The 71,895-nt window shown below is 46.0% G+C and overlaps 2 protein-coding genes across 3 annotated transcripts in view; one reads left to right on the forward strand and one right to left on the reverse strand.

Moving 5' to 3' along the window:
- Nucleotides 1-4,411, forward strand: part of KCNK15 (potassium two pore domain channel subfamily K member 15) — a 7,936-nt gene extending 3,525 nt beyond the window's left edge. Inside the window, exons 2-3 of one of the 2 annotated variants that reach the window (XM_085079494.1) lie at nucleotides 153-865; nucleotides 4,193-4,411. In XM_085079494.1, coding sequence (XP_084935620.1) covers nucleotides 153-865; nucleotides 4,193-4,228 — 749 coding nt within the window. In that variant the 3' untranslated portion in view covers nucleotides 4,229-4,411. Of the gene's footprint in view, nucleotides 1-152; nucleotides 1,233-4,192 lie in introns of those variants that run through there. The other variant, XM_085079493.1, reaches the window with a different exon arrangement.
- A 4,204-nt stretch (nucleotides 4,412-8,615) lies between these two features.
- RIMS4 (regulating synaptic membrane exocytosis 4) lies at nucleotides 8,616-59,196 on the reverse strand. The gene is made up of 6 exons (XM_085079495.1): nucleotides 58,867-59,196; nucleotides 27,968-28,109; nucleotides 15,119-15,231; nucleotides 14,380-14,481; nucleotides 13,988-14,127; nucleotides 8,616-12,076 (listed from the first exon to the last, which is right to left on the reverse strand). The coding sequence occupies exons 1-6, from the start codon at nucleotides 58,961-58,963 to the stop codon at nucleotides 11,858-11,860; spliced, it is 813 nt and encodes a 270-aa protein (XP_084935621.1). The 5' UTR covers nucleotides 58,964-59,196; the 3' UTR covers nucleotides 8,616-11,857.
- Between the last annotated feature and the right edge of the window lie 12,699 nt (nucleotides 59,197-71,895).

The raw sequence follows: 71,895 nt of genomic DNA on the forward strand, positions 1-71,895 counted from the left end.
CCCATGGCCCCATTAGCATTGTCTGCACATCTGAGTCATTTTCCATCCTTCCCTCCATTTTTCTACTTATTCCTCTTGGTCACAGGGCAGCCTTGCTGGAAACCCTGCTGAGGGCTTGACGCTGCTTTTCCTCTTTCCTGTGTCCTTCACAGGTTATGGGCATGCTGCTCCAGGCACAGATGCTGGCAAAGTCTTCTGCATGTTCTATGCCATCCTGGGCATCCCCCTGACGCTGGTCATGTTCCAGAGCCTGGGGGAGCGCATGAACACCGTGGTGCGGCTCCTGCTCAAGAAGATCAAGAAGTGTCTGGGCATGAGGACAACCCATGTCTCCATGGAGAACATGGTCCTAGTGGGCTTTCTGTCCTGCATGGGCACCCTGTGCATCGGCGCCGCAGCCTTCTCTTATTTCGAGGGCTGGACTTTCTTTCATGCCTATTACTACTGCTTCATAACCTTGACCACTATTGGCTTTGGAGACTTTGTGGCTCTGCAGAAGAATGAGGCTTTGCAGAAGAAGCCCCCATACGTGGCTTTCAGCTTCATGTACATCCTGGTGGGCCTGACGGTCATCGGCGCCTTCCTCAACCTGGTGGTGCTGCGGTTCCTGACGATGAACTCGGAGGACGAGCGGCGGGACGCCGAAGAGCGAGCCTCGCTGAGGAGAGCCCGCAACAACATCCACCTCAAGCCAAAAGAGGACAGCCGGAGCAGCAATGCCATTTTTCTCCCTGTGGAGGACAGGACGAGCCAGATGAACCTGATCCCGCTGGTCCAGGAGGACGCAGAGAGGCAGCGGCGCCAGTCGGCCGCCTCGGCGGCTGAGGTGCCATCCTTCTGCACGTGCCTGTGCTACAGACCCCGGGTGTGCGGCAGCCCGGCGCCCTCCCACCCCGAGACCCTGAGCTGCCACACCAACCCTGTGTATTACAACTCCATTTCCTACAAAATCGACGAGGTGTCCCTGAGCACGCGGGGTCAGACCGGCTCTTCCCCGGGGAGCACTTTGTCTTCCAACAGCCCTCGCTGCCGGCAGCACCCCCGGCTGCGGAGGAAATCCATCTAGGAGCGCGTGCCGAGCTGTACTCAGCGCTCGAGTCTTACTACGATGATAAATTAAGAACAGAGATGTCAGGTTCTTCTTACTCATTTCTTCTGTTTTTCTCCCTCCCCCCAGCAGGAGCCTCTAAATCCTGTTGGGAAATAATTACTCCTTTTTTGCAGGCACTGAATGATATTGTTAGTTTTTCTTGGCTTTTTCCTCCCAAGTAGGTTTGAGCATTTGGGACTGGCAAGAGCTCCCTGCCCCGATGTGAAGCCCAGTGAGCTGTAGGTTTGCTTTCCCACCTCCCTGCTCCCCAAAGGGTGCATTGCTGCCCTCCCACCCTGTCAAACCTTGGCTGTGGCTGCTGCCAGCACATGACTCTTGCTCCATGGGCTGCATTGCATTTGCTGAGAGTGTCAAAAGCAAAGCCCGTGTGAGCAAGCCCTGCAGGGCTGGGGACCTTTAAGTTGTCCCCTGTGCAGGTAAGTCAGTGCCATGCAGTGGGTTTGCAGCTGGTGGGTGGGCAGGAGGGAATGGGCAGCTTTATGGGGCAACATCTCCTGTGAGCAGCCCTCTGGGTCTGAGCTCAGGTTTGTGGCTGGCTCAGTGCTTTTGGAAGCTGGAGGCCCTTGCACTCACCCTCTTGCCCACCAGCACACCTTGCCTCTCATACCTTACCACCGTGGGTCCTCCTGGCTGAACTGCCTGGAGGGACACTGTGTCCCTTTCCCAGGGGAAGCTGAACTCCTCCAGTCCCTTCCAGCCCACCTCAGCCCAACTTTCCTCTGAGCTGAGTGCAGACTGTACTAAGGGCAGCCCCATGAAGAGCCTTCCTGAACTACACAGTCACCTGCAAAGGGCTTGGTCCTAAGAAGAATTTTTTTCTTGGCTAAAACCACCCATTCCTTCCCCACGTTTCCTCCAGCTGGCAGCCCAGCAGCTGTGCAGGCTCCTCGCCTCCTCCCAGTCCCTGTGAGCCCATGGGTTTGTGCTTGCTGCTGCTGGGGTTATCTGCAGTGGGGGTGGTCCCATCTCTGCGTTCATCCCTGTGTGGGATGAGGTACCTGCACAGCCACAGCTGGGAGGCTCTCTCCAGCTGGTGACCCCAGTGTGGCCTTTGTCCATCCTGTCTCATCTGCACGAAACCAGGACTGGGCTCTGACAGTGGTAGGAGCTCAGTTTCATTTTTTTTCTCCAATAAAGGGACATTTTCACTCTCAGTTCTATCTAAAATACCCTCTGAGGGGGTTTTGTGGAGAAATAGCCCCTCTTCCTGGTGGGGAAGGCATGCAGAGTTGCCAGCATTGGGATGGTCTCAGGGCAGGCTTTGCTCTCTCCTCCTTTTGTTCTGGGTGGCAGCTTAATAAAAGGTGAATCCAGCTGGTGGTCATTGGTTATTTGTCACATTAAGAGTCAAGGGATGCATCTAAGCCCCAAACCCCAGGCTGGCTCCCTCTGGGCAGGCTGCACAGCCTGGGCACACAGGCAGGGAGGAGGTGCTGCTGGGCTGGCACCAAGGGCTGGTTTGTGTCACTTTCACCAGGGCTCTTTGGGGTGTGTGGCAACCCAGGGGCAAGGGGTGGGAAGCCACCAAATTCCCCTCAGGGGCTCAGCAACTGCCTCACTTTGCACCAGTGGCCCTAGATCTGCACCAGCTGAGTGAGCCTTGGTTTAAAGGAAAAGGGGGAGGAGAGGAAGAACAAAGCAAGTTGAGAGCGTGGAAAACAGGCTTAAAAGTGAGGCTTTCATTGGCTTCTCGGCTCCTCAGTGGCGTCACTTCACGCTGATCTCACCAGCTCAGCCCTTTTGTTGCCATGTCCCATCTCCCCCACCCTCCTCATGGTCTTCAGCCCAATGTCTGGCTGGGCTGTGCTGCCCTTTGCTATCAGAGCTGAGCAGATGGAGAGCTCTATTTACATATTAAGCCTCGGACACCCTCCCAGTGGCCAAGATGGAGCACCTCTTGCCATCATCCACCCTTGTGGAAAGAAGCAGATCTTCAATCCCTGCACAGAATAAACCTACATGGTATTGCCCTGGTGAAACTCACCTCTGGCAGAGCTGGAAGCAGGAGAAAACCCCAATCCGGAGGCTGAGCCAGCCTTGCAGTCTCCCTCTGGGTTCCACATGACACTGCCCAAGCTCAGTGGCTGCGTGGTTGTGTCGCAGAGCCCAAGATGCAAAGGCACAGCCTGGCAGGATCAGCAGGGCTGCCAGTGTGACCTGCACACCCTGGAGGGCAGTGCTGGTGACGAGGTGACAGAGCAGAAAGCAGGACACCTGCTCCAGTTGCTGCTGCTTCCATGTGGCCTGAGCTTCTAGGCACCACTGCTTGGCTGCTCAGACAGAGCCTGAGAAGGTTCCTGCTTGAGAACCCGGGGGTGGTCCGAGGGTGGGAGATGCTGGGCTGCCCCGACACTCTAGAGAAACCCTCCTCCTCCCTCCCCTTCCACCACTGCTCCCCCAGGGGCTGTAGCTGGGGCAGGTGGGAAGCTGCCCCTTGGTCTCACCCTGATGACCTGCAGAGGGATTTGGAGGCATGACAAAAACCTTCAGGCAATTCTTAGTGAACCATGACTTTGTGACCCCTCGTTCCCATGGGAAAAGGGCCTGCAGTGCTCCCCAGGGAATGCTGCCTGTTCTCACCTCCATCTTCTCCCACAGACCCCTCCAGCAGGAGCCCCCAGACATTTCCCACCCAAGGGCTCACAGCTCCAGGTCATCAGGCAGCAGCTGCACATCCAGTAACATCTGAGGGTCTCCTTGCCCGGCGGGTCCCCAGAATCCCCTGCACCCATACGCTGACTCAGTATTCCCAATAGCCTGGGACACAGGTGGTTTTTTTGCTGAAGACTACAGAGTCTTCACCTCCAGGGTTTCAAAATCACCCCTGAATGGCCAGTGCTGACCACGAAGGGTCTTGGGAAGAGAACTACAGGAGCAGGAAGCTTTGGACTGGGGTGGTGAGCAGAGTACAGCTGGGAGAAAGCTTAGTTCTGTGCCTGGAGATGCCCATGGCCAAATTACATCCAGAAGCAGTTCAGGGAAATGCAGGTTTGAAGCTGGGGCTGATTAAGGGAGCTGGAGTGACAGCCCTTCCACGGAGCACTGGGACACACCAGACTGAACTGCTTTTGTTCCCTATAGGCACAAGGAGAAGGAAGGGTCCAGCTGGAACCTTAGGCTGAAGATAATGGTGGCAATGGAAAGGGCAGAGACACCCCACAGAAAACCTCCAACACACCGTAGGAAAAAAAAAGGTTTTATTATCACCGTTATCAACGTTTTCATTAGCTTAACACGGAATTGTAAATCACTCAATCATTACATATTGTCTGAATAAAACCTACAGACAGGAAAAAAGTATAGCAGAATCCTCTCCTGACTACAGACGAGTGGCTGGCGTCCCACCTTCCACCCAAGGCAGCCCAGGCACCTCGCAAGCCACTCGCCACCTGGGCAAGAAGGCTGCCCAGCTCCATTGCCTGTGTTCCCTCTGGCTCCACAGAGATTACATCTCACCAAATGATGTTAAAAACCTCCAGGAAGTTTTGGAGAGGGTTAGAGAGGCCAAAAAGGGCAGATCTCACAAAAGAGCCCCCACTCCTATAGAAAAGCAAGAGGAGTGTAGTGCGCCTGCAAAGTTAGCGTTTTTTGTGGAGCGATTAATGAAGTATAAAGGTTTAACCTGTGAAAGCAGATTTCTCTACAGTGGCCAGGCCCTGGCAGTGTGGAACAAGGCAGAGCTCCAGCACGGTGGCAGAGGAGGGTGGGAGCATGGATGGGCTGGGGATGGCCCCATCCCCGAGCAGAGGCCAGCTCTGCCGCACCGCCCCGGGGCTCCCGGCAGGCAGCGTGGGATGGATGCGTCAGTGCAAAGAGATGCCGTGGGCAGCCTCAGTCCCCTCGGGTTGGAATAAGGCCTCGTGTTGAGAGGGAAGTGGGAACCCATGTAGGGAGCAGAGGGCCCTGGGGAAAGCAAAGGGAAGGTGGAGGAAAGCTCGCTGGGAGCTCCCCTTCTCCCTGGCCAGCACAGAGGCAGCTCCCTGTCGTCTCCTGGCTGTCAGTAATGGCACATCCCACCTGCCTGGGCTGCTGAGGCCCTGCAGAAGACCCCTAGCTCCTTCCAAGGATGGGAAAGGAAGGACCCCCTGTAGTTTGAATGTGGGACAGCCACAAAACGTGGGCAGGACATGGGCATCCCTGGTGGGTGGCAGGCCATGGCAGTGCTGCATGAGGGGGTCTCGGGGGAGGCACTGCATCACCAGGATGCCCTTTCCACTGTGCAGGGAGCAGCTTGCAGGGAGCAGGAGAAAGACAATCCCAGTGTGGTGAGACTGGGGGAACATGCCTTAGATTCACTCTCCAAACCTCGCTTTCCTTGGCTCCAAAGCCAAAACCAGCTCCAGGTCAAGAAGATGGAGTCACCAAAGCAGAGACCAGTGTGCAGCAGGTCAAGAGCAACAGCCCCAAAGAAAAAAAACTGCTGAAGGACTTGAAGTTCCAGGCTGGCATTCAGTGGGACCTGGAGCCCCAGTGGGCAGATATCCTAACATTTGATGCCAAAGCAACTACAAAAACCAGCTCCTGCAAAGCCTGTGGGATGCCTTCAGCAAGGTGTGCCTCAATCATTCCCTTGGGTTGCTTTTGCTCCCACCATATAGCTCAGCGAGTGGAGCTCACAGCTGCCTGGGCACAGGGTGTGCCCACGTGTCCTCTCTGTCAGACATAGCCCTTCCCTGCCCACATGGCAGGCTCAGCCCATACGACGTGCCCAGAGTAAATGCCAAGGCTGTCCATGGACTTGGCCAAGCTGGGATTAACAATGGTTGCCATTTTAGCTACTGGAAAGTCACAAAGGGAAAGTCCTTGGTTAGTCACCTCTGTTTGCTGGTGCTCTGGAAAGGGCTGGTGCAAGGTCCTTCTGTTTCAGCCACTAAAGTGCAAAGAACCAAATGCTACAAAGAAACTCTCCCCAGTTCCTCTCCTCCACCAGGGCAAGAATAGCTACCATAGGGAGGGGAGGGCAGACGGTGTCTATACCATGGGAAGAGCTTGAGGTTCCCCAGGGATGAGGGAGATGCTGCTGTCATGGGTGAGCAGCTGGGGATGGATGTATGGCTGCTTGGTCACTGGGACCTGGCCACTGAGCAGAGGGGTCTGGCAGTGAGAGTTGAAGCCACATTTTGAGAACACCTAATCACCTGCAAACTCCCTGAAGAATCACCGTGTTCACAGACACACACCTGGGCTGGTATGCACTGGGTAAACACAGAAAAGCTTTCACTGATCATTCTCTTTTCACTGATCATTCTTTTTTCTAAATGTTTGGCTCAAATTTGGCAGTTGCAATTTCATTTTAGATGCTCTCTCCAGGTCTCAATATGCCCTGGACTCCTCTACGGATGGCACTTTGCATTTACACGTCTCTCTCTTTTCAAAGCATTTCACAAAAAACAGGAATTCTTCCAGCATTCCTTGGGGCTTCCAGCACCACTGGGACCTGCTGCCTGCACAGCCAGCAGCCTGGCAATCTTGAGAACAACACAGACACTTGTCTTACAGGAAATGCTGGGAGGAATCCACAGGCAATGGACCAGGATGCTGTTTTGAAGCTCTTTATTCCATGCATTGCATCAATGATTGAGCTAACTTAAAATCCAATATCCCAATCCTGCAACCTTGGAAAAATCTTTAGATGTGCCCAGCACTAGCAAATTTCTGAAGAAAGGCACAGAGCAGCCTGTGCCTGTTTTACCCCTTGGTCCCCTGTGATCCCCTGCAAAGGTGCAACCTCTCTGCCTTGGGTGGAATTTTCTAACAAAATGGACAAATACCACCTATGAAATGGACAAAATAACCCACAGAGCCTTTAAAGAAGAGCAGCCCAATCTGCTGCTCTGAAAAAAACCCTCCCTTTAGCCTGCCCCAGGTATCTCAAGGCAAATAGGCAGCTGTCAGGCAGAACTCAAGTGGCCCCAGAGTGCAAAGGCTTTTTTGCTTTATCAGGGCTACAATGGCAGTGGGAACCATTCTCGTCGAGTTACAAATACTAGATAGCCTAAGAAAAACAGGAGATTGAAACAGTCATGAAGTTTATACTGAAACTATTTTTTACCTCTGTAGTATGAAGTCACCTACAGCTGTTTCTTTCTTCACCTAAGAGAGATCTCATGTCGATGGGCACAGATACTCACAGAGAAGTCTATAGGATGAATATATCTCACAAGGCAACAGCCCAGTCTTTGTTTTTTTACAATCAAAGTTAATATGGATCTTTTTCAAAAGTGATGTCGTTGAGATTGAGGACAATTATAAACTGTATCAACAATATGTACTACAGCCTGCAAGTCACAATCTGTGCACACCCAATGGAATATATTATTGCTTGGTAGCCTATTAGACTTTGTTTATAAAAAGATTTTTATACAGAGTACAGGATTATGACAAAACTAGCTAAGTAGTTCTCATCTTGAAAATACAACATCAATTCTTTCAACAAAGTAGCTGAGAGTTAGTGAACAATAACAAATATTTACTAATAATTTTATGGCCAGTTTGAACAGAATTTCTTATAGGACTCTTTTCTGGTGTTTATTTACATATGCCTCTTTTCTTTTGAAAAAAAGTTGATAAAATATAACAAGGAACATAGAAATCAAAAGAATGAGTAAACTTCATACCGAGAACATCAAACATTTTTGAAAACACTAAATTATGTTACCTGTTAAAAAACATACATATCATTTTGTCCTTAAAGAAAAATATTTTTCCTGTTTTAAAATATTACCAACAGCATGTAATAAACTAACTTAAAATGAGTTTCATAAAAAAGTTGTCTTGCTGTCTAAACGTTACTAAACATGCTTAGGTTGAGATTCTGTTAACTGCCTCAACATCTTAAAAACAGCTCCTTTACAGGAACTTGTGATATTCATACTCCAGAAGACCTGCAAATTTAGAACAGTACAATGATAAAGGATCCGGTAGCTAGGAAGAATAAATATATATTTTCATTCAAAACAAATAATTCTGCAATGTCCTTTGAAATAATCCATGGCCAAGAAATGCAGTGCAGAGCAAGCAGCTCCAGCAGCTCCAGCTGCAGGATGAGGACCCATGGATTGAATTGCAGAGTTGAGGACCTTGGGCATCCCAGCTGGCTTGGGGCAAAGGGAAAGAAACACCAGGAGACTGGGAAAATACCACATTTTTTTGCCTGAACAAACCAGGACCAACCATGGTCACAGCTGCTTTTTGCTCAGAGCACAAAGAGGACAAAGCCACATGCGAGGCTGCTCTCCCTGTGTGCAGGGGATTCCCACCGGGAGAGATCATTCTGCTCTCAGGGGTGCTCTCAGCATCAGGATTTGTTTTCCATAATGCAGGTAACATTTAGGGATTGGCGTTCCATGGATTTTTTCAGCCAGCAATCCTCCAATTACCTTTACAATGTAGCAATTCACACACAAGGAACAGAGAATCAACCATGAGCTGGGCAGGTATTTATCTGCCCAAGACCTCAGTCTCACTGCCCATAATCATTCTCCAACCACAAGTACTGTGGTAATACTGTGGTGCTTCCTATTTCTTTTATTTAAGTCTCCTGCTCTTCCTCTTTCCCTCCCTGACTAACCAACAGCAAGACTCAGGCACAGGAAAAGACTCAGCCAGGACTTGCAAAGGGGACCAAAAGTTCAGTTTTCAGCTGCTCATGACTCTGACAAAATTCTGCTTTGTACACGACCACACTGGTAATCCCAACTCTCATAATCACATCACCTTAGACAGAAACTGGCCAGCCAAATTTTGAGGGGAAAAAAGGTTAGGCTTTATAAAAAAAGGCTATTCCAAGCCTGAGACTTGTCTTGGATGCTACACTGGAAGTCTTAAATTGACGGACAACTAGAAGAGTTCTTTTTTGATTACAATATACCATGGCCAGTGCAGGAATCATGGGTATGAGTGAAGCAAGAATTTAGACTGTAGGGTACCATGCAATTCCCCTGGCCTCACTCTCTGTCCCATGGGCACTCACAGAAGGGCTCCTGTGAGTCTGCTTTGTGAAGGCAGCTCACCTGCACTTGCCAGTTCATCTGACTGTGCTGTGCTTGGCAGCCAGGGATTGCAGTGTTCACTTACTGGGGAAAAACAGGGCTTGGAAGTGAGTAAAACAAAAGCGAGAAGCACTGGACCACAGTCAACCACGTAAAAAATGCAGAAGAAAACAGGACAGAGCAGACTGTGAAACTGCCTCCAAATTACAGAATTGGAGATGTTAACAAAAGTAACACAACTAGAACTGTAACTTCTTTATTTTACCCTGACAGTGACCTTTCAGCATGATTAAAACCAGACGGAAGATAGTCCTTGGTGTTAAGGAGTCCTGTGGTAACTAAATGGATCATCACTGAGCCTGCAGAGCTTTCAGAGGGGCAGCAAACGGAGACATGTCGCATCTGCCAGGCACACAGGAACTGAGCTTTTCCACAGACAGTCATTAAAGTTTTCTGGGGGAATATTTTTGGCATACATAGTCTCCTACTCCCCATTTAAAACTGCAAAAATGCTGCATTCATCTTACTGGACACAGGAAACTCAGGATTAACTTAGCTCTTAGTGGTAGATAATTTCCCAACTGTGTACCAGTACAAAGGTTTCAGCACAACTTAAGACAGAAGCACTGTTGCCAGGTCTGGCGTGTACCTGGAGCTCCCCCCAGTCCTTTTAAAGTCATAGTTATTAAAAGATCCAGTGCTACAAACCACTAAATCTACCTAATCTATTCTAGTTCATACACATATTGTACAATATTGCCTAGTACTCACTACATACCAAGAGGAAAAGATGTTGACTTGAATTACAATAAATGTGCTTTTTTTTAAAAATTAAAAATAAAAGAGAGAGCGCCACAACATAGTTTGACCAGCATGCAACAAACTTTCTTCAGCTAATATATAGAAATTTTCTAATACAATTAGAAAAAATAATTATTGAGAGGCCAGAGACATATTTGATCAAGGAAATTAGGAGATTTATCTGAAATGTTGAGGCTTTTGCTACTGAAGTCTCAAAAAACTAGTCATTCTATGTCCCTTGTCCTCCTTCTCTCTCCTTTATATTATATAATTTTTTACAGATTATTGTAAGGCCTATAATTTTTGCATCTATCCTGTAATTTATCTCAAAATAATTTAAAATGCCATAGACAAGCTAGGACCAAAATCAACTGCTTTTACCATCCACTCAACACTCATGCTTTTATTCTAACAAAGCTGAGGTCCACATGCAGAAATAAATGCTCAGTGTATCTCTACGACAGGTCAAGAATCTGCTCATTCCTACATGTAACATGGGACCTTCCCTTTTAAACCACAAAGCAAAACATCTCCAAAAGTTATTCTGGGACAGCAGTCATCAAATCCTCATTTAGGAACTAAGACAAAACGTAGCCAAAACAGAGCTATCAACAGAAAATCTTCAGAGATTCTCTGTGATTCTGGTTAATTTAATTGTCTGAAGGATCCAGCGCAGTTCCTCCAGCACGTGGCTCTGCTGGCAGCAGCTGCCACAGCTCAGCAAATTTGTTTAATGAACAGAACATATGTGCTGTGACCACTGTATCATCACATTCCTCACTCACTGCCTCTCTGTACTTTGGGGATCTCATCTCTTGCAGGACACTTGACAATGTCTGTGTACTACCAAGACTGCTTAAAGTTTCCCGCTCTCCACAAGGAGGGTTATGTGCTCTCCAGCACGTTCTCAGATGGCAAACTGAGGTTTCCTTCTTCTGAACCCCCCGTTTCCTCTCCCATGGCAGAACAAAACAGTCCTGTTTCAAGTCAGTGCACAGCACAACAGGAAGGGCAGCATCTCCAGCAGATATGTATCAGTACCAAGGAGATGAAGGAAAAAAGAAGGAGATAGAAGACATCATGACTGAAGGATGCACAGCAACAAGTAAGGGAGTCAGAAAATTGCAGAAAGTTGCATCTGACAATAAAAAACACCTCAAGCTGCAAGTGTGATGTTCACCTCCCACTTCTAGTGTTTTGGGGTTTTTTTTCTGGGCAAAATTGCGGTCAATTAGCCTGCTAAACTCAAACTCTGTTTAAACTGTCTGCTCTAAGTAGGCGCTACTTGTTCTCCCACCAAGTATGCTTCATCAGCAGTGTTAGACACGTAATGCAGTAAAGACACTTGCTGGTAATTTGGCACAGTTTGAAAACACAGCAACGACAGTGTTACAGCTAACATGACTCAGTGACAGGGAACTGATTCTAAAGAAAGAGTTGCAGGTTTATTTCTTTTTCTTCCTCTCAGAAAGAAAGACGTTATAAAAAAACCTCATGCTTCCTCTTAAACTTTCTGTTCTGCTCTTTTTAGGCCAGATGATGACCTCTGAATTTTTCACGTACTTTCTTGTGAAAGAATCCATATTAGAAATTTCTAAGAAGTACAGTTAAGAGAAATTAATTCCTTACTCCCCCCAAATTCTTTTGAATGCTGCAACTTTCCAGGATTAATACTGATCTGAAACAAGGATCCAAGAATGACAGCGAGAGAAGTGAAACAAGAGGTGTATGTCTAATTTGACAACTAGGACTCATGCCCCATGGCACCTCCTCCTCGGATGGAGAGGGCACAGTGCCCTCCCCCTCGTCTTCTGTCTAAGGTCACTGGTTTATCCTCCTCTTCCAGCTCCACAAGAACTGATTGAACATGCATTGCGCTTGAGGTCAGAGTTCCAGCAAACAAAACCTTGACAGCATGTTTAAAAAACAAAAGCAGTTCCCCCTTCCTTACTCACTAAGACCTGTCACAGCAGGGTCCCACTGTGCTCTCCAGGGAAAGCTGTGAGGACTGACGCAGGAGTGGGCCTGTAGTGGGATCTACCATCGAGGAAGTTGGGAAGAGCTTGTACCAGCCGATTGCTAAAGTTGACAAATCCAGTTCTTCCAGGAGAACCCTGGCGACTCCCATGAAGTGCTTGCGCTCCATGCGTCCATAGTTTCCCCACACTATCACCTGAGGGACAAGAAGAGTGAGAACAGTTAACCCTCCAACTTTCACACTTGCTTGGGAAGCACAAGTCTGACCAACCCTTCTTTCTACTCATCCAACTTCCTGGAGCTTTATTACAGCCTGAGAAGATCAGAAATATTTACCAACAGGTGATGCAAAACTCTGGCTGATGATACTACTTTTTTATTCTAAGTACATGTTTACAAATCCTAACATTATCAGATTTTTTTCCCCCCATGGAAAAGAGGTGAATGTGCATGTGGATGAGACACCATTCTGCTGGGCAGGGACAGCACCTGCACAAAGTATCCTTGGGGCTGCAGTCCAATAGCTGCATGTAAAATCTGGTACTGGCACATAACAGGCCTTGGACACACCAAAAGGCAGCTTGGGGAGGAAGGACAGGAGGAGCTCCTGATCTGGAAAAATAAACCAAAAAAAAAAAAAAAAGGTGGGCAACAACTTGGGCCAAAACCCAACAGTTTGAGGACAAGAGCATGTTTTAACTTCTGCACATGGAGCTTGTGGCACAGGGCACATGGAGATGAGGCACAGTCACTCACCTGGAGAAGGGCAGGAGCCGGGCACTGGCAATGGGACCAGTGGCACGAGGGGCACACGTGAGTGACGTGAGGGACAAGCAGCACAGATGGCCAAGAATGGCTCACAGACACAGAGGAAGGGCTAATGAAAGAGCTGGCAGAGGAGCAGGGAAAGCTGAATCACACTTACGACACGATGGAGACCAGTGGGTGGAAGAACAGATGCAGTGAGGGTCATGGGCTTAGGCAAGCTGGAAGTCTGCACGTGGCCAAGTGGCCCGTGTGGCTCAAGACAAAGGTGACGACAGACTGCAGAGTGAGTCCATGCTCTGAAGAGGAGAGGATGAGTAGGGTGGGTTATGATGACAATTAGTGACCTCTGGCTAATCCTGACAGCTTCTTTCCCTAGGCTCCAAACAATCACAGTATTATAATTTTCTCAGAAATGAGGTAGGAAAGACAACGAATGTCAATCAAAAATCAAAAATTCACACTCTAGGCCAGCAGGAGATGGAACAAGCCACTGCACAAAGTGGGTTTGGTGACATAGCCATCAGCAAAGAGCCAAGCTCCTCATTTTATTCTTGGAATAAGTGCCTTTCCTGGCAGCAAGGCAGCAGGTAAGGAAACCCACGCAAGGCAAGAGCAGACCAAACCAGGTCCCATTCCATTTCAGTCATAAATCTGCAGTCTTGTTGCATCAGGGGAAAATTCTAATCAAAGTAAATGAGGTAGAAGTCACTGAAAAAAAGGGTCCAGCAGGTTAGCTGGCAACTCATACGCCAGTGGAGGTAATCAATGGAAACTCATGGATTAATTACATTACTATTACAAATAGATTTTAGCCAGGCTTTATTGGATGGAAATGATTTTGATATGAATTAACAATGCAAATCACTCTTTGTTCTGGAAACATTAAGTAGAGTTGAAAACATGAGTATGGCAGAAAATTTATGGCAGAAAATTTATGGCAGTAATAGAAAAGAGGTAGAAAAGATATGTGATTGGATGATGGCAAAGCATAGTGCCCTGAATGTGTATAACCACAGAAGACAACCCATGCTGCAAGACTGTTTAGCACCTATAGGTACCACCTATCTCCTAACTGTGTGGGAAAAAAAGAATTTAAAGAATTAAAAAATCAATCTTTTTCTGGTATGCATTCATGGTACCTGTCAGGTTGTCAAATAATCATCAGCTTGAGTATGAAAAAAATGGGATTCCTTTCCATTTGTTACACTCAGATCGAGTGCATTTGGTTTAATGAAAACATTGGCTTTTTCTCATCTATCTTAATTGCACAACAGGACTTAGTATCTTCCATGACAGGTGGAAGAGAGAGAAGGGCAGACTTGAGACTTACTCATCTTACCTGCAATACTTTGCCCTGGGGACTCTCAGCAAACAGCAACACCTGATTGTACAAAGGGTCTAATGATTTGCGAGCCACTTTTGTCTTCTTTTTCGCAATGCACACGCCATTCTCTAGCAGGTAAGCTTTGATGTAAGCAGCTGGAAAAAATAAACATGATCAAATATGAAGAAAATCTTCATGCTCACTTTAGAAAAGACAGAGTGCCATGTCTCAGGTGTTTCTAAAGAAGGCAGTTACAGCAGGGAAAAGATTTGCCCAAGCAGCCTTGTTTTCAGTACCACGCACAGGCTGCTTAGTCCTGCCAAGCAAAAATTCAAATTTTCCCTATTCACAAGCACTGTGGGAGGCTGGGGCTCAGGGAAGTACTTCAGGAGATCAAAGCATCCTACCTGGCAGTGTTTTGGAGCCAGGTTTTGGTGTCAGTCCTCGAGCCTGAATGATATCCACTTCGAGCTGCCCATTTCGCTCTTGCAAGCCAATTTCCACGTCCCCTAAACCAAAATGTCAAAATATACAGAAGACTTTCAAAACAATATGTCCTTGGGTTACTAAAACATTAGAAAACCAATCTTCACATCTCTCCTGCTACAAGGTGTAACAAACTGTATGTGCCTGTGTTACTCTGGAGCAGCTCCACAGTGATTCCAGGCCACATTTTCAAATGCAAACTCAACTGGGAGCCCTCTAAAATGGCTTTGGTGTCTCAGTTTCCTACTCTTTGTGGCAGCAAGCCTCTCATCTCTCCCAAATGGAAGAACCTAGCATTGCAGGCTGCTTTGGAAAATGCAATTATGGTGGACCATAACAAAATTCTTACAGAGCCTGGTGAGCTTTAAGAGAGAAAGAAAAATCCCAAGATGCACAGGATGCATTTTCAGGATTTTAGCTGCATTTTACTTAGTCTGTGCCTTTCAGAGCTGAGGGGGAAAAGCACAAAGCTGCTGCTCTCCTCCTAATGCCACATTTGCTGCAGTCAGCAAAACCTTTCAGCCAAGCTCACTTGATTTAACAGAGAAATGGAGCAAGACAGTGTTAGATCAGCAGATGCTGGACACATTATTAGGTGTCTTGTAGGAGCTGTCTGTTCAAGACTAAATTAAAGCCACCCAACTCCTTTGTGTTCCTTACCCATCGAGGTGGTGGCCAAGGTCTGACGGCCAACAAACTGTGCAGGGCCCATGCTCCCCAGGAAGTCACTAAACTGCCCAGCAGATGCCAGATGGACTCCACTGAAATTCAAGCTGCAAAAGAAAATTATTTTTGCAAGTGGTTAATTTGCATTTAAAGCAACCCTGTAACTAAAGAACCAGATTTAATATGTCCTCGAAATGAATGATATCTACAGAAGCCTTTTTTTGAGCAAAACTCACTGATTTCCACACAGTTTAGATACATGAAATCCATTTAAAATCTCTTTCCTCTGCCATCTCAGGCTCAGATCTGTTACCTCTTCAGGTAACAGATGCCTAGAACAGCTTATAGAATCTCTCTTGGTAGCCATCCCTTTCCAGTCCTCATTTCTGGGGAGGAAATAACGCATCTAGAGCAGTAGTTAAAAGTGAGATGATAAGGCCAAGCATCAATCCCCTTGGGACTCAATTCCCTATTTATTTATCACACACACACACAGAGCAATCCATTTCCTTTTTGACCAGAGGTTCCCATTTCCTACTGCTCAACACCAGAAGCATCTGCTCTGTCCACTCTGTGGTTTTCAAACTTGCTTCCATGACTGTAGTCACAAAGAGGATCTGAATGTGGGCGGCAAGGCTAATAGGACATCATCCTCAAACACCAGCAGTGTCTCTGCCAGTCACCACATCAAAACTAAAGCTGTTGAGGGGACAGAGCCCCAAAATCTAATCACCAGGCACTGAGGCTGGTCCATGGCATAGCTACAGGTTCTGTTCACAAAAGCGTCAAACTCCGTGGTACACTGACACAAATCAACATTTACCCAGTTGTACCCTGATTTACGCAGCTGTTTTGGAGGTTGTAGAAGAACTTGCTGCAAATGGTAAGGAGGAGGCTTGAGGCCAGGATTCGACACCTACACTTGTCCTGCAGGCATCTGCCAAACCATGACACAGCTGCTGAGACACACGTCAGGAGCTTTGTGCCGGGATACCCACGCTGCCGCGCCGGGTGTCGCTCTCTGCCTGCTGCGTGCCAAAGCCAGGCACAATTACAAACCTCCTCCACTTCTCCAAACCTCCTTGGAGGGGGGCAATTACCCACATAATGATACAGCCCCCTGTTCCCCAAATCCCTTTCTCACAAAGGATGCTGTGAGGAGGCTGCACATGGGGTGCAAGTGACGGCAGAGAGGAGCCCTGCCTGCAGGGTGGGCTGGGGACTGCAGGCTCTCACACAGCTGAGTCAGCCACAAAGACTGGTTGATGCCCCCCTGCAAGCCAGTTACATGTAAAAGACAGACATTAAAAAGAAAAGAAATTCTTTTCAAACCCCATTCAACCAGCAGCGTGTTAATTTCAGGTTGGGATTTCAGCTCTCATTAGCTATTTGCAGACCTGCTCTCAGCCCCACGGGAATATTTCTTTATTCTGACAGGGAAGGAGGATGCCAGCAAACACACCTCAGCATCTTGCCACACATGGGACTGAAGAGGACATGGCACTAGCACAGGTTCACAGGGTGGCTCAGTTCCCTGTGACAGGGGCACTGCATTAAATGACCTGACAGTTCCATGGAATACTGCACCTCCCCTCTACATTAACCTGACTCTTTGAAAAACCTGGTTATTGCTGCTACACAGGGAGCTGCTGAGCCATCAGCACGGAAAAACCTGCCCTTGAGCTCTTTACGAATGTCACCTTTGTGAAAAGGGATGAGGGAGTCTTGGCATCCTGCGTGACAGGCTTGGGAAGGGCTCTGCATGGCTGTCTTTTCCCCAGTTCAGTGTTTTTTTCACCCTGCTTCCACTGTTTGCACCAATACTCCAGGTGATATTTTGAGATGGAACAAAACCAGCAGCGTTTATTTGGTATTCACTGCAGAGAAGGCTTACCATTTTTCTCAGTTTCCTGTATCACCAGCTTCTCAGCAGCACAAGGTGCATCCCCAGTGTCACTGTGCAGGGCCACACCCTGCTCCCTGTGGGTATACAATTCCTGCCCCACCACCCAGCAGGCACACTGGGGCAGCCATCTCTGGGACCAGGGCAGAGGTGCTGGATTTGTGGCCTGGCTCCCCAGGATAAACTGTTCACAGAGAGAGACATCTCCAGGGCTGGAAAATCTGCAGGGACATGGGATGGGGAAAGCAGAGGAAGAGGGAGCCCAGAGCCAGACAGGCTTTATCAGGCTCATGATTTGCCCATACAAGGAGGGAAGAAGTGAGTCCTGGTGCACATGAGGACCAGTGAGACTCTGTGACCCTGCTGGCTCAGGCATTTCGGGCTGCACAGAGAGTCAAAAAAGGATGAAAACTAGTGCCTAGAGAACTCAAAATAGTGCAGGAAAAAGGCGACCTGACAGAAAAAGACGTAAGATTCAGCAGGAGATGAATAGACTATCAGCCAGAAGGTAAATGTTTTCTTTATTCTGTTCAACTCATGGAAGACAAATGGGCCAAACTTGGGTCTCGCTCCTGCCCTGGGGAGTGTGTGACCTGAACGAGCACGTAAATAACAATCTGGCAAGACAACTCACAGCCGTTCAGGGAAATGTTTACTGCTGTGCTCAGAACAGATGCTTGGGCTAATTAGCAAGATGCTGAGGACCAGGACAGAGGAGGGGAAGCCCAGGATTAGAGTGAGCTGAGGGCTATGAGAGTTCACAGCACATACAGAACCAGGTCTTGGAGCAATTCCTCTCCAGGGGGAAGTCCAGCCACGTTACTGCAGAGGGGACACAAAGGTGGGAGAAGACCACCCACAGAAACCCCACATGGTGCACGACAGCAAAGAAGAGAAACCCTTCTGGCCCCTGAATACTCAAAAAAAAATTCACTAAACCACTTTCTCCTACCTGCCAGGGAGAGAATCACATCAAAGGCTGATGCCAAGTATTCCTCTGCACTTTATACCTTGAGTGGAGAGAAGCTACCTGTGCTCTCAACACCAGCTCACCCCTCCTCTGGTCTAGCAGGTGTCCCTGCCCATGGCAGCAGGGCTGGAACTAAATGATATTTAAAGTCCCATCCAAGCTGTCCTGTGATGCTATGAAAGCTGCCAGCAAAGGCTCTGCCCAGCAGCTGGAGCAGCTCAGGAGAAAGTAAAAGCACTTGCTAACAGAGCAGCTGATGCTGCAGCCTGCATCGATGATATAGAGGAAAACAGCAGGAGAGCATGAAGGACAATGTTAAAAAGCACAAGAACAAGAGCTGTTGGGCTAAAGGTGCACCAGTGGCAACTGGAAGTGTTTACAGCAAAGCAAAGGCTGCTGTTATCTTCCATAAATTCAGAAGTCAGAGGGCTCTGGATGACCTTGAAACGATGAACGCTCTGCAGTGCAAACTACAGCGAGGGGGCAGGACACTGCTGCAGGGACACCAGGGCTGGGCCAACAGCACAGACCCTCACAAGCAGGGCAGTGGAGCTGCTGCTTGAATGAAGCTGCTGCTGCTTCGTAACACTGAGGCTGATCCCAAGGGGAATGGCTAAGCTCACTTAGAAACACAGGCCAAGGTCAAGACTCCATCAGTTTGGATAACAGCCCTAGTTAATGGGTTTACTAGCACTATATGAAACTCAGTATTAGGTTAGACACTTAATGTTCCCCACTCTTGTTATGTTTGACAGAGAAGGGAAGACATAAGGAATTAATTCTATAATAGATTATGCCATTAACTGGTAGAACTGGTTGCTACGTTGCACAGAGACTGACCTTTTGCAGTGCTGCTTTATTAGACATTAGAAGCAGCAGCTCTAAATCTTGGCTTTGACCAATTCCTGGATATATATTTGGATATTGCCAATAACCCTGGAATGGAAACAATTTCTGTCTGGAAAAATCATAAGCTACCTCCAAGAAAGCCACTGCTTCTCCCTTCAGGGGAGAGGGAAGAGGAAAATAAAACTGCAGAAATTTAGTATGAATGTGAATTAAAAACAGCAGGAACCATTTAGCAGAATAGACTAAATTTAGGATGCTCAAATCCAGCTTGATGAGCCCTGCCTGTCAAATGCTCAAAGAGAAGTTAGGACAGTGAGGTGAGTGGGACATGTATGGTGAGATTGGTAGGACAGACCTTCTCCATTCACTCCCTTGTTTTTCCTGAAGCTAAAGCACGGAGGAAAAGAGCTCCAGGGAGCACTGTGACTTCTTACAACTCTTTAAATGCAGTCCTGGTGCTCCCAAGAGCCCTTCCCTGCCGCTCTGGAGCATGCTGCAGGCTCAGCAGACTATTCCTGCCTGACCTCTGCAGACACTCTGACCTGCCCTTGATTCAGAAACGAGCTCTCCAACTGAACCTGCACACACTGGATGTGCTGGCAGGGCTGACAGGCTCCTGAAGGGATGTGGCGCAGGTGACAGTGGTGTCTCCGCCTTGGGTGACAGCCAGCAGATATGTTTCACACACACACTGGAGCAATCCTGGAAAGCCCTTCCCCTCCCACTGCCCAACACACTCTCCCTTAAGGAGAACAATCACTACAACCTGGTTATCACCAATATGAGATGTCTTTTTTTATTGCACCTAAAGAGAAATGCTAAAAATAGCCAGAGGAATAAAGAGGGAGCGTTTTGCAGCTGACTTCCAAATAGCAGCTGTCAGAGCCAGCAGGGCCCTGTGACAGGACCATCTCATGCTGCAAAGAGCTGCACACAGAGAAGATTAACAGGTGACACTTGTCAGCCTTTTGTCTAAAGGGCACAAATCCTCCACTGAGTGAGGACAGAGCAGCCTTTTAACAGCAAAGCGAAATTAATTATCTCTTCTCTGGCCCTTTGCTTTCGCTAATCATGATTTACGGGCTCTGCTTTGCCACAGCCAAATGGGAGTGATTTTAATGGAGTTAAAGATTATGGATTTGCTGCAGAATTGGTTGTAAGTTGAATGCAACTCTTTCATTGACCAGAAGGCAGAGTGAGAGCATAGTGAGGTCAGTGATGCCTGCAAGGTGTCAAGGACAAATGAAGGACATTTTGCTGGAGGATGCTCAGCCCATGGTCCTTGGCTGTAGGTAAGGAGGCAGAGCAGGGACAGCAGAAAGATGACACTCTGGATGCTATTGATCCTGGGATCTCTGAGCTCACCATTGCAGCAGAAAGCTGCATGAACATTAACACTGTCTGACCAGGTAGCAGCTCCTGCCAAGGCTCAGCACAGGCTGCAAACACCATTCCAGCCAAATGCATAAAAAAGCCATTTCTATGCCCGAACTGTCCCTGGCACAACAGCCAGCAGGCACAGCCGCCTGCCCACCACGCTACAGGCATGGCAGCAGGGACACACCTTGGGACAGCAGGGAGCACAGGGACAGCCACGAGAGGGAGACAAGACCCTGCAGCAGCGCTGACAGCAGTGCCTGGTAGCTCCTGCACGCAGTCCCCATGCAGAGCAGGTACCAACCACCGCCCCGGCTTTATGACACAGATGACAGAGCCCATAAACCATTTCTGTTTGTGGTGACATGTTTATATGCAGAATAAAACTGGCTATGTGTACAGACTGGGGAACGAGAGGCTGGAGAGCAGCGCTGAGGAAAGGGATCTGAGGGTCCTGGCTGATGGAAAGCTGAATATGAGTCAGCAGTGCCCTGGCAGCAGGCAGGGCAAGCCTGTCCTGGGGGCATCAGGCACAGCATCGCCAGCAAGGGAGGGGATTGTCCTGCTCTGCTCTGCACTGCTGCAGCCTCATCTTGAGTACTGGAGACAGTTTTGGCACAACAATATAAAAAAGACATTGAGCTATTAGAGGCCGTTCAAAGGAGGCCACAAGGATGGTGATGGGACTGGAGGGGAAGCCTTATGGAGAACACTTAAGGTAACTTGGTTTATTCTTCCTGGAGGAGACTGAGGGGAGACTTCATTGTGGTCTTCAACATCCTCATGAGGGGAAGGTACTGATCTCTTCCCTTTCATGACTAGTGACAGGACCCAAGGAAATGGTATAAAGCTGAGTCAGGGGACGTTTAGGTTGGGTATCAGGAAAAAGGTTCTCCCAGAGGGTGGTTGAGCACTGAACAGGCTCCCATGGGCAGTGGTAACGGCCCCAAGACTGTCTGAGGTCAACAAATGTTTGCACAACACTCTCAGGCACATGGTGGGATTTTTGGGGTGAGCTGAGCAGAGCCAGGAGTTGGACTCAAGGATTCTAGCACCAACTCAGAATATTCTAAGAGTCTATGGATCTCAGAAGCTGTGTGCTCAAACTGGGACTGAAAATGCCCAGACCTTCTTTCAAACACAACATTCCTAATCCTGATTATTTAGGAAATCTGTGCAGCCTCTAAAGACTGTGTTCCTGTGCTGCATGCTGTAGGTCAGGGCATATGAAATCTGTCCTCTGTAGAGTAATTTAAGAGTGGCTTAAAGGCTCTTTGCCAGCTGTTTGCTTCTCTGCTCTTTCAAGGTAGCAGCATTTCCTGACCTACCCCTTGCAAGGATCCGAGTCCTTCCACTCTGTGTGCAAATCATGCACTCGCTTCCTTCATGGCACAGCAGCTGCTCTTTCTATATGACTGGATGGAGAACCAGCTTTTCAGAGTTTGCTTGTAAACTGATCAGGATTTGAATGCCTAGATGGACAACACTGATTTCAATGCAAAATGCTATAAAGAAAATGCAGAGCAGCTGTGCTGATCCCTCTCACACAGCATATGTGGCTCTGCTCAGCCCCTTCCGCACCCCCGCCTGCTGGTGGCTGCAAATTAGCATGCAGAGTGTGCAAAGGCAGACACATTTAGGGAAAATGTATCATTAATTTCTTTTCCTGTCCGTGCGGAGTTTGTCTGACCTCTTTTCTAAATCTATTTTTAAATTGCTTCTGGGACTCTCGATGCCAGGTATCCCATTATGCTGTTGCGAGCATTTGCAGAATCAGCTTGGCAAAACCTTGTAAAACTCGCAGAAAATATGGTCAGAATTCATCTCCACAGGTCAGCCAGTCCACACCCAGGTCCCAAGGCCAGAGCACCCTTATTTACACCATCCATGACAGCTGCTTTTCTAACCTGTTCTTAAAATTCTTCCCTGAGACTTTATTCCTGTGCTTTGTTTTACCTTCTCCTTATAAATCTTTTTCCATCATTCCTCTTTACACATCAGTCCTGAACATCATTTGTGAATTACCAGTTTGAAAAACAGACCACATATTCCCTATTCCTTTCCTTGATACCATACTTTTTTATTCTCTCTTATAAGATTTTGACACTGGTCTCAATTGCACTAACTTGTAATGGCCACACACTTGCTGCTGTGTCTGTGCAGAAGAAATACAGAGCGAGGCATTCATCTGCTCCCTTCATAGGCTGGGTGTAACACTCTTTTGTCCAGGAGCTCTCTCAAGTGAAGAGAATTTTGTGTCCTCCTTGGACCAAATTCCCACTCCTGTCTCTCTGTTTCACAAGTTGCACACCTTGACTCCCACAGAGCTCCACTGCTGCGGGTTCAGCGAGGTGGGATGGTGGTGAAGCCAGACATCTTCAACACAGCCATGCCCTGGAACACTCAGACAACAGCTATTTTCAGAAGATAATATTTTATCTTGTTCTTTTCATGGATTCATTTACACTATCCACACAAACACCTATTTGCCATCATCTCAAGTCTCCAGAGGTGATACATTCTTAAAGAGCTGCTCCACTGTGTCTGGTATGTGCATGGGATGTGTCTGGGCCCAGGGTTCAGAAATTATTGTTCTGTTCTTGTAAATAAAAAAGACTTTTTTGTCCTCTCATGGCACAAACTTGCAATTAATAAGCAAGTTGCCTAAACACAGCCATGCATCTCAGTGGTTTGACTTGCACAGCTGAACTAACAGATACACCACATGCCCACATCTAACACGGAGCTAAAATCTCCAGCTCTATCTTTAAAAAACAGGGACAGCAACACATTCCTTCAGCCAGAAGAAATGGGGAGGGAGAAGTCTCCTCTGAGACTGATAACATATTTGACAGTTATTTTATTTGAGCATTAAAAAAACCCCATCAGAACTCCAATTTCAGGGAGCAGTAATGTTCTGTGTAACAATCACACTCATCCATATTGCATGTTAACGTCTTTTAAATCGCATCTCGCACGCAGGAGCCAACCAGATATTTATCAGCTAAGGAGGAAGGCAGAACTTGCCAATGTCTTACTGCTTTAAAATATTTATCTTTAAAATATTTATGGTGTGCACAAGGAATATGCATCCAACTACACTGCCCAGGGACTGGGCACACAGCCCCTTAACCTGTCAAAGTTGATGTGAACGCTGCAGGAGCCTTCGCTTTGGCTGGGAAGGTTTTCCATGGGCATCTATCCCTGCAGGACCCAAACCCACCCTGACCCCACCAACTGCACACCTCTCCTCTGCCAGGCAAGATCTCCAACTCTGCCTCTCAACAAGCTCTGTTTCTCTCTGGGCCACTCCACTTTCTGTAACATTTTTAGCAGTCTGACGTGCTGTCTTATGTGCTGTAACACATTGTACTCCGCTCGCGTATCCGATTCCTTCTGCTCTACGAATTCTGCCACCGAAACTGTGCTATAAAAACTGTGCAGTGAATTCTGTACAAAGACCTCCCCCATTCCCTTCCCCACCTTTCGAGGCTAGCTACATTTTTAGCAGTCACTAGTCATCTCAGATGCACTGAATAAAAGATAGCTACCTGTCTTCAGTGAGCAATTCTGTCTGCTCCCAGGAGGTTGCTGAAGGTGGGATTCACTGTATTTCCTGCTGTAAGTACAGCTCTCAAGGTCATATCCTTTCCAAGCTGTGCTGGTCAAGCTTTGCCAGCACAAAAGGATGTGCTGTTGCTGAACAGGCTGAGGAATTTCTTGATATATTACAGAAATAACCTCCATGCCTTTCCTGGTTTCCATCTCAAAAGACATTGATTTCTTACAGCCTGAACTAATATTAACAACACATTTCATTACATTTTTTAAGATGACTTGGATAAAAAAAGCCCTGAAGATAATCTGTTATAAAAGAGTCTAGAAGGCCCCTGGCTTTGGAAGGCAAAAAAGAAACATTCAGTGAATAGCTGCAACATGAATTTCCTGAATGGTCCATTCAGGAAATCAAGTCTTTTGGTCATTCTTGAATGACGATGGATAATTTCTGAAGGAAAGTGAATTTTCACATGGCTATGTGGCCACAACCCAGGCCAGTATTTTCTCCTGCTTCCTCTCAGTTAGTGCTCTGCAGTGAAGCAGAGAAGGGCAGGCAGCTCTCCCAGCCTCAGTCTCAGTGATGGCTCACACCAGCCCAGTGGGAGAACTGGCACCAGAGACAGAAGGAAGGCAAGAGATGTGAGATGCCCATGCTGATGGCACTTGTGCCAGGCTGTGTCCTGCCTCCTGCCCTCTGCACAGCACAGCCTTGAGGCAGGGCTCAGGCTGGCACTGCCCTCACAATGGAGGAGATAGGTGAGATGGCTAAATATGAGATGCTTCCTTGCTGAGCAGGCACACTCATCTCAGATAATACGAGAACAATCCCCTAAGTCTTCGTCAGTCACCACCTGCTGTGCTTTTCTAAGGTAAAAATCACCTGAGCACTCCCTAACTTAATCATCCCAGCAGTAGTCAGCAAGAACAAAAACGCTATGAGTACCACTCACTAGGCACTATGGCAGCTAGCAGGCTTTTGTTCCAGGTCCATTTTTATCTTTCTGCTCCATTTTCAGGAAGAAAAGTGGTTGGCAGGAACAAGTTACACACAAGTCCAGAATCTACTGCTTTCTGAATGCTGTACATGGTCTCGTGCAGCTGCAGCAAAACCCAGCCAAAACAAGATGTAGATCATGCAAGAGCCAGGCTGGAGCTGAGATCTCTGCTGAATCTCACAGGGTTGTTTGTGAGTTATTCCTATATTCGGAATTGAATCCTTGCAGCAATCTTGGTGTCCTGAGACTACCCCATAGGCACTTACTACAGTGGGTAACTGCTCTCTCAAGGAAATTTTTAAGGATATACATAGAAGAAAGTATTCACTGCTGTAGAAATTCGTAACCAGTGTTAAGATTGTTCTGGATGAATTATGAATGGAAACATCTGTGCATGTGAAAGCACAACCAACCTGGCTGTAGCAGATCTGCTCTCCAATGACGGGGGATGGACAGACAACAAGGTTAGGGAGCACATCACTTCCATACCCTGTCTGACGGCAGACTGTAGCCATAAAGATCCCCCCAAAAGGGAACAAAAAGGTGGCAGTGCTGCTTGAGATCTTCAGAGATGAAAAAGAGCGAGACCCTGAGGTGAAAGATCACTCCAAAATAGCAGATAAGTCCTAGAAAGTGTAAGAAAAACACATTCCAAGAGCCAGTCTGTTGTGAAGAACAACTCAGCAGACACAGCAAGGGCTTGACAGATGGTGTCCCATGTCCTCCCTGCAGCACACAACCCAGCCTGGCTCCAGCACCTGGATTCACAAGAATTGGTGCCTGCATGGGGTGGTGAGAGCATGAGGGAATGAAACCTGGACGCGGGAATGACTGAAAACAGTTTTTTCAGAATAAATATCCAGTTCTCCTTCTACAAAGTCTCCCATTGAGTTTTATTATATTAATTTCCTGTACTAGTGCACAGCCACTGTGCAATAGAAAACGTGGATAAGAAGGTTGGAGGGTTTTTATCTAGCAAAAATTTACATGAAGCAGTGTGTTGACACAGTCAGCACTTACTGGCATGCTCCATGAGCCTAAATTCCAGAAGATGCATCGTTTAGCCCACTAAAGGGATGCACGGGTGGAAAGAACTGGAACAGCCTTGCCTTGCTGAAAACCCAGGGGTTTGACAGTCATTGGTGAAAACTCTCTGACCTGGGAATAGCTGCACCAGTCACAAACCTAGTTTTTATTAGAAAGAAAATCAACTCGCCACAGCTAACAGAGACGTATGAATCTTCATTTTGCTTCCCTGAGAAGACAGCTACAGCAAACAAGAGAGGTCAAGAGAAATCTGATTTAGGAGAACACATTTCTGCTGCTCAAAGCTATTCCCCAAACAATTCCACTCTTTGCTGCAGGAAAAGAAAGCAAAGAAACTTCCCTCCCACCATGTTTCAAGAGAATTGAGCCCTCTTAGCTCTTTGTACTCTCAGCCCTGTTTGCTTATCACTTGTGGCTCAGACAGATAGCTGCAATTCCCACTGGGTTCCCAGAAGAGATTAATTATCCCACCTAGGAACAAAGCATCCAGGAACCACTTAATCACAGTTTTCACAGAAGAGAAGAAACTACCCCATCCCTGGCCAAAGTGCTGGCAAGGATGTTCTGGCAGCGTTCAAGGGTAGAATACCAAATGTTAGGCTTGTTCTAATAAAGACACTCAGATTGCAAGACAGGCTTTTCCTTTCTCTGTCAAGCTGATAGCTACATGTCCCCTGCCTTCAGGGTGAGACAGCACTCGTATGGCTACAGGATTTTGTTGGCAGAAATACACCCTCTCCATGAAAGCCCAACAAAGCAGCTACCGTGTATGCAATGACAGGACTCAGACCATTCAGGGAATTACACCCCTTCCCAGGAGGGTAAGCTATGTAAATATAAAAAGGAAAGAATTTTGCTCTGCATGAAAGCAGATTCTTGCCCCTCATTGCCCAGGGACTGAACTTAATCACTAATCCTCTGCATCTAGTAGCGGAGGCAGAACTCCAAGCCACGGCACTGCGCTGTGTAGCAGGAATATTTCCCTGGAGACAGCAGCTCACAGAAGAGATAAGGTACATCACAGCTTTGGAGTGACAAGATTGCTATCGCAGTCTGTGCCTCATTACTATTTTGAACCTTCAGCACAGATCTATGATGCCTTTCCAGGATTAGCCTACTTCTAAAGCTAAAGAAAGTCTCTCTTAATTTACAGCCTGTTACTTATTTAACACCAGAATCACATTAATTGAGAGTGTCTTTGGACTATCCCAGCATTTTAGCTGTACATTGCATTTGGAGTATCACTCAGGACTAGAAAGAGCAGACAGAATGACGCCCAGTGTGGTCCTTGGCTTAAACAGGACACCTTTCAGGTACAGAAATGTTCTGGCCTCACACCTAGAAAGCACAGAATCAGATGGTATATATTGCCTTATTTTTTAAATACTGTGGGGTTTTTGCTTCCAAAAACTCCCATGGAAAGTCATCTTAGTAAACTTATTAAATTTCCATATATGGCTTCAAGTAATGGAAATACAAAAACCGGAATTGGAGACAAGTCAGCTCCCACAGTTCTGGCCTAAAGATCCCCTACTTTGCATTCTGGTATGAAGTCTAAATGTAACAAAGTGTGTTGTAAGTTCTCTTGGAGTCAAAAATCTTTTCTGAAACACATTCTTTCAGGACACTGTAACTCAGATGAAACTATATAATGAATTTTTTACCAAAGTACACACAGGCTCCAAAATACATATTTTGAAAGCAGAATTTTGCTCTGCTATAATGTATTTTATTACTTTCACCCTTTTCACCCTTGACACTTCCGCCTGCCCCAAACCAAAGGGCTATTTTGAAACAGGGGAAATGAACAACTATTGTGCAACATTAAAAACTACTGGCTTATAATTTACGACCAGTAATGAGCCTCTGCTATTGACCCTGAATTACTCATCCAAAGGCAAAGCGGTTAAAAGTAATGGGTATCTGCTTCAGCTCAGAATAATGAGGACACTAAAAAAAGTATATAAACAGTCGAGTATGTGCCAGCTATGCAGACAGAGAGATCTGCTCTAATTGGATGGGCAGTACACCTGCAGCACAGGCAAGTCAGAAAAACACAAGGTCCATCATGCTGGAGGAAAATGAATAGGTACAGAGACAGTGCATCCCACAAGTGATTAGCCAGCTCCCTTTAGATGACTTACTTTCCCTCTGATCCATAGCTGTTCATGCTGTCCTCGATGGACTCATGGCTGGCTTGACGGACGGTCCTGCTGGGCATTTCCACAGCCAGGCCAGTTTCTGTGCTCCTCTGGATGGCTCCTTTCAGTCTCCGACCATCACCGTCTAGGAACACAAGGGGAGAAAAGGCAGTCAGCCTCTATTCCCAGAGCCTTTTGCACTGACAGAGCCCAGAATAAGCAGAGAGGGTCTCTCAGAAGACCAGCCTGGCATCTGTCATGTAGCATTTCCCTACTCAGCCCTGCTTCAGCAGCAGCTCCAAGTCATCTCTGGAACACACTCAGTGCTCTACCATGCCAGGGCCAGCAGATACTCAGAGCATGCACACCTCCCTACCTACTCCAACCATTTCTATCAATTAATCATCCATCGAGCAAGCAGCCACACCAGCTGGCTACACCCAGAGATACCCAGTCAGGGAACACAGTAGCAGTAATCCGGGGCACAGCTGAGGTGTACACCATGATGCCTCCAAGTCTTTCCCAAATCCCATGTTGCTGCCTCAGCTTGTGTGGAACAGCCCAAAGAGTGGCAGGTCCTGGTGGGCATCAAGTGAGCAGAGGGGAGGAAAAGGCCAGGCAGCACCAGAGGTGCTGTGGGAACAGGAGCCCTCCCAGACCAGCCACAGGGGAATAGTTAGGCACAGCCAAAACATTCCCTGGTGGCACTGGAAAGGCACCAGCACTGGAAAACCCTGGAGAGGACTATTCCCCTCGGTAGACACCCTGGGCCACAGCATAGAGGGAATTAAGTAGGTTCTGGTTCCTCCTGGGTGCAGTCTTCAGAGGCTCAGCCCTCTGAAATTAACAGCTGCTATTTTCATCCTCCATCTCAAGCAGTCTGTTTCTCAGAACAAACCATGTTATGTAATGAATATGTAATGAATACCATTACTATTAATTGCTGTAGCTGGTGTTAGGAAGCTCCAGATTTCATCCCACATAGAGCACTCATCCTGAAACACATCTGCTACAAGTTTTCTGAACAAAGCAGAAATCTAAATCCTCTAAGGATGCCCAGTCATTAACCTGGATTCAGGCAACAAACCCATGGTGCTCTCAGAATCCTTCCAGCTTTTTGAGTACCACCTCCAGAGGAGAAATGACCCAGCTACTGAGTATGGAGAACTCAGGATTGCTAAATATTTAAGAAATCTTTCAAAGAATCACAGGATGGGTAAGGTTGGAAGGGACCACAGTGGGTCATCAGCTCCATCCTCCCTGCTGAAACAGGGTCATCATAGAGCACATTGCACAGGACTGCATCCAAACGGTTCTTGAGTATCTCCAGTGAGGGAGACTCCACAACCTTCTGAGCAACCTGTTCCAGGGCACCCACACAGTAAAGAAGTTCTTCCTCATATTCAGGTGGAACTTCTTGTGAATCACTCTCCAAACTACTGAGGAAATATGAGGGTATTTTTAAGAACCTGCCTAAAATACACTGTTATTTGTGTAGCAGGCTGCCTGACCTAAAATACTTTACTTTAGATCTTGGTGTGAACAGGGACTTTGAAAAAAAAAAATTTGGTAAGGTATCAGAAATGCTTCCTATCCTACCTCTCCAATTGTATCTACACTGAAATGCAAAGACAAAAATTCTCCTATAAATACAGCTGTAAAGTACCTTTTCCTCTGGTATCATGAGGTTTCCAACTGGGTAAACGTGCTGGCCCCAGGGCTCTGTACCAGCTGCTGTCCCCACATATGGTGCAGCGTGTGTACACATGTCCCTGTGAGCTAAGGGGATCGAATTTGCACGTTCTGGGTTAACATTAACTACAGTTTGTACTGTTTGTGTGCCTAGAGCAATGCATGAAGCACATTGTATAAATCAGGAAGTTACACAAACGTAAAGCATATTTCTCATGTGCTTTTAAAATCCAAACCTTCAGGCAAGAATAACAATATGGGCATCAACAAAAGCGAAGCCTTGTGAAATGGCTGTGCCTCTTCTCCCAGCCAGTGCAGAGCAGCTCCCTTTGATGCAGCCTCTTTAGCCTTGTGCAGCTCACTGGAGCCTCTGATGGGGTCTGTAGGCTCCTTTGAGGGCACATCCCACAGCCTTGCAGGCAGACTTGATGGTCCATTTCATCTGCCTTGCATTCACCTCCACAAACAATCTTTGAGTCATCCGCACGCACCAGTGCCCATCCCTCCTTCACGTGTGCACTCAGAGCACTCATCCTCCTGCCCTCAGAGGTGAGTCCTCACAAGAGCTCTGCTGGCAGCCAGAGTCAAAGCATCGAATGACATAAATGTAGGAAACAAATTAGAAATGCCCCATTGCCCAGCCATGCAACATCTGTTTAAAAAAAATCTCTTATTTCCCCATCTAATGAGATGTGCCTGGAGACACTCAGAATTAAAAGATTATTCACCCACAACTGGCAACAAACCAGAGGCTTGGGACAGAGCAAGGGTTTGGAGCAACCCAAGGTGCTTGCTGCTTTCTATCAGTCACGTCCTGATTCAAAGTCAGGGACATAAAGCAGAAGAGCCCAAAGGCAAGGAAAGGCATTACTATGGGACAACCAGGGCACTGTACCAGAGATGATTTAGTTGGCACGGGGCAAGTTCAGCTGTAGAGCACCACATGCACAGCTTTCCACTGCTGGGTGGGTTGTTTTCTGGTAGTCTTGATTGCTTTTGCAGATTAAAAAAAAAAAAAAAGAAAAAATGGAAATAGTTTAATCAAGAAACTCTGTAAAACAAGACAATGGAAATAGAGGACAAGAATCCTTTGTTCTTCCCTCTTCTTCCAGACAGAGATGCACAGCAACTCTGGCATCTCACAAACCACCTCTCATTATTCTGAAGAAAGGTTTCTCCAACCTTTTTCCCCCTATCGTCTCTTTTCACCAAAAGTTTCACTTGAACAGAAGGGAAGTAGGTTTTTTTGCCAAAAAGGCAAGCTCCCAAACCACAGCAGCCAGAGGTAGGACTGAAACAGGGTAAGAGATCACCATAAGCACCAGAGATGCCATCAGAAATGATATAGATTCCTAAACTATCCACCCCCATCAGCTGGGAGAGGATGACAGATCAGGGACAGCACACCTAGGAAGGAAATAAATATGGACAACACTGTGCTTCTCATCTGTGAGCCAAAAATATTTCACAAGCAACAGTCACCTACTATTAACCTCCTCTGGCCAGTGTGGAGCATGGCATAGCTGTGCCTCCTCCCTTACCTTAAATCTCTGCGCTTTGACACCCTTGCAAACCAGAAGGTAAATGATACGCATTTATGTGGGTGTTGCCTGGCAAAATAATTTGTCTTAATTTGTCAGTGGAATCTAGAACAAGTTAGAGAAATATCGACATTTTCTGCAGCATCACCAGATTCATTCCCTGCACCTCTTCCAATTAAGCAGCAAACAGAGGTTAAGCAGTCAGTCAAGCTTGCAGTGCAACACATGACCAAGAGTGGATTTTACTTTGGGATGACCTTGGGAAGAAGCAGTTTTTTGATCAAATATCCAGGATGAAGATACATAGCACCTCACTGACGCCAACAACCAGAAGGGCCCTGCAGTCCCTCTGCCAAGTTCTCAGTGTTGACAGGCGCTTCGATTTTCCTCTGTTCAGCCAAACAATTTATGTTTGGCTAAAGAATACCTTCCAAAGCATTATCCACTCCGGGTTTGAAGATATCAAGAGATGAAGAATCTGCCATTTGCCTGCACAGTTTATTTTACTACTTGACATTTAGAGATGTGGCTTAAATTTGCCTGGTTTCAGTTTTCACACGTCAGTTTTTTTAGTGCCCTTCTCCACCTTGAGAGCTGCTTTGTGTTCTCGCTATAGACTTTTCTGCAGTGCAGATAAGTTATCTCTCAATCTTATTTTGACAAGTTAAACAGACTGACATCTCTATGTCTCTCATGCTCTGGCATTTTTTTTTTTACCCTGGCCTTGAATCTTTTTAATGACCACCCCTTTGGAGAATATGCGTAGCAGAACTGGAGTCTGCATTTTAGTGCACAAAGACATACAGACGTAAAAATCAGCTTGTACTCTCATCTTCACTGCTTCTGCTGGCATCTCCCAAGACCACAGGAAGCTCCTGGTCACATCACACCTCACCTGGAGGCTGTGCAGTCCCTTCCCTGTCCTGCTGGTATGACCTTGCAGAACTTTATAACAAAAAATATGTAAGAAAACGAATTTTATTTGAAGAGAAAGCAAGCAAAACGCCAGACAGCTCTGTACAGCTCTCCCACCCTCAATACTATTTACTCTCTTTCTAATGGCCACATTGCTTGTGAATTAAGTGAGATTCAAACTCATGCTTGCTCCAAATCAAACAAAAACACCAGCACCACCAGGCCTTCAAAAGAGCCCTCCTTTCTTTGAGGCTTTTCCTTGACAACTGCTTTTTGATATGTGAAGCAAGTTTTTAATCCATTTATCACGATCATATTTTTAGGGTCATGTTGTTCTAGGACAAAACCCTTACATACTCACCACACTTACCCAGATATCTGTGTCTTCTAAAACTTGGAGAAAACATTTTCTCACAAGACCCATTTTGCCTACATTCTTCTTGACTGGTATTAATTATATTCCATCATTTTGTTCATTATTAATTAGATCTCATTATCATGTTTCCCCTCATTCCATCTTTGAGTGACATCAGATCAGCCAACCAAAAGTTCCTTCCAGACAACCCAGTAATGAACGAAGAGGAGCAAGGTCACCATGAAGGTGCCATGTGCAGAGCAGAGCATCTTCTGGAGAGTTCCCTTAAATAAATTTTCAGCTGTCAACCACACCGAGAGGCAGCTCTTCTCAAGGATGGTGCCACCCCTGTGGTAGAGCTGCCATCAAGAATTGTATTAGCCTGAAATCATGGGGGTGGGAAAAATAGGAGCAGCATTGTCTCCTTCTCCCCACCAAGGGGAGAGTCACCACTTCTCATGTCCTCTTCTAAGACAGTCCAACGCACAACTCTTCAAAGCCCTTTCTCTCTGCTCCTGACAGGGCTCTCCATGCTCAGAGGCCCTCAAGTCCTGAAAAATCTATGTGAGTCCTGCAACAACTCATCACAAGGTCATGATTATATAATTATTACTCCTACATAGAATTATTCTACAATAGGCATTTATTGATGGTATTTCTGAGAGACAGAGCACTGCCCCTACACTGTCTCCTCTCTTGTCACTTAACTTTTCCTCCACCCAGGTACTTGGTACCATCTTTCTCTTTTCCACTTTGTTTTCAATTTTTTGTTCCATGTTCACAGTTTGCTGGACACTACCATCACAAAAAGAAATCAGCATGATGCACGTGCTACAGACCCTCCTGTACTTTAGAATTAATTGGTATTGATTTAGCCCTGAGATTAGGCATTGACTGAATTTTAATTCAATCAGCTTTGCTCCTGAATTACCCAACCACTTCTAAGCACAGAACACAGTGGCACCAAAGCACATGGACACACAGCACCAACATGGGCCACCCAAGACACACCAAGGGTCTGGCAAAACAGCCTGGTTAGCTGTCATCCTTTCCCAAAATTTACCTTGAGATGCAAGGGGAAAAATCAAGAAGGAAGATCAGCTGCATGCTTATTTTCAATTACTCCTATTTCAAAGCTCTGGAAAATATATCGTCTTGTATTTTCCAGGGAAGATTAGTCTGAGCTTGAGTGAAGAGGCTGCATTCCCCTTGCTTTTCTTACCCAAGTCAAGCAGTATGGAACAACTCCCATCCATACATGCTGTGGGGCATTGACCTGGGCAGACTGCTCTCTGGATTCACACCTGGCTTCCTCAGCACATGAATTGCCTGCTTTGCTCCAAAATACAAACCTGCACTTATGAAGCATGAAGAACTGACAACTCCAGCAAGGGAACACAGCAAAACCCATCTGGCAGAGTCAATGAAGCCTTCAGAGCATGTTGTGGATCACGCAGAAAGCAGAAACAGGACAGGACCCAACTGCCTGCAGAGGAGATTTGCCCCGAGCTATGTCCTCTCTGCTCATGCAGAATCTGCCAGCTCTACCCTTGGCTCAAACACAGGCTCACAAGTCCTTTCATTTCTCACAGCCAATAATTTCAGTCTTTAGTTTTGACCCTAAGAGTTGCTTCTACCTTTCTTCCCCTGACAAAGATCTGCCCCCAAGAAAATGATGCAGGTCACTTTGGGGCTGAAAACGAAGAAGGGAAAACATCAAACACCCATCTGGATAGTATCACCTGCTGAGGTGAGGAAGGTCCCCAAGTCCAACAACTGGTCTTTAGCATGTCTGTGGGCAAAGAGCAGCAGTGGGAGTCTCAGCTCAGCACCCCATCAGACTGCTAAAGCACTGACCATTTTACCTCCTACCTATTTTCAGGTACGCTGAGAAAAGTCAGCACATTAACTTCTTCTCTTCAAACCTTCTTGTTCAACCCTTGCATTGTTGTTCCTGAAGCATTTAAAACAAAAAAGGTTTTTATTTTCCTGTTTAGTCAGATGCTGACTCCCTGTGACACGTATTAAGATTGGTGTGCCATGAATCAATTCTGATTCATCTGATTCTGAGATGAATAAAAATTTTATTGTTCAGCTTCGAAGGAGAAAAAGTCTTCCCACAGCCCTGCATGAATACCCAACACCTGTGTCAGCCTGGCACACACTGAGCTGTCAGCAGTCAGGGTGGACAGCAGAGGCCCTTTACAGGGCTATCTCTGTTCAGAGCAAGCCCTGCTGCTCTCCTAAGGGGCTGCTTCTGCTGAGGGGAAAAAAAAATAAATACTGGATTGTCACTTCAGAATGCAGTTTAACGAGATGAACTCAATCTCATCATGCCTGGCAAGCTCTGACATCCTGCCAAGCATTCCCTACATCAACATCCTAATGGAGTGTGAATTATGAGCACCTAAAGAGAGGCAGTTTGTACTGTGCTCCAGAACATGCCAGGCTATCATCACAGCCTGAGTAATCCACCAGAATGACAGAAAATGGCTGGGGATAAGCAGGGGCACTAATCAGGCTGCTTGCTTCGTTCCCCTTGTCCTAGTTTCAGACACCAACAAAATCACACCCCTTCTTTCCAAATTAAGCACAGAATCTTCTATGGGATGGAAAAAGATATTTCAGCATGTTAATGCTTAATCTGTGGAGGTCAGGTACATTCACAGGGTTAGGAAAGTTCAATCAACTCTTCTCGTGAAAGCCAGATAACAGTAAAATTAGCAACTATTTGCACTGCTGTTACAGCTACCAACTCCAGCTGAACACAGAACAGGGCCAGGATGCCCTGCCTGCACAGGCAGCCTCTGGAGACGCCAGTGAGACACCTCCAAATTCCCACTGTAGCACAGACCCAATACATTCTATTGCTCCTGGGCCATAAGGGTATCTCAGCACGAAAACACTTTCTCTCATCCCAGAGTTCATACTGGCCTGTGCTCATCCACACCAACGGGCAGTGCTGACACACCCATGCCCAGATGTGAGGATGTCAAACCAACTCCCTCCCGAACCTAGAGGTTTTTGTTCTTCCCCCTCACCATTAGAAGAGGATCAAAAATCATTCAGAGGGTTATTTGCATCAACAGCCTCTGAGCTGCCTTCCCTTCATGCCCCCACAACCCAGCCCAAATCCCAACTCCTCAGCCACTTAGAGCAGCAAGCTGGCCTGGGCTGCAGTTTGGTTTAAATCCAGCTGTGCCTGTATTTAAGCAGGTCTTAACCCCAGCAGATGTTATCATCTCTTGTAGTTTGGCTGGGGCATGGGTAAAGCATCAGTTTTGCTTCCTTTCTTCATGGGCTCCATTTTCATATTTTAAATATCTTTTTTCCTGCTCCTTTTGAGGTTAAAACTGAATAGTTCCCATGATGCTATTTTTAATGATGACCTTTTTGATAATTCATCTAGATAAAAAAATTTAATGGCCAAAATTTTCATTTTAAAGTGTCTAAAGAAAAAGTCCTGCAACAAGCATGTAGCCAGGAAAATCACTTGGTGATTTTTTCCTTCACTGTCCAAAGAGAGAAAGCCAACAGCCAAAAGGTAAACACATATGTTCCACTGTCAGTGACTTTCAAATGGAGTTTTTGACTACCATAAAATATTGTTTAGCTTTTCACTATAAAACAGTTGCAGTCCCACAACACTAAAAAAAATGTTTGGTTCTTTCAGACTATTTCATGGGAACTACTTTGCAGTTAGACCCAGCTCTTCAGAATTCTTTCCATGTCTCTATTTTGTTTGCAGCAGCAGGATCCAAATAGCTTCATCTGATGGCTGCTTTTGCATTTTTATTTTTATAAGAAAATGGAACACACTGCCCCCTTCTCTTCCCCCAATCTGCCAGGCTTTGCAGTAGAGTCTGATTAAATGAAATGTCCATATCCATCCAGAAAATTCGCTGCTGCAATATTTCTGCAGCAGCCTAGCAATGAAACCTGAACACTGCCCTGTCTGTAGCCCAGGTCTCCAGGGAAAGACAAGCATGGAACTGCTGATGTTGCACCAGCTGTCCCTGGAATGGCTGCATGTCTGGGACAGACACATCCCACATCCCAGGCCTTTCTTCATTGGCTGCTTTTGTACTTAGGCAAGGGGTGATACCTTAAGAATATAGTCTTACTATGGTACTTATAATGCAATAAACCACATATATATATATAAACATACATATATATACACACACACACATGCATTCTCCCTACACAGCAATGAGGGGATTGCATCTTTCCACTTCTTGGATTTTGGGGTTTAAGCCTCACCAAGAGTTAACTCACCTCTGACACCAGCCCACCTGGGAGGCCTTGGGGGTTTGCAGTCCAGGTATCTACCAAGTCAAGGAAAATTTAGCTGATGAGCTCAGAGAACATGTGCATTTGGCACAGGCAATTAATTTAACTGATTTATTTAACTACTACACTGTAATATTTATTCCCTAGAATGTTGAGGGAAGTGTCATACCTAGAATCAACAACCAGCAGTTCTCTACATGTTCTCAGTTCCAAACTCGTAGAACTTTGCCACCTATCACGATGTGGAAAACAGGAAAACATGAAAGTAGAAAGGTGAGTGGCTGGTTTGTGTGCCAGCACCATCCCAGAGCTTTCTTCTTGTTAATTCACAAGGAGAACCAGAGGTTGAGCCCATTTGTGTCCCTGTGGCTGGAAGTCCTCCAGCTAACCAACATAAGTTGTGATGGCCAGGTGAGGCTCTCTACTTAATTACAAGAGAGGTGAACCAGAGCACTCTAATGTCCTGATTCTGCCATCCATCTCACACTATTAATAACTGAGGACGTTGCTTAAGTCCAGGTTCTGAAATATGAATGAGCCTGAGCTGCAAAAAACCTCTCAATCTAGAAAAGGATCACAAAAATGAGGTGAATGCACAAAAATAAAGCTACTAGAAAGAGCCATTGTAGAGAAGGATGGCGTGAGATGAAAGAGCTGCCCTGCCCACACTTCACTAAGCCAAGAAATTTTGCACAAGACTCTTGTGCCTTTCTAGAGCCTGCTGGACCTGCCTGCTCGCTGACTGCCCCTCCTGGCAGAGCCCAGCACCCTGCTCTTCGCTCGGTAACTTTTGGGAAGCAAGCAGTGGGCAAAATAACTTCAGCAGTCTGTTTGCAAGCTCTGCTTTCCTGCTGCAGAAGAGGACTCAGGTCATGAGCCTCCCGAAGCCACCAAAACTTCTCAGAGGAGCTGAAATACCTTTCCATCCCACTGGATGGTCAGTTCCAGTGGTTTGCTTTCACCCAGATGTTAATTTTAAGTTGATATTATGTATCAGACCTTTTCTTCTGGGGACACTAGTCTGTGTTTCTCTCTCTACCCAGAGCCATCTTTTCCAGCATTTTAAAAGTCTGTCCATCTTGCATTTCTCTTCCAAATTTGGCTAAAACTAGAAATAGTAATGATGGGATGAGGGTCAGGACAGCAGCTTAAGCATTGAAGAAATATTTGCCTCCCTCAAACTCACAGCTACTACACAGCAGGTAAAGTTTAGTTTTGGTACAGAAAAAATTCAGAGAGAAGCAGTTAACAAGGCCAGATTTATTAATGAGATTTTTCCCTTTTCTTCAGTCCTATTGACACTCTTTTAGGAGTGAGTGGCTTTGTTGAGACCACGTGTGTGTGAGCACAGAGAGCAAGAGTCTTGGCACAGTGAATGAGTCATGCAACCTTTTGTTCACTCGTTATAAATACAATTAAAAACACAGCCCCATTTCCTTAACAGGCACGAAGCCACAGAACCCTGGAGTCATTCATAAACTAGAATCCTGGTGCAGAATTGCGCTTAGAATAGCATTTGATTTGTGTTTAGCTTGGGTTGTAATTACTTCATCATATTTTCCTTAAGGAAATGAATGATCAAATTCACAAGGAGTTGACTTTAATTATACACACGGCTTAATAACTTGTGTCCATTTGGAAGCAATTATTTGATCCACTGTGGAAGCAAGAGAGGGGGAGCTGGTGGTCTGGTTTCCAGAGAAGTTAAACAATTTCAGGCATTGAGTTCCTAATTCCAGACGATTTCACCACATGATACAACTACCTGTGCCAGGCTTCACCAAAGGTGCTTTCATGGAATACCTGTAGCAAATGCTAGGGGAAGCAAGGCAGCATGTTTTTCGCCTCTAATTCTGCATATTGTTTTGGCTCACATGGAGACATCCTATGAGATGTGCTGTGGAGTGTCTATTGTGCCAGGCAATCACCACAGCCCACCACAGGCACGCTAAAGGGAACCCTTTTTTTCCCAAATGGTACCAAGAACTGTACAAAACCCTGTGTTTATAGCACACCTGTGGTGCTGAAGGGAGAGCTTGGAGAGTGGTTGCATTTCCCAAAAGCCTGCAAATGGATTCACTGCACTAATACTGCTTCTCTGACATAGATCCCCTTCCAGGATTAAGGCTCTGGATCAAGTGCCAGGTTTTGCTTGGGTGGAGTGAAAGGAGAGCACCCTGTTCTTCATGATTGGGGTAATTTGGTTGCAGACATCTCAGGACAGCTGGAAGGGAAGGTCAGGCTTCAATGCCCAGAAGTAGGACAGAAGCACCAGTTCCTCACAACATAAAGTCATTCACAGTGACTAAGAAATCAAAGTGAGTTTGTATCGCTGCAAACATCCCTGCCAATCATACATCATAAATATCTTCAGCTGGGGCCAAGTGAGGCCGTTACACATGGAAAACACCATCCAATACCAAAAACAGAGGCACTGAAATTTAGCTAGCAGACACCTAAGAAAAAACATGCAAGCAAAATTTTCACAGCCCAAACCCTGAAGAGACACATGCAAACTCTCATCCGAGTGACACACTCTCCCACAGACGAACATGGCAGACACATAACTGCCTCCTACATCTGCTTTCTGCATGCACAAAAGCAGAGCACAGATAGAAAAACATCCCAGATTATTTGAAGTCCTTTGGGAAATTTAGTTCACTGTTTGTCTATGCAGAGTATTGAGCTTCCAATAGAGGAGAAAAAGCCCTTTGGCCAGAGCTGGAAAATAAACATAACGTGTTCATCTCTGCTGAAAGATACTGCAGATTGTGGGAAACCAACCAAAATATCATGCCTGGCTGCAGATTACTGAGGACTGAAGTAAAAAGTCATCAGACTAACACAGATTAATTAATAAAGGAGATGAACACATTTTAGGAACAATACCAAAATCTAGTTTTGCCAATTACCAACGACTAGATGGAGTAAGAATCAGTCCTTTGTGAAGAAGAGACACACCACAGCGTTCAATATTGTATTGAATGGAATTGCATTAATTACTCACAACGCACAACAGCCACACACCAGTACAGCATCCTGAGATGTGATCCCTGTTTGCAGCACGGCTACCCCATGACATGTACATGGGAGAAAGTTCACCAAAATCCCGTGATCTGTGTCAGATATTTCTGAACACATTTTGTAGGAGGAGCAAGAATGAACATAATGCTTTAGAGCAGCCTGCTAATCTCTCTCTACTACAAGAGTAGAAAAGAGAACAGATGAAGAAGCAATTGTGACACAGCCAGTATCAGCCTTGCAGGCAACACTGACAGTTCAGGGGATCAAACACGCATTAAAGGGTAGTGTGTGAGTGAAAAAATAGTTTTAATGTACCTACAAAAAAGTTTTATGGGAATCTCGTTATAAAATATGTAGGCAATGGCTGCCCAATAGTAAAGAAAGAAGGTCAGGAGAGGACACCGTGCTTACGAAGCACCTGCATCACTGTCACTTCCTGCCTTCTGATACCTGCAGGTAACTTTCATGTTTCTGTTCTCAGATTTAACAACTGGGCTGACATAAGGAAGCCTTGGGATTTCTCAAGATGTTAGTGGCAAGGTCAGAGAAGTACAATCCCCTTCCATCACCGCCTGTGCTCCGAGCACTGTGTTTCACTCCGCTGTACAGTAACTGTGCCAGCGACCTGTGCCAGCCACCCACCCCACCGGGCTCCACCCTTCACACTCTTTTCAACTCGGAAACAAACACAAGGAGGTAGGACACACAGTTTGGAAAGTGAACTGGAAAGTGAGACCCTCGGTCCCAACCCATTCACAGTCTCTGATCACAAGTCACAATTACAAATCGAGCTCAGGAGTGAAATAACATCTTTTCCTCCTCCTCCTGCCGGCAGAGACAGGAGTTCAGGGCTCTGTTTCCTTGGCAACAAAAAAGAGCATCACAACAGCCTCCTCGCTAGCAAATGACATACGAAAACGTGTCATTTTTTTCTCTCCGGTGTCTTTTATCACTAGGGAATAAGCCTGAACTCAGAACTCACCACTCAGCAAGAATGGAAATAGATATCCTTTATTGCTATTCAAAATGTAGTATCTTTAGAGCCTTTAAGCTTGTCCAGAGGTAGGCAGCAAGTAAGGGATTTTCATTTATTAAGCAAAAAAAGAAAAAAAAAAAACTCTAACCTTGCTGAAGTTCACCTTTTAAGACGAATTATAGAACTTGAAGAGTTTGGGGAAAAAAATGCAGCTCATAAATTTATGAGCTGCATTTTAGATTCTGTTAATATTCACTTTTGAAAAGCATTAGAAATGAAGATTACAAATTTAATAATGTAACACATGGGAGGAATTATCCTCCTCCCCATATAAAAAGGCAATTTGCTCTTTCCTATAAATTGACTTTCTATTACTGTCATTAAACCAGCATAATGTGCTAAAATTAGGGTCTGCCCTACCACAGCTCTGTGGCAACTCACAGCTAAGAACTCATCATGCCAACATTTTAGCAGACATCCTCATGAGGTGAGAGGGGCAGTGGTACTGCTGGATATCTCCTCACTGCAGGACTTTGGGGTGCTCATGGACATTAACAAGGGTTCAAAAAGAAATTGCATTAAATCAGTCAGGAAAAATTTCAGGAACAGAGGAAGTCCCTAAGCCACGAGTCACTGGAAGCTGGGCCAGCATCCTGAAGAAGCATCCTAAGAAACCTTGCCATCTCCCTGACTTTCTCCAGATACCATGACAGACACAAAAATCTCTTACTCCTTCCATTTTGCCACAACAGAGAAATGAGATCACAGTCCTCAGACTGCAGCAGTTTCCCATCCCTTTCCTAAGCTGATTCCAAGTTCTCCTTCTCTATAGTTTGTGGAAACTAGATGCCCTGCATGGTTTGTGCAAGGCCTGTAGAGCTGCTCCCCTCTCACTCACCATGCTCATGTCTAACTCCACACATATCTGGACCATCAGGGATGATTTTGCAATGCCCACATGAGAACCTACCAAGCAGCAAAAGCATTAAAACCTATATTCAGTGGTTTCCTCAAACAGGCAACTACATTTAAACAGCTCAACTGAAAGAGCATTAAAACTGTGCTGGCAGATATTTACTGTCCCATTTCCCAAAGTCCTTTCTCCATCTTTAAGTTACTGATGGGTTGTGACATATTGAAATAACAGAAATGTCAATAATAGAAACCTCTTTGCCATTTCTCAGCACTGGCACTGTTCTTCCCTTTCACCAGCCATGTACCCATACAGCTACATATTAATTCTGTCATCTGCCTTTTTTTTTTAACCAGTTTCACCCATACTTTATGCAGCAGGCAGCTGGAAAACTTGCTGATATCTCAGTTACATCTAGAACAAATCTGAGCAACTAGCACCAAGTCAGTGAGTTGGTTGCATCTGCTTATGGTTCTTGCCCTTCCTTTGCTCATGAATCATCCTGAGTTTTAAAAGAAATGCAGCTTGTTCAAGATTACCAAAGAGTATCACTGGTCAGTGCAGCCCCCCAGCAGGTGCTCTGTGCCCAAGAAGCAGGTTAGCAGGACAGGCCAGCACTGCACTGGACCTTCATGCACCACCGGCCAGCTTTGACAAGACATGCCCTTTGCTCCACGACAAGTCAATTCTTACGATTGCTGGATGATCACCAGTCCACTTAAAAACCTTCCTTTTACCCAAATATTCATTCAAAGGAGCCTTATGGTTTGAAATGAACACAAAGGGGACTTGTGATAATCAAAGCAAATTCACTTGTAAGTCTGACACATGCACAGAAAGCACTTTCCAGTCCACACCAAAGCCTGGTTTAGTCTCCCTGCTGAAGCAATTTTTAGGTCAGAACATGTGCAGATGTTTGGAGGTCTGTGCTTTGTCCTTGGCCTGTTTTGGAGAAAGATGTAACATTTTGCTTCTGCTCCAACTGCACATTTCCATTAGGGAAACCACAAGGCCACACTTGATTTTGAAGTTCACTACTGAATTCTAGCCCTCTGGATCTATGAATGACTAGTACATCCTCCTGGTATTCCATAAGCCATATTCCTGATTGAATTATCTTCTTCTTGTATCCATTCTCCTCAGAAATTTCCCTTTACGAAGCATGACTTGGCCCTTCTGAACATTACACAATATTTGTCTTCCTCATGTATTTTCTGCTACAGATACGTGACTTTTCCCTGTATTTCACTGTCATATGGAACAGCTTTCCCTCTCAATAGTCACAGCTGCTTAATGAATTCAAAGTGTGACATTTTGTTTTCCATGGTGAGGTGTGTGAGAAGTGTAAACCATGACTGTGAGATGAACTAGAAAACTGAGAGGGCACCAAGCCCTTCCCACCAGCCAGACACAGCGCTCTCAGCAGCACCCACTGCACCCTCAGTTTTACTCAATTAATCGACAAACTTCACTAAAATCAAAATGTCAGCTTTAGGAAGTGCATACAAGCTTCTACAAACAATACAGTTTCACAAGCCCCATAGAGATCCTCTCATGGTTGATACTCGATGTGCTACCCCACCTGGACACTTGGATGCTTTGCTCAAACAACACTTCCAGGATCCAAGGGATTTAAAGCCTCAAAAGACTTTCCAGAGCACTGCACAAATTCCTCTGATGTCGCCCACATGGGAGGCTACAAATTGGCACCAGTAGCTGTCAACATTTTGTTTTGATCTTTTGGCAAACAAATCCACCCTCTGAAATGTTTGCAGGATGCAGAGATAAAAAGCAGTAACGAATAAACCCCAAAGAAGTTTGAAGGGTTTATTTTTACCAAGTAATCAATACCTTCTGGCAGTCTTCCTCCAGTTCTAGTAATACCAGTGAGGACAGTGACCCTTGGCAGGTTTTATACACTGCTCTACAAACATTATCTAATTAACTATCACAATCCACTTCTAGAAAAAAAGAAAGCATGATCTGAATTTCTTCTACAGCAAGAGACAGAGAGAGGAGTATTGGGAAGGGCTACTGACAGCAAGGCTGTAGTTCAGGGGTTCCAGCTCATGCACACCAAACTAACCCTGCTGGCCCTCAGGGAACAGCTCCAGGGAAATGGTGTATTTTTCACACAATCTGTGCTTAAAACAACCCTTGCTTTCACTTAGCTGTGATAAAGCACTAAGATAGTGTCCGAGCCAACTCATTAATAAATCAAATGACAATAAAGCAGTTGGAGGGAGATGAATTATTGAAATCAAAGCAATTTAGTGCTCAGAGACAAAACTAAACTCTGTAAACTGAGAGTTACTGAACATGAAGCCTGATTTTCCTCAGAACAGCTTTACTGACACACTGCAAACTTCCAGTCCAGTCCCCCCCACCACAGCTCAGAAGAGAAGTAATTTTTCTCACAGCATTTCAGTGGGGTATGTGATATCTTGATACTGATCATTAATACTAAAGATGGAAGAGGAATCTCAGGTCATCAAGTGACCAGGAAAGCACCTCAGGGGATGCTCACCTAAGCCAAGTCTAAGAAACAGGTCTAAACCCAGAGTCAGCATATGTGTCAATATAAACCCAGGTCTGGATTCTTTTGAACAGACTATTTTTCTATCACTTTGGGGTAGCCATTACGGAGTCACAATATTTAGTCAACCTTTTACTTCTGCAGTCATTAATCATGCACCATTTAACTACTGGTTTGTCATTTACTCTCTTAATCATTTTTAAATCCTTCTGCTTATTTTCACATATTTTTTCAATCCCATTCTATGTGTCTTGCTAATTACACTCCTTAACTGTCGTAGGCTGTTTTAACAGACACATTGAGGCAGACATGGTTTGATCACTTGCTGTGTTATGTGCCCAATGAATTGTTTGCTACTGAGATATTTAAAATATAAACAGTGTTACTGGAAGATGATCAAATGTACTTCATTATCTGGACAGCTGCCTGTAACTCTAGGGAGGAAGGGTGAATGACCATTTAACGATGTACTCAAAACCAAGATTTCTAACCTTGTAAAAAAGTACAATGGAGAAAGAAAAAAAAGGCCTAGGGTTTCCATCTTCTCAAAATAAGGAATTTTGCTTCCTTGGCGGACAGTACTGTTTTCAAAGGACTGGTATTTGCAATTTTGCTGTGTTTCCTACCAGTCTCAGAAGACTCCACCTCCAGAACTCAGCACACAACAGACTAAGAGTCACATGCCAACAAAAGTAAGGTCACATCCAAATGAGAGATGCCAAAACCTGGTGACAGATGAATGAGGCAGAGCAGACATCACCTGAAAACTCAAAGACAAGAGAATTATTCATGGCCAAGAGAAGAGGTACTGTGATGTATATAGGAAAGAAGGAACTGAGGGAAGTAGGTGGCTGACCGTGATGGAACAACTGTCAGAGATACCCAGAGCACTGGGAATGTCAGCCCAGCTTTACATGTCCACACATTCACTTCCAGTGACAAACCTGACTACACAGCTTGACATGGAGCCAGTGCCACCCTGAACACTTCCTCTCTTGAATCTCAGTCTTCATTTCACTTCTACAACCATGTTCTGAACTATCATGCTGCAGATGCAAACCTTAAAACCATGTGTATGTAATGAAGAGATGACTTCACTGAGAGCCTGGAAGTGTAACCAACTCATTCAGCTCAGAGCAGAGTTAACAGAGGCTGGAGAGGACCATTATATGCCACCATCATCAGCTACTAATTCAGTATCTTCAGAGATACTAGGATGGACTGAACACTTCCTTCTCTTCCACACCCATCTCCTCAGACATGGCTATCAGCCTGCATGAGGAAAGCATGTAAGGCTCAGAGGGGAGCAGAACTCTCTGCATTTGGTACACCTTGGAGAGCTCTGTCTAGGCATGGTTTGCCATACCCATTGAAGCCAAAATGTGCAACTAAAACAAGTGAACGAACAAGTACCTTCCAAGACATCATCAGCACTATGCAGGAAGGTTGCACAGCTTCCATGTGCCAAGAAAAAGGCCATGGACACCATAATCCCCAAATACACTCACATCGTGTAACCCAATTAAATCAGCAGTTCCTAATTAATTTAGAGTATGGATCAGTCCTCAAACACCTTTTCCTATCACTAAGACCTACTGAAAGTGATGAAGAGGAATCATTATGCATAACACTCTCAAGAACTTGCTGTAAACACATTTGGCAGCACGGGGAGGTCCCTTTATGGCATAATCCATTTTTATATACACCTAATATTTTCAGGTTTTCAACTGATTGTCAAGAGTGTTTGTAGAGGCTGTTAATGAATCTCACTGCTAAAAGCAGTTACAATTCTGTAGCTATTAATACAACGTGACATCAGTTATATCAGCTTCCGAGTGAATCACAGTTTGCAATCTTGTAGGTGTTCGATAGCTGTTGTCACATCGAAATAGAACATTGTTAAATATACTCCAAGTCTGTCCTAGTTCTGCAGCTCTTTCCCCCTTCCTGCACTGCAGCCTTAGTGGACTGAACACCTGCCGGTCTGAAGAAATACGCACAGGAAAATCAAGGGGAAAAAACAGGTTGACTATTAGACCTCTAAGATCAGCAAGTTTTAAAATGTTCACTTTTGACTGCAATTTCCTCTCAAACCTGATGACTATAAGAGATTAAAAGAGCAGGTCACCAAATCTTCTACGATGTCTAAACCCTGTAAGATGTACTTGTACCAAGATGTTAAGCTTTTTTTTACCTCCTTGCAAACTGAAATAAAAGGCTGATAATCTTTCCTGACATGGTAGTTTAGCATTAAAGCAGGCAAAATCCAGTTTTCAAACCATTAACTGAGTATCAGATGCCAAATGCTGCTTTAATCTGCATAACTGACATTCACAGAACACTCCTGTCTTGGTCAACTTGTATATAAAAGCTCATTCTTAACAAAACTGACATAAGTCTGCGAAGTTATTAATATTTTGCTGAGGGAAACATTATCCCATTATCCCTGCTTCAGGATTCAACCCTCCCACCAACATTTTTCATGCAGGTAATACCCTGTATGTGTGATCTTTGGCAACCCAGCCTTAGGGCTCCAGGGGAAAGATGTTTTAGAAAATATATTGCTTTCTAGAGTTCAGGAAATTAAACAAAATTATGGCCTGAAATAGGACTTCCTGATTTTTACAGTCAATCTGTTCAACAAGCTTGCTGCCTTTTTGCAGCAGACAGCTGCAGTGAACAGGCTGTGAAAACAGTTGAATTCACCAAGTAAAATGGACTGTGGATAATTTGCCTGGTATTATTCCTAGAGCAACAAGCCAGGTTTTGCCTCAACCGACCATGCAATATTTCATAGAGTGTTTTAGTAGGTAAGCCAGGCAGTACTGAGACAGAAATAGAAAAATATTGAAATAGGGCCCACATGATGCCAGGTCTAGAGGAACTTGGCTTGGATTGGGTCTTGGGAAAAACTGAGTTTAGGACATAGCAGTGTCTCCTGTGCAGGAGCAATAAAAGTGTTTCTGCAGAGACCGAGCAGCCAGGTCACAGGAACAGACCTACTCCTGTTACTAGGCAGATGCCAGGAATTCAGTGGAAACAGATGAAAAATAAGTTTATAGAAAGATAACTTGGGACTCTGGCACGACTCAAAGCAGAGCATTAGGCAAAACAGGAGAGCTGAGAATTACTGTTGTGAAACAGTTCAGAAGTGGGTTCTGAGTAACAGATATGATCAAAAAATGAAGTCGTGCTCCTTATCCTAGCCTCAATGGGTACTTTCTCAAGCCCCACATTTACCCTCTCAGACCCTTTAGACCAGATGTGAAGATCAGAAGCTCTGGGTTTTATCATATCTGATCCATTTATGCTGTAGCACCACTGTGAGAAAAAAAGCTTTGTTATATACCTTGAATTGCACATCCACAGCCTGTGCACACAGGGTAGGCAAATCCTTAGTTAAACAACCCTTTGCCCATGCCATTTTCAGAACCTTCACACGCACAATAACGAACTCAAGATCTCTCTCCTGCTCTTACAAAGTACCGAGCAGAAGTAAGAAATGTGCTCTGGTGGAAGGTCCTCAGGTGGCCATACAGGAAGCATCTCCACCTTTGTGGTTTCTTGCCAAGGCTCTAGCTTAGATTGAAAACAGTTTTCCCTGTGTCGAGGGAAAAGAGCCAATAAACATGTGTGAAAAAAATCCCCATGATGCTAATTTTGGAAAACGTCACCTGGTGGAAATATACGAAGACACGGAGAAAGAAAGAAAACACAGGGAATACTCAAAATCCTAGTGGGACACAGTTACTGCAGAGATAGCAGCAAAAACTGAAGTATTTTTAGGCAGGCCCAAACCATTCATCAAGACACGATGAAACCTCCAGGTAGCCATGGAGGAAACATCACCCAAGGGCATCAGGATGAAAGGATCGGCCCCAAAACAAGACTGGAGCATCTTTCCAAAGGGAGTGAACTCGGAGCTGCCTGCTAGGAGTGTGGGTGCCTCTGATGCCAGGCAGGACACAGCCACTGCAGCAACCATCTGATTGGAGGGAAAGCTGCTTCCTCAGTGCAACGGAAAGCAAATCCAGGTGCTTTTGAGTCCAATCATGTGAGAGTTGCTATGCTAAAAGAAGGAATCATTGCCTTACTTAAGACACCCAGAAGCCCAGTAAGAGCATTTCTTCCACCCTCAGCCCCATAACTGAAGAAATCCATACAATCTGTACCACAGCATCCCTCAAGGCCCCAGATGGAGGAGGAAAGTACATCGACGACAGCATGCGCTGACACCGCAGTACGAGAATGAGTGTCATGGGATGCTAACGTTGCCATGGCAATGTCCCCACAGCGCGTAACATTTTGACACTGTCTGTTTTGCGAGCAGCAGCACCGCTGTGGCAGCCTGCAAAGCCAGGATGAAACGGCTGTTCGAGATTCGCCACGCTTGTTACTGCAGCCGGCAGCCAATTCAAACTGTCTGGGCATTGGAGTTTGACCAATCTGGCAGCTCCGCTTCCTAAAGTGCACGAGGAAGCTTTTAACAGAAACTGTTCCATAAATCACCCTGATTTAACACGTGCTGTCTGCCAGGCTGAGCGCTGGCCTGCACGCCCACCTTCGGCACTGCTTGCCCTGCTTTCCACACCAGCGTTTTCAATGTTCCCCCATGGATTTATTCAATTGCAGAATCCCAGGGAGGGTCTGCTCCTCTGCTCCAGCTGGCTTTGCACAACCAGAGCAGCAGTCTCAGCCCCACACTTGCAGAGCTGTGGGGTGATTTTCTGAACTGACAAAAGCAGACACAGCCACAAATCCCACTCACTTTGAACAAATACCTGAGACCAAAAGTCACAGGCATTTTTGAAAAAGCCCAACTTTGCACATTTAATATTTAAAACCAAGTACTGACTCCTTTAAAAGCTATGCTTATGGCAGAATGCTTGTTTTTATCTCAAGGTACATCAGATAATGTGACCTAAGACTTTCTGTTTACTTACATTGAAACAAAAATCCCGTATCTGGAGGGGATGCACTGTGGACTGTGATCCACAAAGGCAGATGTGTGGGGATCAACCCAGACAAAAATGCCTGAGTTTTTGGAAAACATACCAAATTCACCATTGAAATGCAACAGTGCACTGTAACAGCAATTCCTGCAATTCCTTCTGGTTTGGGGGGATCTGGGGAAAACCAGAGTACTGACAAGTTTCAAGTTAGTCTGAAGCACTGTCTACCCTTATTGTAAATTTAATTCAAACTGCCATAAAGGTGAAAGGGCTCTGCAGAACTGGTGCTCTAATCCCACAGGCCACTGGTGAGGTCTCAGAGCAGGAGGTAGCAGGGCTTCAGCCAGAGGGACAGCAGCACGCCTGAAAGTAAGGGACAGGGAAAGTTACTGTGTCTGAGTTGATACTTTCAGGAATTAATCAACTACAGCAGCTGGAAATCCAACAGGCATTAGAAAGGAAAAGCCTTCTCCTTTTTTTTTTCCTGACAATCTGATTAAAACACAAATATGGATATAAAGCAGCCACCTTAAAATCTTGAGTCAAGGTTTCCTAACTTTTTGCTAGAGCTGTGATGACATACACCAAACACAAGAAAGGAAAGGTAAATAGTAAAAATAAAAGAAGAAAAAAAAATCACCCACCCACACAATCCTCCCAGGATGCTGAGAAGTGCTAAACAAGGAGCTGGATTTCCAACAGAAAAAAAAAAAAAATCTTAATCTTCTTAGACATCTTGGCTGCAACACAATTAACATGTTTTCCATCCACGTGGCAGGATACATTCCCTGCTAACTGTAAATATGCATACTGCTGGTGGGCAGCTGGCAAAAGTCCCACACCACTGGGAAACTGTCACCACTGGGAAACTGTCACCACTGGGAAACTGTCACCACTGGGAAATGTCAGCCTCATCCCTATTGCCCAGGGAGCTGAGCAAGGGGCAGCCTGTGCCCACACTCCTGTCCCTTGGTGACACTGCTGCTGCCTTGCTAAGGTGGGTCATTCTGCAAGTCTGACCCCACCAACGGCTGAACTGCTGTTCTTCAAGGATGGTCAGCTCCAGAGAGAGACACAACCATCTGCTCCTTGGGGACAGAGACTATAAGGTCTTAAATCAGATATCACCAATGTGAAGAATGGTAAGAACCACTGTAATCTTCATTCCAGCTCTTAACTGTGAATGACACCCCAGTAGTCCTTTGACCTGAACATCACAGAATGAGGCAATGAGAAGATGCCTGAAAAAAACAGGCCAGTCCAGATGCACTGAAAGCAAAGGTTTTCAAGGATGCTGCACTTTGCCCATGGACCCTCAGTTACAGAGCATCTCTTCCAGCTGCCAAAATCACCCACAAACAGCACTGTATTCCTGGAGCCCAGGGGATAAAGGACCTTATCACACCCATTTACCCCACCTCCTAATCCCACAACATCTCAGCAGCACAGGTGTTGCTAAACAAAAGATACTAAATTCAGACCAATATCCATGGGATAAAATAGCTCAATCCTCCAAATCAATCCAAGGAAAGGTATCGTAAAAAGTAGAAACTTCGGAGCATTGAAAAAATTAAACACACAAATGCCAGAAAGGGAATGAGTAGCCAGGCAGCAGTCATGCAGGGAAATGATCTGGAAAATAGCATGGATAATATGCTGAGTGTTAGTCAGGAGCAGGGACACTCTTGCAAAGCACACTTTACAGTGTTCCTGTAAATAGGAATACTGCATGTAAAGTGTGGGAGACAGACACTACTCTCTGTGAGGGGCCAGACAGCAATCAGGGCACTGTCCACACTGCTCCTCCTGAACAATCCCAAGTCCAGCAAGAAGGTCAACAGGAGACTTGGAAAACTGCTCTATGCAAAACAAAACAAAACCACAAAAAAGCTACCCAACAAAAACAAAACCATCCATCAGGTTTCTTTGGTCCAAAAAGCAAAAGGAGGAAGAGGGATGCCAGACAGCAGTGATTGTAATTACAGTCATTTCCTGGCTTGGAATTACCAGCACAAGGAGGAACAGGTTTGTGATGTGAAGAGTTGCTCTGAAGAGAACAGTGATCAATTGCTTCCCATGTTGCTCGGACCAATGCAATAGCAATCCACTATCTCCATTTGGATTTAAGCTAAATTTTAGGGTAAACTATCCTTCTGATTGGGAATATATTAGTTACTTGGGGAACAGATACAAGTGACCCCTCTACCTCTACATCATTTGCAAGAATAAAGACACAGACAATACCATAAATTCCTCTTAGCCATAAAACGGTTTTGAGAAAAATGTGACATTTACCTCTGTACATGGTGTACTCTCCAAATTGTTGAGCACTCAAACATTTTAGACTGGCTTCAGCAAGGCTGTATGAGTGCTTTGTGTTTTGGACAAAGCTGACATGATGGCATGAAGGTGGAACATTATCCATCTCAGTGATTTAACTGTGGCTGGATTTGACTAAAAGGTAGGGCTACAGAGCTTGATGTAGCCCTGTGTGGTGAGGCTGTACCAGGGCTTCCCAGCCTTTACAAGCATGTTGTTTTGCAAAAGCAAAGCCAAAGATATCACTTAAATGCAGATTTCAAGGCAAGCATGGTTTGACAGAAAGCAGAGAGTGCCTAATTTGTGTGTCACCAGCAGATGACTTAAGCAGTGGTACGAGTGATGGATCATTGTGTTGCAGAACTCCTATCATGACACATGTTGCCACACAGTATAGCATTCTCCCAGAAAATAAAATCAAACCTCAAGGGAACATCATCTGGATAGATGGGATATTCAAAATGTGTTGAACGCTTCCGCAGAGGAGCAGAAATCCTTATTCAAATATGCTAATGGGGCTTCTCAACAGATGTCTGTGGGAGAGAGGAGGAGACAGCAGGGCTGAGAGTCTTGGGTGAGTCAGGTCTCACTGCCCCACTAAAACCATCAATGACTTGCAGACCATTTCCTAAATTAAATTGTTCACATTTCTAATCTAACTGAAGGCACTCAAATATAAGTAAATAGTGCTTCAGAAAACAATTGCACAGATAAATTGTTCCTCAGAACAACTACTCCAATCAAACTTAATTCTTCCCTACACAAAGCAGATCCACACATTCTGTCAAACAGAAATGTTGAAGCAAAGTAGTTACAGCGTTTCACAACTTGTCCTGATGCAAGGATCTGACAGAGTAAAGATAATTTTTTTTTTTTTTTGCCTGGAGAACAGAGTGCTTTTGAATTAATAAATGTTGCATTAGAATTAACTGCACATGAAATAGAAGCAGTAAGAAAACAGTGTCTCCTAGATAGAAAGCTTTCCAGGGACAGATTCTTCTACATGGGAACCAGTTAACAGCAGAGTAAGAGAAAGAAATAGCCTTCTCCTGTGGCTGGCAGGGGTCAGATATAACCACCCTCAACTCCTGCACACATGGCTTGAACTCAGCACCATCCTCTGCATCGTCAGGCCACTTTTGAGGGAAAGAGACAACACTCCAGCCTCCATGGCTGCAAGTGTGTGCTGCAAAAGCTGAGAGAACAGCACAGAGCCACCATCACGGCCCATGACCTCACCCACACCTCCTCTCCCCTGTAAACCCACACCCACACAACCACCAAGGAAACTTCCACATGGCACTTTGCGGCACAGTGCTCAACACCCCTGGGCTAGCAGCTACAGCTCTTCCCCCCACCATCCATCAGCGTTTAAAACAACTCTCAGCATGGCACAGGTGGATGCTCCAGGTTGGGGCGTGCTGGAGGACTCAGCAGGACACCCCGTGGGAGACAGGAGCGGGAAGCAGCTGGTGGCCCGGGAAGGCAGTGTGCCACGCTGAGCGCTGACCGATGCCACGTCACCCTTCCCCGCGCTCGCCCATCTGTCCCACCGTCCCCATCTGCTGGGTTCTGCCACGGACTGCGAGCGCCCTGCGACTGACGCTGACATTCTGCTTTGCATTTCTACAGGCACAGCAGGAATTTGGCCCAGGACCACAGCTCTCACGTGCAGCCGCAACACCAAGAGCAACACAAACAAGGACAAGGTTTTGAATCCCTTGTTTCTAGTGCTGACTCATTCACAGGGCTCCTGCTCTGCTCCGGTCTCACATGGCCACAGAAGACAAAACCTGCTGTCTCTAATTGCAGTCCTCTAATCACACGTGCAGCAGCAGCAAGGCCTGAGAGAAGAAAGCTGCCTCCAGAGCACAGGGCAGGTAAGGGACAGCATGGATTGTTCAGTTCTACCCTGGCCACGTGCATCCATGGTGAAAGAATCAGTCACTGTATTTAGGATCTGAATTAACTCAGAAGCAGGTCTGGGATGAACAGCCTCTGCAGGTATTATCCACAGCATCTTCTTCCAGGCCACTGGCCCCTTTTATACACTTTCCTCTGATTAAAGATTGATTTGACAGCAGCTCTTTCAGAATTGTTCTCATTTTTTATTTCAACTTAATCCATTTATGAAACAAACATGTTTACCTGGACCTAGAATCTGCCCAGCAGGGAGAGAGGCATTTCTTACAATCACCAGAATAACCTACAGCCAAGGAGGTTCACTCCTTAGTGCACAAGAAGGGAGAAAAGCCCTGGATTTAGCTGTCTCCTGCACCAGTCAAGAGAGCAGATACTGCTGGGGTAATGCATGGCCAGGTAAGCTCTAGGGGCTGTGTCTTTGCTGGGTTAGAGGGTTAAACTATCATTTATAAAAGATCAATGAAAAAAATAGCTAACATTCCAGATGGACAAATAATTTCCCTGTATGTTTGCCACATGAACATGGTTACCTTACAAACAACTAACAAAACTGGTTAGAGGCTTACAGAGCTCCAAAGGTAACTTTGGATGAAGCAAAACCAAACTAAGCACAAAGAGAACTTAACACGCTCAGTCTATATTTAAAAAAAATGTAAAATTGGACTAGTTAAGTCTTGAATCATAATTTTCTTTTAAAACCATATGTACCCCAATACAGTGCTGCAACTGAGAAATATCCATGGCAACGTGAAAATACATATAGGGGCTCTCTCTATTTAATAGCTTTGTAATGCCGTAGTGTTTGAAATTATAGAGGTCAATGTTTAAAATTATGAGGAAGTTAAATAGATAAAACCCAAACAAAGGATATGCTAAACTAACCTAAATGTCCACAGCACATTCCTACACCCCAACAGTTTAAATGTTTTTAGCAATCTGTTAAATTAATATTTCACATACTTTCTCTTCAAAGCAATAGATCGTAACACAGTGCATCTGCCAGTACTTTATAGTGTGTGAAAGCAGCAGCCTGGGCTGAATTTTATCTCTAATTCAACTCTTTTCTGAATGAGCAGCTGACACGAGGAAGGCTTACTGTCAGTATCTAGGAGACATTTTGACTTTGGAAACCATTTTCTCTCTGCCAGATACTTGGTTCCAGCTGGCTGAGACATGATTTGATTCTGTTGTCTTGCAGCCAGGGCAGGGGTCTGCCAAGCTGGACAGTCCCTGTGCTGAGGTCCTGACCAGGGAAGGGACCCTTACAAGCCCATCACAGCTGTTCCGTACCTTCCCCTGCTTCCCGATCTGAACAGCCCTGCTCTTCACACTTGCATGTGCAAGGAACAGGAGTCTTCCCTCGTGTGGATGCTCAAACTGGATCTGGATTCCAGGGTGGCTGCATTTGCAATGTGACAAATGGCTACAGTTCCAAACATTCAAATCTGCATCCCTGTCAGGGCACGCCTCAGATGTCTTCTGCCAGTACAAGCAGGTGTCCTTCCCAAGAAAGCCAGGATGTAGGATGAAATGGAGCTGATGCATTACAGTGTCTCACCCACTTGAGCCACAGCACAGCTGGAGCACACACCCAGGTCTGAGAAGTGCTGCTGGGTCCTGCAGCTTAGGCACAGGAAAGGAAATCTCACCCCTTTCAGTGATTTTTTTCATTTCCTTACCTGTATCTCTTTAGGTGTAATCCTTGTCCCCTGTAGTACATAAGGTCCTCGTCTGGAAGCTCTCACCTCTCCAGAGCTGAGCACTGCTTCTGGCTTCCCAACTCCCAGCAGGTTCACCACCACTCGAACCTGCTACTCAAACCACCTCCTCTCTCCTGCCCAAAGCTTGTTTGTTCTGCATGTGCAGCTCCAAGTCAGTTGCTGTTACTCTCTGCAGAATCCTCCCTTTTTGTTCTGCTTCAGCCAGGCTCCCAAGCTTCATGCTCCACACAAGGAACAAGCTGGTTCTCCTCACCAGCAAGCGCAGCCCCATTACCCTTAAGGATGACCTTCATCCTGGACTGGGGAGGGCTGTGCTAAGGCCACTGTCAGTCCAAGGGGGATTTCATACACCCCATTCCCTCAGTTTTAATTACGAGCTGCATCCAAGTGCACCAGAAGCTGCCCACAGGGCAGGTGCTCACAGTCATCATGGATCCTGTTATTAACCCACATGCACTTGCCACTTGGCAGTTCAGTCCTCGGCAGTTTGACTCCTTCTGACATGTTCCCACAGGAACATCAGCATTCCAAACGGCTGATTCCAGCCAAGACCAAGTGTACAGCAGATCCTCAGAACAGCTAAGATTTGTGTTCACGAGATTTGTGTTAGAAACAGGTATTCTAGAAATGTGCCAACGAAGAGTGTATGACTGACTTCTACCTCTTCTTAATCTACTACTCCATTACTGAAATGTAGGATAGACATTTGCATAAATTAAACCAACAATTATTCTGATAATAACTGCGGTTTAAAAATCCTTAAACTTCACTGACATTGCTAGGAACCTCAGTGGAGCAAAGGCAGTGGCACTCAGCCAGCAGGAAGGCCAGCAACATTACCATGCTGAGATCAAAGGAGTTATTAACCCTGAGTTCTTGAACTGCTGAGTGTAGACAGTCATTTTGGCTATTTCAAAGCCCTACTGCAACTTCCTGGCAAACAAAGCTATGCGTTTGCTCAGAGCATCCTCCGTGTAGAGGCAGCTGAGGAATGAAAAGGGTATTAGAACACTGAAGTCCACATCCACATCTTTGGAGAGACAGGCACATGGACAGGACACATCTGAAACTCCATCACCCTCACGCTCTGGAAACGCTCAAATGTGATCCTGTCTCTTGCTCCAAGCGCTGTTGTTTTTGTGCCTCCACTGCTGCCTGCTTCTGCACAGTAAGAGATCATCTGCACCCAGTTCATTCCCCAGAACTCAGTCCAGACACACTGCAGGTGTAGCAGGCAAAGGAATTGTGGAAGATGAGAAGAGTCTTCTCACCTTATGTCCAGAAGGTAGACAGCAAAGAAGAACAAAAGGGCCATGGTAGAAAAGGAAATATTGTATACATAAAAATATATTCTGTATTCTTCAAAAGCAGAGCCATTCGTCCAGACAAAACAGGTGAAATACTGGAACCCAGAGGTATTGTTACCACTGCCCAGATGTGGCCAAACATGTTTCCACATTGCCACAGCTCTCAGCACAGCTGTAGATTTCCTTTTACGCTCCTTTGGTATGACCCACCCATAGTAATTTAAATTAAACACCTCAAGTATTTTCCTTGTTTGTAGATTTAAACAATCATTAGCCTGTTTTCCTCTTTCAGAGGAAAACGTCAAGTTTCCTCTAAGCTTGGCCATTTATCAGCTCCTCTCCTTTTTCTGTAGGATGACTATTCTCTTAAAGATGTGGTTCTCAGCTTCAGACAAAATGGATGATGTGTCTGTTTGAAATAGGATTGTTTACTTTGTCAATGCCCCTGGGATCAATTTCATTTTTTTTCCGCCATCTCCTACGGAGAACATCTTGCCAAGTGCAGTATTCATCTCCCTGAATGAGCTATCGAGATCTATTTTTTTGACAGAAATCATGCTGCAACCCAAACTGGTCAGAATCTCTCACAATTTCAGAAGCGCGCATGGGTATGAATAATATAGAATCTTATTTGGCACAATTTCAGCATTTCTCTTATCATTTCTCTTTCATGACATCTATTTGCTTGAGAAAATTATGCACTTGTAGTTTTAACACCAAAAATAGAAAGCAGCACACGTTCTTCCTGGCTGGTTGCTCATACGTGTCTGAACACACACTTACAGGCACAAAATACAGGAGCAACACTGCAACATCCCCATTGCACTACCCCAAGCAGCTTCACTGATGAGACAACTCACACAGGCAAGATCTGCTAATAAGCTGCTGGAGAATGAAGTCTTAATTGCAGATTTATTTAATACAGAGACGAGTACTTGTATTAAAAGCAGCTTATTAACATTTATGCATGAACATTCACTAAGTGTGAATAAATACAATCCAGTGCAAAAGCGCTTTTTTAAGTGCTGGAAGAGGAAGCATTCACCTAAACCATCACCCTCCTCAGTGCAGGAGGAGTCAGTCGGACACCAGGGAATGAAACGCTGTCCCAGGCATTGTGTCAGGTACTCATACTTGAGCATGTCTCACTATCAATCATTCCTGAAGCAACAGCGCCGAGACTTCCCAAAGCTCTCGTTATTGTCTTCTACACTCCTCAGCATTCGAACCAAATCTGAAGTGCAAATAAACCATCAGCAAAATTTTTAGACAAAAATGTTAAAACCTACATCTGTTGGAGGAGACAATCTTCTGCCTGCCACCCCTGCATGATGCTGATGACAAGTCTAGGTTAATCACACAGATGATGAACTGATTCTTACGTCAACTCCTTTAAAAACAACATCGTTACAGGTGTAGCAGCTGGCGGGCTGATGTATTCCTGCTGGCATCTGCACATCTTGGGATGAGCCACTAGACAAAGGAGCATGCCGGCATTTTGAGGGATGCGACCATGACAGGCAGTGTTAAAATACGCCTTAGTTAGCAACTTTCATTATTTGCCACTGACAGGACTGGCTCACAGGTTCAGTCTCTGGCACAGTGTGTACTGGGTACACCCCTCAATTACCAGAGGGCCACCAGGAATGGACAGAGTGCCCACCGACCGCTCTCCATCCACTCCCGCGCACGCCCTCCCTACCCACGCATCGGCTGTGCTGCCCTCTACTCCCAGCACCTTCTCCAGCACCCACCGCCCTTCCTCTCCCGTTCAACCCAATGCCTTTCCCACTTTTCCACAGCAGAGCCCCTCTTTTTTAAGCTCCGTCTCATTTTATGACTACCGCCAACTCATTGAGGCCAAAAAGGTCTTTCTGATGCGGGCAAAAAACCACTGCGTCCATTCTGAAAGGCTTTTGTTTCGGGATTTACTTCGCCCTCGTTTAAACCGAATCCCTTTATTCCTAAAGCAGCGCAGCGTACGGTGCTACCAACCCCTGGGAACAACTAGCCCGAGAGTTCATGGTGCATAAATCAGCGGACACCCCATCCGGCAGAATGGACGCCGTCTCCCCGAGCGCTGCCCTTCATTCACACAGAGGAGGATGGAGCGTGAGCCGTTCCATTTGCCAATAGCCCGTGTTTCCTATCGATCAGCAGCCGCGCCGTGTTTCACCGCTGGAACACGTTCCCAGTTTTAACCTCCACAGGCACACGCGTCCCTTCGCCAGCCCCGCAGTGCCCGGCACGCCGCGCACACCCCGGTAGGATCCCCCGAGCCCCCAAACCCACGGCGGGGTCGGCGATGGAGCTGACACGCTCACACCCACCCTCCGCTGCCCGCATCGCCCACGGCGGGCGCATACACAGCACCGGGAATCCTCGCCCCCCGAGTGCCCCCTGCTCCGGGCCCTCCCCGCCCTGGTACCCCGTACCCGCGTCCTCCTCGTCGAAGCTGTTCATGCAGGGGAAGTAGATGGCCAGGGCCTCGAAGGAGGCGGAGAGGCTGAGGCGGCTCTGCGAGCGCTCCATGAAGAGCCCGGTTCCGGGGGCGCCGCCGGGGGTCTCGCCCGCGGCCGCGGGCGGCTTGGCGAGCTTGGCCGCCCCATTCTTCACTCGGAGCACGGCCCGCGGCGTCTTGGCGGCGGCGGGGCCGCGCTGAGGCGGCGGGGAGAGGAGAGGCGAGGCGGGCGAGGCAGGCGGGAGCGCGGAGCGGCGCGGAGCGGAGCGCAGCCACCTGCTGCCGCCCGGCCCTGCGCGCCGCCCGCCCCCGGCCGGCCCCGCGCCGCCGCCAATCGCGGCCCGAGGGCGGGACGGTGTGAGGGGCGGCCCGGGCACCGCCGAGCGCCTTCCCCGCCCTGCCCGAGCTCATGTTCTCCCTTCCCCGGGCCGCTAAAGAGCCTTCGCATCCCGAGCAGAGATAAGGCAGGTGTGGGTTTGCTCGTGAATTGATCTGAGAAGTAAAATAGACAAGACAGAGGAAGAGATGTGGGAGAAGAGTGTGGTTCTGGCTTTGATCTCACTGAGGGAAACAGTAGAAAACTGTCTTGAAGCTTTCAGGAGTAGAACCTTGAGGCTTTCTTCCTAAAATAAAGGGGATGTAAGTGACAGCGGTGTGAAGGAAGGAGCACCCCGGCTCCCAGCCTTCTCCCATGTACCTCTCTTCAGACACAAAAAAACCCTCCCCAAAATACAGAAGCCACTGTTTGGATGTATACAAGCTTCCAGACAGAAAGCACATGAACTGGGAGGTTTTCCTTGGTGTGTTACATTAAATGGAAAGGCTGCTGCCTGTTGTGGCTCAGCATTAAGCCCATTCTGCAGCACACCGTGGGATAGGAGCTGGTGGGAAGCTTCTGTGCTCTGTGAAATGAGCGAATTTTAGATCCTTCCCCAAGTCTGATTTGTTTTCTGACAAGGTTTATGGAGAATTAGTGGCTCAAGAATGCCTGCTGTCCACAGGTGCTGCCTATGGCAGAGACATCACAGCATCACCCATTCCTGCTTTGGGAGGGGAAATCCAGTATAGCCTTATTTATTCAGTGCAAATAAACCCTGGGATGGTATTAGACAGAGTGTTTTCTACTAGTGACATGGTCTGCTCAGAAAGATTGCTGTTCCCTCAGGGAACAAAGGAAGATGTTCCTCGTGCTTGGTCTGTCCCCTCATCCTGATAACTAAATGTCATCCCACTGAAATGACAGGCCTGCTTGTGCTATTCCAAAAATGCATATTAAGAGTCCAACACCTCCCTTAGGAAAAGTGTGGCTAAAACTACCACATGTTGAGGGCTACAGAACAACAGCCTGTACTCTTCCCTCAAACAGTTAATAAATCAATCCACTAAAAGTCTTCTATCTACTGAAAATCCTACCAGAGTTGCATTGTATTTGTGGCTGGCAGTGCCAAGAAGCAGCAAGAGCAGGGCTGCTCCCAGGGAAGGGGTGCCAGGAGCAGCCTCTGCACAGGGCAGGGACAACCCCATGACCAGGCACAGTCCCATACCATGGGAGGTGGAGCAGGGGGTGATGGCAGTGGATCCTATCAACACACCAGCTCCAAAGTCATCCATGGAAAGCCAAACATCAGTTCAGGAACAGGTCTGAGATAGTCTCTCCTACAGCACAGGCAAGAACTAGAAGGCCCCCAGGCTTGGAGGTTAAATGGAGCTCCTGACAGAGAGGGTAAATGTGATGCCCAAATGAAGCTTTTTGGGGCAATTAAAGCCAACTAGTGCACTCTCAGCCCTGACATCCAGAGTCTTCATTGCTGCTGATGCATCCAGAATGGCAGAGGTCGTATGAATATCAGATGCCAAGCTGAGTTTCCCAATAGAAAATATGTTATTTAATTCAAAAACTGATCAAAATTTGCTCTGGAGTTAGTGAGTTACATGAATTACTTCATCAAAGCTAGGCCAGGCAGGCAGTAAAGCAGAAGGAACAGAATGAACTTATTACAGACAATGATATCTCCAGGTCTGAGTTTTGAAAGGCAGGGGAATCAGTGAGGAATGTATTACCATATGTTTAAGAAGAGGTTTCAATAGCACCAATCAAGGCATTAACAGCAGCTACAGGGACAAATTTAGGTGCATTAAAACTGTTAAGACAGCTCCTGTCTACCAGTCCTGCCAGCACATTTGATCGGAGGAGCAAGAGGCATCTGTGAATCAAAATTTGCTTCCAGGTTTCCAGGCACAGAAGTTACCTAAAAGTGCTGACAACTGCTTTATTTTCATTTAAAGATTGCAATAATAATTTTAAATGGGGAATAGAAGTTAAATCTCAGCTTTATGCTGTGGTCATCTAAATTGCTTGTTTTGCTACATCTTGAAAGCACAGTGATGGCAGACACAAGCCTATGGTTTGGAGGGCTGATCTCTGTCTCCAACACTCTCCTCTCTCCTTTCTTTTCTTTGCCAGCACACTAGGATTGAAGACCCTTCTGCTATTAGTGCTTTGAGACCTCCTTTTGAGGTGCTGAGGAGAACCATCATCATCCCCACAGCACCTCTGTGCACCTTTCTCCAAGCTCATCCATCTGACAGATTCCTCCAGAGACATAATCTGAACCCCTTGCACCTGCATAATTCAGCACCACTTGCTTGCATCCTCTCAATGCCCCTTTTGTGGTTTTTTTCCAGGCTGTCTTCCACCTCCCTCTTTACCATACCTGTGGGACCAGCCATGCTCGAGTCTTTCCCTGCTCCTGTCTGGCCTGCTACATTTTGCTCCTCAGGGCAAGGACAAATATGTGTCCTGCAGGGCTCTTTGGTTATTGGTTGGGCCAAAACATCCTAAACCAAAACCATCTGCCTTACAGTGAGACAAAATGCATTGACACCTGGAAATCAGATGGACATTTAAAGGCTTAATGCCCTCCAAATGCCTGGAAGAAACTGTTTGTTTTGGCTGCCTGTTTAAGGGAAATAGGGATTTGCAGTGAAGCTGGAAATTGTTAATCTGTAAGAATTCTTCTTCATTGATCAACATGGACAGAAAGATCTTTGGGAGGGACTTGCAGAAGTGAGGATAAACAAGGAGGAAGATTCCTGTGATGTTGTAAATAAGCTGAGAGAGCAACCAAGAACAAATAAACGCAAAGATTTACTACCTCCAGAACAGCACATCTGTGGCTGCCCTAGTGGAAGTGGTTAATTGATTGTTTCCCCAATGAACCAGGCTCTGACTGATTGAACCATGGAAAGCTCTGATAGATTTTTCCTGCTGGCTCTTTCTCTTCCCACTAGTCACGTAGCTTATATTTTTGCCTTTTCTCTTAGGTGTCTGGGTCAGCCTAGGAAGTTCATTTTTATACTGGAGCAAGAGAATATGCTGCCCTCTCCCTCTTGTACTCCCTACAGTTCTGTGTATGCCTGTTTGGAAATAAAACTAAACGCTCTGATTTGTGTATGTTTGCTCTTTCTGCTCTCTCTGCCCACTGCTTGCTCAAAAAATAGTCCACATGCTGGGGAGCTCAAATGCAGCAGAGAAACAAGCCCTGCTAGTGAAAACACATCTCATGCATAAATCTGCTCAGAGTAAATACAGCATTCCTAAGGGTGAGGAGAGCTGAGCTCCCCACTGTCTCATGCTACTCCTTCCCTGCCCTGAGCAATGCTGATGCTGGAGCCAGGCAACTCATGGTTGGCAGCACACGATGTTCTCCAGCACCCAAAAACAAATGCAAATGGTCAAGCAGACTTGACCATTCCTGCTCTTCAGGGCTCTAATTGATTCTGCTTACAAATTCCTCTTGGTCTTTCTGGGCAGGCTGGAGGTCAGGAGGTGAGATGTGCTGTACATGGATACACAGAACCAGGGACTAACCACCACAGAAAGGACTGTGATCCCATGGCATTGCATCAATACAGGGTGATGCTCAGAGGTACTGGCTCACGTGCCCAGCACACCAAGCACCACAGCTTCAGTGGGCTTGGTTCTTGTACACTTACATAACAATACACATTTTAACTTATTTTGCATTTCTTGCTATTTGTGTTGAGGGACTGCTGCAGGCTGACGCCTCGAAGAATCAGGCACAGTATAAACACAGTGAGAGGCTTTCTCTTCCCCAAGTGCTCACTGTCCAAGTCACCAAGACAAATAACAGAAGGCAGTATAATTTTTTTTTTAATAGAAGTTCAGGATACAAAGCATAGGAGTTTTGCTTGGCTTGCCCAACACTGTATAAGGAAAGTCTCTGTTGGAGCTAGGAACTGACTGTCAATTTCCTGCCATAATCTCAAAACTACCTTCTGCTTTTCACTAATAGAAGCAATATTCTAACCTTAGCAAAATTAAATTATAAGCCAGACAGGTTTCTACAACATCCTTTATTGGCTGGGATGCAAGCAAGCCAGGAATGCTCTGGTTTGTGCACAGCTGAACCACATCCATGCCCTAAAGAACAAGCCAGGCTGCTACCTGTGTGCAGTGCCGTTCACAATGCTCTGCACTCACTTAAACCTGACACCCCATCTAGAAGCAGAGATCCTGTTGTTTTAGTCACATCTCTCACGCCCTCTCTAGCTATCAAAAACAAGCCCACAAAGGTGCTAAACGACTGGTGAGACAGAGCCCAGAGGATGAGTAAGGAGAAGCTGAGCCATCAGCCTTGGGTCCCTTGCTAGCCCTGCTTCTTCTCACATTTGTCTAGCCAGGATTTTCCTGAGTTAAGAGAACTCAAGGCTTCACAGCACGTGCTGTACTCGGTTTTTACTGTTAGTATCTACCAAAACTGCATGGATTCAGCTCATTAGTGGCTTCCAACCCCTGGCAGCAGGAGTTTGGGCTGGGCACTCCCATCCAGTATAAGTCAGCAGACTGCTTCACTGTGTCCTCTTTAATGCTAGGGTTTGGGTCAGGCTTTTTTTTGTTCAGCCAGCCAGGATGGGTAAAAGGATGTTAAATCAGGCTGATTCTCTTTTGATGACTAAAATGCAGACCCAGACTGATGAAGTGCAGGATAGTAGTGATTGGCAGACCCGTTGTCTGTTGCAATATTCGGTCACATGCAAAAGAGAAGAGGAAGCACCTGCATGTAGAAAGTGCTATTAAGAGCAAGTACTTGCTTATTCTCTTCCCTGATTTATCATAAACAAACCATCTCCCTGGGGGCTTGCTATTCCCCAGCTCTCCAGGCTGGGAAATGGCTAGGCACAGTGAAGAAAAGCTTGAGATCTGGGAAAAAGAGAATGGAAGATCAAAAGCAAGAAGGAGGCCAAAAATTCTGAAGTGTGGGAGGCACAAGAGGAGAAGGAAAGGACTGGGGAGTTTAACTAGTCAAAAAATGTTTTGCAGCCAGAGGGAAGTTCAAGAGGGCTGAAGAAATGGACTTGGGCACATCCAGTGGCTGGGGGGGCGGAAAAGAGACACTAAGCAGGATCTCATGTACATGAAGAGCCCATCTAGCTCCTCCAAAAAGAGAAAAGCCCATCTGGAAACTCCATCAATAGTCATGAGCAGCAGTGTATTACAGCACCTGGCTGACTGACCACACAGGACAGAGGGATGCAGATCAGGCAAGTGGACATCTGTCCCGTGTGGGTGTGAAAACACAGAGGTTGCTTTGGAAATCTGAACCATGGTGTCTTCATTCTATGAAGCCTCTGACAGAGCAGATATTTTGTGGCAAATATCCCAAGGGTTTGGGAGAGAAGTTTAGCACATTGTGGCAGACTGAAAGGATGGAATTGTGAAGACAAACCACTTCCTTCAGTCCTTTCCTTCATATCTGCTCATGGTGTTGGCATTGTCACAGCAGAGGCAATGCTGGGAATGACAGGTGGAATTTAGTGCATTTGAATTTTAATCAGCAATTATTGTAAAACACAATAATGCTTCAACTGGTGAGTAATTTAGCTCCAATTCCAAAAATATAGACTCATCCACTCTAAATGTCCAATCTCTTTCCTCCAAGCAAACTAGCATATAGAAATGTATGAATGATAACCAAGCAAAGTAATGATGGCTGGAGAATTAAGATGGCTCAGAACTACCCAGCCAAATTACATATTAATAGTATGGCAGCCATCCCAGGCCAGGCTCAGAGAGACTCAGGCTTGCTTCTCTCACTGACACTCCAAGGGCTGTGTCTCTATCTGATTCCCCTGTGCACTCACACAGGCACAGAAGAAAGGAGAGGAAATGTTTAAATACTGTTGTAACAACAATATTCAGTGCCAAGACTGGGAAGTTCTGTTACCTGTGCAACTACAGCGTTTCTTGGAAGGAATACAGAAAATAGAATCATTGAATCATAACATCACAGACGTTTCATCTTTCTGATATTCTGAGTTTGTGAGTTTAGCTTTTTAGCTAAGAATGCATTAGTGAGCTATCCCCACATCTGGTGTTGAGCAGCCCTCAGTGCTGAACACCTCCCAGCCACTGTGGGAAGCATTCCACAGCAGGGATCAGCCTATGCCCTGGACAGTCCCTCCTGCACTGAACCAGCTCAGCTCCTCCTTGGGAGAAACCCAGCAAATGAGGGCACACGAGCTCTGTGCTGCAGTGCCCAGGATCCTGCTGGGGCCCAGGCTAACTGGCGGCTGGTTTTGTTTGGGTTTTATGGAATCACAGTTTGGTTTGGATTGGAAGGCACCCTGAAGACCATCTCATTCCAGCCCCTTGCTGAACTCCCCCAACTCTCCCAACCTGTCTCCAGAGCAGAGGGGCTCCAAGCCCCCTGAGCCTCTTCATGACCTTCTCTGGACTCACTTCAGCAGCTCCACGTTCTTATGTTGTGGTCCCCAGAGCTTGATGCAGCACTGCAGGTGCAGTCTCACCAGAGCAGAGCAGAGGGGGAGAACCTCCCTCAACCTGCTCGTTCTGCTGCAGTCTCTGACATAAGCCTCCCTAAGAGCAGAGACCTCTCAATAGCTCAGTGAATGGTAATTTAATTTAGTTTTAATGTTGGGATTTGGGTCCTTCAGTTGCCAGAACATATAATCGTGTGGACGAAATGTTCCACGCTGCCACCTGCCTCATCCCAGCATTTCTGCTCCCCTGCAGGAGAGGCCCATCAGGGCCATGGATGCTGCTGAAGTCAGTGACTTTTGGACTACAGCCCTTTTGCACACAGTTGTCAGCCTGGGAGGCAACAAGTTTGTGAAATATTTCTTTTAAATGAGTCTGCTGAGTCTGTAATAAGAAGAGGACAGAAATAATCCTCTGTGTGGCTTCCAACAGATGGGCTTTAGTACTTGTAAAAGTTGTAGCAAATGGATTTGCTCTGGGAGTGGATGGACATTGGCAGATTTATAGAATGAGGTGATGCAGCTGCAGCACCACTGGAACATGTGGGGAGAAATCCCAGCAAGCACTTGAGGGTACTTCAGTTGTGTTTCCATCTTGTGCCTATGCCTGGGCTGTGGGTGGTCCCTGCCAAAAGGGGTTTTGTGCCCCACAGTGCTGGGCAAGGCACTAGAAGTCAATAGAGAAGGAGAAAAAATGCTTTTTCTTCATCTCAGAAGCCAACAACAGTTTGGCAAAATGTGTTTGCATATTTATGGCACTGCCAGGGAGGCTGCTTTAACCCTTTCTCTTGTTTTGCCTTGCCTTTTCCCTCCCCCCTTCCTCCAGACTGCGATAACTCTGTCCCCAGATGAAAGGAAGATTCACTTGTCTGCAGTTAGCAGAGGGGCTAAATTTGTTATACATTATGCACATTCTTCACGATGCAGCATTTTTTGCTGAACTTGAGAGGAATAATGTTACATAAGAAGCCCCTAACAGATAGTCTATAGAACACTATACAAGACAAATAGTTCAAAGCTGTGACTCAAACTGTGGAACTACAAACTGAAAGCAAGGCCAGTGCTGATCAACCAAGTGATAACACAAGTTTGATCATAATACCCTAAAACATTGCATCTACTTGAAAATAAACAGAGATCTCAATGACTCGTTGTAGTTATCACCAGCAAGCTCACATTTAGCTTCACAACTCCGTTCTGTCTTCTGACAGCCCCAAAATAATGAAAAAAAGTGCTCTACCTTTCAAAATGCCTTATCTATATATGCCATCAACAGACTGCTCCTTCAAGTGTTGTAACTTGTCTCTTAAATCTCCAAGTATAGAAAACTATAAGAGGAAATGTAGGGGATTCTGTACTGGGCAGAATGTGTATCTTCTGAAAGTTTAAAATTAAAGCAGCACTCAATGAAATTCACTACAAGCACGTCTTGGAAATATATTTTTACATTGATTGTTTTAGTGCTCTCAGAGTTATTATATTTCTTATCATCTGTCTATAAAGATGCACTGGTAGTACCAGTGAAAATCCAGATAATGTTTTCATGTTTTTACAGACACTATATTTCACCCCAAGTACTGGAATACATCACTCCATTTCTTATCTCACCAGTCTTGTTTTTATTCCTCTCTTCACATTTAATTTCAACTCTTTTTTACTTTTGCAGTCTTATCAAATCATTCACCTTTTTTTTCAGTCTGTTTGAGGGCATGGTTGCCAGCGTTCCTAACGCAACTCAGGCTGTGTTTCACACTTTTCAGAAAGAAAATTCCTCAAGTTCATACAGATTGCTTCCAATCTTCAAAATATTAGGCCCACTCATTCAAATACTTAGTAAAAGTACTGTAAAACAGTTTATCATATTTTGCTTTCGCTGCCAGAAAGACTCACTCACTTTAGAGTTCAGCTATTAAAGTGTTTATCATTATTGCCTGAAAACCTGCCCTTTTTTTTTCTTCAATTCTTATCATTAAAGGCTTGATGCCCCCCATTTTACAAAGGTACTGTGCTCTGTTGCCCTGACTCCAGTGCAAAACATCTTCAGCTTGCCTCTGACAAAATGGAGTTGCTGCAGTGATTCAGGACTGCTGAAAAACTGCTTCAATAAAACAGGACACTTGTCATATGAAAGCAAATATGGTTTGAATGCATCTTAGAGGCCAATAAATCTGCTGCTGGCTGGCTGTAGAGATAACTACCTTGTCTTACAAGGTCCGAGATGGCTTTTAGTTTATTTCAGTAAAATTGTGGGGGATGTAGAAATATGGGCAGGAGGGATTCACTGCTCATAATGCATCAGCACAGATTGTACCAGCTCCTGGTTGGATCCCTGATGGACTGGCGGAACAGAACAATCCCCATCCTGGAGGTCCAGGTATAGGTTTAGTTTTTTTTTTTATTTTGTAAACCCAGTGTTAGTTTCTTTTTCTCCTGTCTCTCTAAAATTCACATCACTAAAGGAGACAAGGATTTTGTTTATCCAGCAGCACCTGCCCAAGGTCTTAATGGGCTGATGACACATTCCTCAGCATTTGTACCAGCTCACTGCAGGGGTCCAGTGGCTTGAATCCACTTTGTTTTCCCTTGAACAAAAGGCCACACTCAACTTTTATATGTCAGCTCTGGCAGAGATGCACCCTGGGCATGTAACCCCAGGAGATGTCCTGTTTCCCAGAGCCCTTGGGACTGTGCTCTGTTCCCATGCAGCATCCCAGCCCCACTGACTGCTCCACTTTTACCTTGAGCACAGATGTGCTCTTTTTCCAGCAGATGCATTGCTGCCCTGGGCAAATCACTTATTGGAGCAGATGCTGATTTTTGTTTTTCAAGGCAACATACACGCGATGCTGGAGCCCTGGACAGACGGGAGGAAGTGCTCTCCCAGTACACACTTTCCCCAGTCTCCAGCTGATGGCTCTGCAGGCATCTGCCCAAATTCCCTGTGCCAGGGGCTCTGTGTCCTAACAATGCCACTTTCCATAGTGCCAGCGAGTGTTAGAGGGGCCTGCACATCCAAATATTTGGAGGAAATATGAAATACTGACAAATGAAGAGATGAGATGTTGGAGTAATTGAAGATCAGACTTACACCCAGAGCCCTGAATTCCATGCAAATTCTCCAATAGTGGATTTCACAGCAGAAATCTGTGCAGCCTGTGAGCTGCACCCCAGCTCTGAAGGGTTTGCTCCCATCACCTGGCTGCTGGGGGAGCTGCAGGGTGCTGCAGCACCAGCTCTGTTGTCCCCACCATGCTGGGATGGGGCTCAGGCAGTGTGGGAACACTTCTGTCCCCACACATATGCTGTGGGTGTTTTGTGCATTGATGCAATGGAAGAACCCACCCAGCTCTTCCTCAAGGAGTAAACAGAGGCAGGAGTTGTCTGAACACCTCTAGGACATCTGCTCTTGTCACATCTTCAGTCCTCTTTGTCTCTCATCAGTGCACAACTTTATTCTGGGGGTTTGTCCTTGATGAGAGGAGGAGAAGCTCCTCACTGATAGCAGGGTTTCCCTGATTTTGCCTGGTTTTCCCAGCTTTTAGCCCTGCATCACCTCTGTGCTCTTCCCTGTCCCGTCCATGAACACACAGGGAACCAGACAAGAGCAGTGCTCTACCAGCACCAGTGAGATGCCCAAGGGGCACTGCTCCTCTTGGCTGCCAATTAGAGAAAAATCTGGAAACTGGATCCATCTCCAAGAGAGTTTGATTTTTTTAATTTGCTTTCTGCTTGATTTAGCTATTTTCTGAAACAATCTCCGCAGTGAAAAGCCTTTTCAGAATAGAACAGGAAGGTTTTCTTTCTTCTGAAAACGCTGAAACAAGATGTTTTGATTCTGCCAGATTTTTTGTTTGTTTGTTTCATTTCAAAACAAAATTCCAGTGAAACGCAGTCAATTTTGTGAAGTACTTTGATTTCGATGGTTCTGTGTATGCTGGCTTAAATATTTTTCCGGCTATCTCCATTTGGGAGAAGCGGGAGGGAAGGCAGAGCAGATGTCACACCATGCGTTGCAGAACTGGAGATCTGGCACCCATCCGGCAAACAGCCTCAGGAAGAGTGGGAACATGGTGTGGGTGCAGCTGGGGCCCAGGGAGGGACAGCTAAGGGAGAGGGAGAGTCATGGAAACCTGTCTGATGACAGGGACATGTAAACCACTGATGGCCTGGCTCTGGCGCCAGCCTCTGCTGCTGATTTCCAAGTGACCTTGAACAAATGTCTGGGGCCCTGTGACCTGTGAGGAGGACAGAGTGACCCTTTGGACTACTGTTTCTACCAAAGATTTAGGCTTTTTAGGGCTGTGACACCTTTTCGTTGGATCATAGGATCGCTCAGTTTACGAAAGACCTATAAAATCACTGAGCCCAACCTTTAACCCAGCACTGCCCAGACCACCCTGAATCCATGTCTCCAAGATAAACCACATCTGCACGACTTTCAAATCTGCTCAGAGACGGTCACTCAACTTTTGTGTTGTTATTTTGAACACATCCCTCATCTAGACTGGGCTCTTTGCTCTGTGCAAAGCAAGCAAGAGCAGTAATTGCCTGGACCTGTGAGCTTTTGTTAAGACAGGCAGCAGCAGAAGAATTTAAATGCAGATCCCAGCATCCTGCCGACACAAAAAGAAATCCAGGCTTTGCAAAGTCAAAGAGAAGCAGTTTTGTCCTCCCGGGAGCTACAAAATAGGTTGGGATGCCAAAAATAACCTGTTACTAGTTATAGATGCTCCAGCTCTTTTACCGAGACATGAAAACTTGAGCTGAGTTTAATACAAGACACATGTTTAGTGTCACTGTGACCTTCTGCAGATTTGCCACCCCAGCTTTAACCAAATTAAAGACTAATCCATCCTGTCACTTCATCACTTTATTCTTGCACAAACCTTCCTCAGTGAGATTCAACTCCTTTTTGTGATGCCTTCGTTTTATCTCTGAATTTATTTGCATGAAAACCTGGTTCCTGAGTGGTTGGTCCAAGTTGTCAGGAACTGGAGAGGAGTTCAGACTCCAGTTCTCAGGAATACACAAATGAAATGGGAGCTCTCACAGGTGGCTTTGGGACTTGGGTCTGCTGCTCCCATCAGTTTAGGGTACAAGACCCAGCTGGCTTAGGATATTTAGCAGTTTCACACCTGCATGGGCAGAGCAACAAGCCATGCCAAATTTCAGTGAGAAAACATTTGGCCCTCCTGAGAGAGTTATGGGCCAAGGATTTTTCTAAGGGAATTTATCTAAAACACAAATCAAGCTGGCAAATTCCTGCTCTAGAGACCATTCTGTTGGACACAGGGAAAACAGAGGAAATCATTTGAGCTGAGCCACAGAGGTGCCCATAGTGCTGGGGTTCAGGGTGCTGGAGTGCCATAGGGAGTGCCCACACAGGGTCCTTCTCCTCCCTTCCTTTCTCATCCAAGCCATTCCATATTTCTTGCACTCTTTTCTAGCCTCAGGAGTGCCAGGCCTTGCACTGTGTCCTGGAGAAACCATGAGCTGGACAAGAGGCAGAATTTTATCTGGAAATGGAGGTGGCTTGGAGGAAAGATCAACAGCTTGATATTCAGGGCTGGGAATGATCACATCTCCTGCTCCTACTGCCCTCGCTGCTGCAACGCCCAAGCAGAGGGGAGAGGAGAGGCAGCAAAGGGGGTCACTGGAACAGAGATAAATAAAGGATAATCTTTCAGGCAACAATTCATCATTTAAAGCTAAAGCAGAGAAACAATTTCCCAGCTAGCACAGCATTAAAAAGATGGACTAAACCACTTCAGCAGCAAGCAGGTGTCTCAGGGCTCAGAAAAGCCATCCGTCCAAGGCCACAGGGTGATTATCCTGGATGACTCAGGTGTTTCCAAGACAAGAAGGCCAAATCCCTTCCTGTAGCCGCTGCTTTTATTGATTTATTTATTTGCATGAAGTGCCAGTGATGTCTCTGGAGGATGCCTGCAGTGGTACAGCCCCTGCCTGAGGAACAGATGCTCCTGGAGAATCATTTCCATTTGCAAGACCTCACATCAAGAGAGCAAACATGAGCCATTCGTGCTGCCTTCGCCCCAGCCTCCCCCTCTGTCCCAGCTCTGCCCTGCTCTTGCCAGGGCCAGAGGTACTTCATTTTTCCAGTGCCAAAGCATGCAGAAACAGGTTTATTCTCCATCTGGTTTGCCTGGTTGGTTCAGGTAGAGCCCTGGCTTCATCCAGGTCA

Source organism: Lichenostomus cassidix, chromosome 20 (assembly GCF_008360975.1).
Source record: "Lichenostomus cassidix isolate B80296 chromosome 20, HeHo_3.0, whole genome shotgun sequence".
In the NCBI taxonomy this organism is placed as follows: Eukaryota; Metazoa; Chordata; class Aves; order Passeriformes; family Meliphagidae; genus Lichenostomus; species Lichenostomus cassidix.

Bases quoted from the DNA above. Each gene is read 5' to 3' on its own strand.
- RIMS4 (XM_085079495.1), bottom strand. From the start codon at position 58,963: ATGGAGCGCTCGCAGAGCCGCCTCAGCCTCTCCGCCTCCTTCGAGGCC. The intron at 15,232-27,967 runs GTAAGTCATCTA...TTTCTTTTGCAG, and splicing joins AGCTATGGATCAGAGGGAAA to CTTGAATTTCAGTGGAGTCC. The intron at 12,077-13,987 runs GTAAGATGAGTA...CTTGTCCCTCAG, and splicing joins CCCAGGGCAAAGTATTGCAG to GTGATAGTGTGGGGAAACTA.